The following is a 72,089-nucleotide window of genomic DNA, read 5'->3' on the forward strand; positions in this document are numbered from 1 at the left end:
TATGTTTATATGGTAAGGAGAAGTCAACAGAAAGGCAGCACTTTAAAGTTCAGAAGAGAGAAGTGACAACTGAGGAAAGGGACCCGATGAGACTGGTGGGGCTTGGGGAAATTAACCTGGGGCAAAAGGAGGGACACTTCGCTTCCTGAGCCAGGAGAAGAAAGAAAACTGTGTGTGTGGAGTCCTGTACTTGTCAAGATTAGCCAGGTTATACTGTGGCAACAATCCCACAATCTCTGTGGCTTTCAACAGAAAAGATTTATTTCTCCCTCATACCCGTGTCCAGAACCAGTTGACTCTGACTTGATTCCATGTTGTCCACATTTCAGGATTTAAGTGAGAGGATTAGCCCCTATCTGGAATACTGCAATCTTGGTGGCAGAAGGAAAAGAGAGAATGCCAAACCATACCCAAGCTCTTAAAGCTGCTGCTGGGAAGGGAAACACACGATCTCCGTATACATTTCATGACTGGAGCAACTCCCATGATCATGTCTGAGTTCACCAGAACAGGGACATAGAGAGGGGCTGTGAATATGGAGAACAACAGTAGACAGGGGCTTTGACCATGGCAAACAATATCATCTACGACTGAGCCATCCTGCTTTTGTTAGTGAAAAAGTTGCTCCTTCATTCATTCAGCAAATGTTGAGTAAGCCCCTACTTTGTGCCTGGTGCTACACTTTTCTTGTAGACCTCTAAATAAGACCGACCTTCACTCTTGTAGATATTACAGTTTAGAGAATGTCCACCTGATGGCCTTAGTTTTTCTTATTGGCATAGGGGACTACATCATCTGCTGAGAGAGAGGAAGTTGTTTGAAAGTAAGGAGTTTGAGGAGAGAGGCAAATATTTCAAATCACCACTGAACAAGAAGAGAAGGAAAGCTGAATGGGGGAAATAAAAGGATTGCCTGTCAGCATTATGGCTGTCACTGTGGTTGGCAACCTCATGGCTATGTTCCCTGTCAGTTCGCAGTCTCCTGGATACTCTTAAGAGCAAAAAAGGTAAGGATCTGGGAGGGCTAGGAGACATGGGAGCCAGAGGTGATGCTGAAAATATGAAGGAACAGAGTCTGGCTAGGTAATAAGAAAAGAAGCAAGGTCACATGGGCAAATGCTGAGCAAGAGAGAAAAGTCTTGGGAGCTAAGGTCAGGTGTATTGGGAGGAGAGTGAGTGACCTAAAACGGCCAGATGAACCAATCAAGAAATGCATTGCTGCAGTTTAAGGTTTCACAGGTGGGGCAGTTCTTGGTCTAGAAGAGTCTAGGGTGTGGAAACTGGGTGGGGACTGGTTTATGATTATCCCGGCTTTAATTGTTCCTAAGACACTGTCCCTGTAGTCAAGGGTTATGTCCATGTGCAGCTTTATATTGATTCACTCAAATGTTGAGTTTACTGGGAAGAATGAACAAACTCCCTATACTATTGTGTCTCCCACTCCTCACTCCAGATCCCAGTCATTTCTTACCTGATTGGAAAAAAGAGCTGCGGAAAATATAATGTTTCTTTTTAAAGTCCTCCAGTGCTTCTTTGTACGGTACTCTCTGGATACTAGGTGTTCATGCATTCCTCTTGAGTTGAATCATGTTGAGATTGTTCCCTTTTCTGCTTCCTACTCAATAGCAGGAGTTTTCAGACTCCTTTTGGCATCTAAAAACATTCAGCAACTTTGAGAATTATCCTTCCTTGGAAGAGGGCAAAAATGGTGCTCATACCTTTCATGTAAAGCAGCATGGTAACAACAGAAGGTGAGAATGGAAACAGAAGGAAAGAAAATGGGAGAAGGGAAAATATTTTAAAGGGTTACAAGAAAATCAGTGTTTTTTAGTTCAGTTTTATTAAGATCTAATTTATATGCCATTCACCAATTTTAAGTTTAGAATTCAATGAATTTTGACAAATGTATATAGTTGTATAACCACATATATCATTCTTATCACTCCAAAAAGTTTCCTCAGTCCTCTTTCCAGTTATTCTGCTTAACTCCAGTCTCTGACAACCACTAATCTTCTCCCTTTCACTATAGCTTTGCCTTTTCCAGAATTTCAAATAGATGGAATCAGACAGTATATAACCTTTCATGTTCAACTTTTTCAAGAAAACCAGTCTTATATGGAGGATGTGTAAATAGCATGTAGATTAGGGAAAGGTAAGGAAAAGAAATCGTAAAGTTCACCAGTCTGAGTGCTAACAGTTTCTCAGATCCTTTGGTCGAAGGATTGCCAGGCTCAGGTAATCCTTCCACCTCACCCTCACTACAGAGAATCTGAGACTACAGGCACACGCCACCAAGCCTGGATACTTCTTGTGTTTCTTGTAGAGACGGGATTTCACCATGTTGCCCAGGCTGGTCTCAAACTCATGGGCTCAAACAATCAGTCCGCCTCAGCCTCCCAAAGTGCTGGGATTATAGGCATGAGCCACCAGGCCCAGCTTTAAATGCTAGCTCTTAAACTGTCTTTCAGGGGAGGCCATTTCAAGATGAAATCTTGGATCTGTTGTCAGTGATAATTTCATAGTTCTAAACCCCAGTTAATTCTGAATTGGACCAGTTTAAGCATGTAGTTCCATAGAGAATGTGCCTACTTCTATCTCAGGCAAATGGTGGTTGTCCTATTGTCATCTTTTCCTCTGGAGACTGCTGTGAGGATTCACATCACTAATACTTGTGCAGGCCTCACTCTTTAACTTAACAAGCAATGTCAATACGATATTTTTCACTTGCATTTATATAAGACCTTTTTATTTTAAAACTGCAAATTCAACTCAAAGATTACAAGATCAAATTTTGCATCTTAAAAAAAATACTACCATAAACAAAGCCCACATTGTAATCAGAATCCTACTTTCTTTTCTGCATAAAGCAGCATAGAACAATGGTCAGTTACAGATACATGAAGCTAAACAAGAATTTGTACTGTAAATAAAGTAGGTTATATAAATTTTAAATGAAGAAAAGCAACAAATTAAGGACAAAAATGATCTTTTCCTTCTTTGAATTGTACTCTTACAACTAATATTTAAAAAAAACTCCCAAAATCAAATATTCAAAAATAATTTGTTTAAATGCGTTAAAAAAATTATTTTCCCCAGTAAACACAGGGATGATCAACCAAAAAAAAAAAAAAAAAAAAAAAACACAAAAACCCTCTTGTTTTTTGCTGAAAATAATCTAATTGTATTACTATTTACTACATTACTGAGTGCCTGGAGATACCTCCCACTTCCATATTTGCCCTGTATTGTATCTACGTGTAGATGGAGGTGACTGCAAAAATATGTGCTGACTTCAAGACAGTGCGGACTGAAGTTTTCTCTATCTGAAGAAGTCTCAGCCATGCCTCCAGTTTCGAGATGAATTTCAATTCACAAGTTCCAGTACCACCACCACCATCACTGGCCCCAGAGATAATGAGACTGCTAGTAACCTGAAAGACAATCTATAAAGATCCTGTAATCGTTTTCACTATATCACTTTTTCCTGGCTACTTGTATCCGATAAAACTTCAATTTATTTTTAAGCTGATAATCTTAGCTTTATGCGAAAACGCAACCATGCATGAGAACTGCTTGTCTTTCTTGGAATGGTCTGTATTTGGATGAAGTCATCAGACGTCATTATACTTCTTTATTTGGGGATTGCCAACTCGTTTCCCGGGATTTAAAGACTATAACGATGATAAAAGTCAGTTTCACACCCTGTCAAAGACTTGGCCCGTTGCCTTTTCTTCCCGGCAATACTCGGTTGGTTCAATTAGGTCTTGTCCCCCCATTATCTGTGAGGACTGAATTCAACCCTCGCCTTTCAACGCAGGCTCTTTGCTCGGGGAAAGTCAAACCATCCCTCAAAGGATCAAAGAGCTCAGCCGTAGACGGAGCCGCCGGAGGAAAGCGGAGTCGCTGCGTCAGATGAAAGGGCCCCATCAGCCTCACTCCTCAAGGCAGCTTCTGGGATTTTAAAGACAGGGTCAGGAGGATCAGGAGGGACAAGTAGAATGGAGGCGAAAGGCTGGATCCTTAATCCAGGCCGGAGACAAAGGTGAGTAACTGCTCGTGGTGAACGGGAGATAGGCAGCGGGAGGCTCCTCGCCCACTAGCCGGGTGGCGTGACTTCAGGAGCACTCAGAAAACCGGCCAGGACTGGGTAGGACAGAAGGTCCCAGCCGGGGCTGGCGAACCGGCTACTCGCGGGTGGGGCGAAGCTAGGAACGCCCTCTCCAGGCCCCGCCCTCCCGCGCTGGGCCGGGAACTGGAACTTAGGCAGGCGCCCGGGTCACGCGCCGGGGCTGCCCCGCAGCCTCCAGCTTCCCGGGGCCGGCGTCTCGGAGGAAAAGCGCGTGCCTCACGTCCTCCTCCCCGCTCCGCCCCCTGCGCACTGCGCACGCGCGGCCGCGTCCCGCCCCTTCTCGGCCCCGAGAGGGTGACGGGTGAGGGCGGGGGAGCCGAGGTGGGGAGGCCGCCAGAGCTCCCAGACTGCGAGCACGCGAGCCGCCGTCACCCACGCCGCGTCACGGCTCCCGGACCCGCCCTCCCCTGACCCCTCCCCTCTCTCCGTTTCCCCCTCCTCCTCCGACCGAGCGGTGGCTTAAGCAACGGAGCGCGGTGAAGCCCATTTTTCTCCTTCCTCGCAGCCGCGCCGGGGAGCTCGCGGCGCGCGGTCCCTGCCCTCCGGCCCGAGATGAATGCTGCGGTAGAAGCCGAGTTCAACATCCTCCTGGCCACCGACTCCTACAAGGTAGCGCTCGGGGCGGGGGCAGGTGACGAGGAGCCGGGCGCGCAGGGCACGAGCGCGGGGCTGAGGGGCGGGGGCGGCTGGGGCGGCTGGGGCGGCTGGGGCGGCTGGGGCGGCTGGGGCTGGAGTCGCGGCGCGGGGAGGCCCGGGCGGCGGCGGCGGCGGCGGCGGCGGCGGCGACTGGGGCAGGTGAGGCGGCACCGCAGTGAGCAGGAGGTGGCTTGAGGAGGATGGAGGGCTGGGCGGCGGAGGCGGGGCCTGGGGGCGCGCGGCGGCGGGGGCGCGGCGGGGTTTGAGGCGGGCCCCTGCGGACTCCCGGGCTCCGGGGCTCCGGGGCTCCGAGGCTCGGGGCTCCAGGCTCCAGGCTTGGGCGTCTCCGCCGAGTGCACGCCCTCCCCTGAAGCGCGGCCTCTTGGCCTGGAGCTGGTACCAGTTAGGTAACGGCCCCAGGGGCCCACGGTGGAGGGAGAGCTAGCGGGGCTTTCCCCGCCGAGCCAGCCGTGCGCGCTCTCCCCTCGCTGTGCAGGTAAGTCTCTTCCAGGGGACTTGGTAGGAGAAGTCCTGGCGCGGGCGCCGGAGCAGCCGCGGTCCTCTGTCTGAGACCCCGGCGCGAAGAACACTCGCGTGGCCCCTGTAGCTGTGCTGAATACCCCTTTCCACTCCACCGGGCTCCGTTTCAAACTCCTTTGCACCTAGTGGTTGCTCGTGCTTCTTACCCCTTGGTATAGAAGCCCATCTGCTCTTAGTGCTTTTGGGTCACTACAGGATTTCTGTGAAAAGGAAAGTGAAACACGAGGATTTAAAGGAACTGTGTTTTAACCCTGGAGAACTTGTCTAGAGGGAAATAGCACAACGTTGCGTTCACATGCCCTTTGAACACTTGCATGGGTAGCTGCCACATTCTGTTGATATGAAGCACATAGTAGTAGTAAAGGGAAGAGGTAAAGTAAATTTTACTTCTTGAGCAACATGGTGATTTGGAATACGGTGGTAAAACATAGTACTCTCATGTTTTTGTTTTGGTTCTTTTTTTCCTTTGTTTTTAGCCCTCCTCCGATATTCTAAGAAAGTGTTTTAGAGAATCCCATTTTACTTAAGTTTTATTTTGTCTGTTTCTTTCCAATCAGCTTAAGATGCTGTTTATGATATTTAGATAGATTATTTAAATCAAGCCAAGATTTATCAGCAAGTTGTCTTTTAGATGCAGTTTTAAAGTATTGCAAAATCCGAACACTATCAAGTATGATTCTTGATATTATTGTCAAGTATACTTGATAATACCTTAAGTATGGTCCTTTACTTGGTTCTGAAACCTCCTCTTGTGTTCTCTTGGTTCAGTCATAGGGTTTTCAGAATTTTAAATAGATTTTAGAATAGTTTCATTAATAGTTTTGTAGATTTTTTTCTTAACTAAATCTAAAATAATTTTCAGATTTTTTTTTACATGTTAGCCAAATGTAAGGGGAGGTTGATTAGTCTAAATTTTAAAAACAGGAGTGCAATTTCCTTTAGTTTGCAGTTCCTCTAACCATTATACATAAGGAATGTACTTTAACATCAGTTTTCTGGGGTGCTTTTAGTTAGTATAGTGAATTACCTTAAAGGTTTGTAATCTGGTGAGCCATACTTAAATACACTATTAGAATTTGCACGTATTTTCATAAAGTTTACTTCTGTTGATTTTCAAGTCAGGCTGGTGTATTTTATTCCTTTTATAATAAGAAACTTCAGGAGATTTTCATCTTAGATTTTTCATTTTTTTCCCCAAAAGTCACCTCTAGAGGATTCAATCAAGTTGATATGTTTTATACCAGTGGCTTACCATAGTATGCTACAGTAGATTGTATATTCCACATTTAAGTCTTTAACTTTCATTTCCCTTACATTTTTAGGGGTGCTTATAACGTATTTTACATTTTTGTCTTTTTAATCTTAGGAAAAAGGACAAAAATCATAATCTTTAGGTTAAAGTAATGAAACTTTTACTTAAAAATTATGTGAGAATGTTACATATCCTCATTAGTGCTTACAAACTATTGGTCAAAGTGTAGGGGTAGTTTTAGATGTGTTGATGAAGAGAGCAAAATATTGTTGATTTCTTCTTTCTAAAACTGAAGAAAGAATAATCGATTTCCTAAGCACTACAAAAGTTATTTTGCAAGTAGGTGGTATGGTAGCTAAGCACATGATAATGGGAATTTTTTTTTTGTCTTGTATCCTGTGAAGAGAGTCCAAGTCATTTTCGACCAAAGGAGCATTTGAACTGTATACATCTACTTCTATAACCTCATACTTTATTGTATATAATAAGGAGTTAAGGACACAGACAAATGTGGTTCCTCCACTTTCATCCTGGTTCTTGTTAAAAATAAGAAGGACACAGTTTAAACCACATTACACATTAGTTATGAAATGTGCTGTCCAGTGTAGGTTGCTTCTCCAAAGGTCATCTGTAAGTTGGTTATCTAGATTTCAGCATAGTTTTAGCCATTCATTTAATAAATATTGATACTGGATATTATAAAAGAAGACAAAGATAAGTACTATTTTGAAATCCAGGATGGAGGAAAGTTGATTTATAGAAGTTTCAAAGAGCTGTGCAATTTATATATGGTGATTAGGAATTGAAGGCAGCTTTTTTCAAAAAAAGAGAATTTTGCTTCCTCTAATGGCAGGATAACAAATCTTTGTTGCTTGTCCTTCACTACTTCCGAGCAGATGCTTCAGTATTGTCACTGTGGCTCCTGAGGCAACCTGAGCCTCATGGGGAGTGGGGTACTGTTGCAGTTTGTACCCCTGAGACTAGCTATGCATTTTTAAGGTACATGAAGGTATATGTGACATTGCCCATATATTTCAATTTTTCCATTATGTTTTATGTTATAAATTACAGGAAAAACTTGAGCAACATAAATAAAACATATATATAAATCATGAATATATTTCATAGATTAATTTAGGTCATTAATATTTAAGCTGGTGTTTTCGTTGTGAGTTAATGAAATCTGGTTTAAAGGTGTGGCAAAAGAGATAAAAGTCATTAGAAATTCCATGCAGGAAGTTTAAGGGAAAGAGGCAATATGATTATAGGTGGTTTTATAATTTGTCTCCTTCCCAAAAATAATATAACCCAAAATCCTTAAGTCATATTTATGTGCGAGCATTGCTTCAAAGTCAAATAGCAGTGAATTATTTTCTGGGGCAACAGACAGATTTGTAGGGCTTGAGAAATCTTGAATAATACTAAAAAGAAGAATCAGTTATGGTTTTTGCTGTTTCTAGCACATTAGCTTTGAAGCAGCAGCAGGTTTTAGCCAGTGTTGGGCAGAGTGTATCGTCCTTAGATATTGTATAGCTAAGATAACTTGCTCTGTGACCGTAGCTATGTTATCTCATGTGATCTTACATACACAGCTTATTTTTTAAATGTTGGCTTGTGATTATTAGCAGTTTAAAAGTATAACTGAAAAAGTAAATTAGTAGTACTCGCAGTTGGTCTTGTGATCCCATTGCGGGAGGAAAGATCTTCAACCCTAAGACATCAAATCAGCCCTACAGGACATGTAGAGAAGCATCTAGAGAAAACTAGGCTTTCTTCTTCCAAAAGCATTCTTTTCAACTGAAATATATGTCTTGTATCTTTTTTTGGAGACAGAGTCTAGCTCCGTCGCCAGGTGCCAGGCTGGAGTGCAGTGGCGCAATCTCGGCTCACTGCAACCTCCGCCTCCCGGGTTCAAGCATCTCATACTTATTTTTTTAAAACTGTCATACTTGGAACAAGGATATTTAGTCTTGCGAATATGGTTTTTTGATACAGTTGATTGCCCAGCACTCCATAATGAAAAAAGCTGTCCATTATATCAGACTTAGGGCTAGACCCTTTTTGTTCTAGGCACTAAAATAATACCATTTATTATCTAGTATGTAATAACTTTTAGAAGTTTATCTTTTCATGAAGTAAATTAATCACACAACTGAAGAGTTCTGTTCAAAGAACTACATTTTGCTATATGTGTCTATGTTCTTTACCACACATGTATTGATGTTGAGGCGGTGTTCTTTTAGCGGCAGGAGGGCCATGCGAGTTTAGGAAGCATTTTTGCTGGTAAGGTTTGCAGGGATCTTACTAGGCATTTTGTTTTGTCTACATCTACTGAATAATTTTGTATTTATTATAGAACCATTTTCTTTAGTAACAAATCAAGTCAGTGCTAAAAAGTTAACATTATTTAAGAACTTCCTTTTTGTGTTCACTTTAATTTAGAATACTATGAAACTATTTGTTAGCATGATTTAACATTTAAAATTGAGCACTTCATTTCCCTACCATTTGATAGCCTTCTCCATTTTTATAAATGGCACTGTGTTTTTTTGTTTGTTTTTTTTTTTTGCATTTTAGGTTTTTGGGTACATGTGAAAAACATGCAAGATTGTTGCATAGGTGCATCCGTGGCAGTGTGATTTGCTGCCTTTCTCCCCTTCACCTATATGTGGCATTTCTCCCCATGCTATCATCACTCATTCATTCATTAGTTCAGTCCTGTCTTATTCTGTTCTGTTCTGTTCTATTCTATTCCATTCTAATTTTTTTTTTTTTTTAAAGATGGGGTTTCTCCGTGATGGCCAGGCTGGTCTTGAACTCCTGACCTCAGGTGATCCACCCACCTCGGCCTCCCAAAGTGCTAGGATTACAGGCGTGAGCCACCGCGTCCGGCTGGCACTGTGTTATTAACTCAGTTGCTCAAGCCAGAAATGTAGGAGGTATTCTTAATTCTTCCCCTTTATTGTGTTCTACATCCAATTTATCAGGCTAGTTCCCCTTTACCTCCAAAAACACTAGGCAAATTCTCCCATCTAACCTAAGATCCCCTAACTCCTCCTTCCACTTTGGTCACCCTGTAATCTATTCTTATCCACCACCAGGCTGATCCTTTTAAAAGGTGAATCATGTCATGTTCACCCCAGCTTAAAGCATAATGGCTTCCCATAGCACTTGGTATAAAATCCAAGCTCCTTGGGGTAGCCTGTAAGCCTTATATGATCTTATTTTTGCCTCCCTCTGACCTTATCATGCACTTACTCCTCCTGCCCTGCCCTCATACTTTTAAGTACCAACCACACTGGCCGGTCTTCTGTTCTGTCACTTATGCCAAAGCATTTCCTGTCCTCTTGTCATTTAGGTCTTGATCACGTCACCTTCTCAAAGAAGTCTTCTGGCCCCCTCTAGCCCATCATTCTCTTACATTTTCATAGCATCCATCTTGATCTGAAATTACTTGGTTTGTTTCTGTATTTTTTTTCTTCCTTCTTCAGCCCTTAGTAGTCCAATGAAAATAGAGACCGTGTCAGTCTGTTTACTTTCTCATCCTCAGTGTCTGAAGTAGGTACAGAGTATGTATTTGTGAATGGATGAAGTATTTACAGAATAACGGTTGATTTGAATATGAGCTATGTTTCCCATTTTTCTGGTGAAGGTTCAGAATGGCCCATTTAGTAGAAAGTAAAATGAAGAGGACAGTAAACTAGCAAAACTAGAATCATCTTAAATCCTTTTGACTATATTATTAGAAATAATTACTAAAGAAGCTCTGCTTTAAAAATATTTTCCCATTAAGCAGTATGTACATATGCCCTATAAGTAGATCTAAACATGCTCCGTGTTCTTCTGTAAACTTGTTGGGTGTTGGTAGATGGTTAATAAATTGTGTTTCTTGGCTGAATACCTGAAAGTTTGCCTAGATAACTTAGATTCATTAGCTATATTCTAAAACATTTCTCTTAAGGTTCTCCAAATATTTTTAGAGTTCATACTTTGTTTCTAATTAAGCAGTTTAGACAGTTTTGTATTTTAAATATTTGTTTTCAGAGAAGGCATTCTGAGTAAAGGTAGGTTTTAAAGTACTATAATTAAAGAACATAGCTGCAGTACGCTTTAAAATTATAAACATTTAATTATCTAGAACTGGAGCTGTATTTGTATGATGGAAAATTTTCAGTATACTTGTAGACCAAGATATGGAAATAGCTTAGAGACATTTCCATTTAACTTTTGACTCTGTCTTCTCAGAAAAAGAAAATAATTAATTTGCCTTCTAGTAATTTTAAATCTGATATAGAATGCACCATTAAGTGTCTAAAAAGTAAGAGGCAAACTAACCGTGGAGAAATATAACTATGAATCAGACTTATAAACTTGTGCTGTAAGATCAGACCTTTTTTTCAAGTTTGACTTCATCCTGTGTGCTTTTTTTCTACCTCACTACTTAGTCCCACTAAAGAAGTTGGAGTTATTTACATTGTAAACTGGACATTTTCATTTTTACATACATCTTGGGTATGTTTTTAGGTAGAGATGCCTTTTTCTAATCAGTTTCATAAGTAGTTGAAGTAGTGGTCATATGTTTATTACTAGAGACTCATTCATAAATATATTTGTTTTTGCATTTTGGTGAACTGACATAGATTTCATTGCTGTGGATTTTGTATTAGCTATCTTGGTTAGTTACTTCTTATAGTGGGATCAGTCCCTGGATTCTAACCCTGACATATACTTCTAGGTTTTGATGAGATTTCCCTGTACCTTTTAGTATATAGCTATCTGTTGTACCTAAAGAAAACAGACAGCTCCAAGTATCGTATAGCCTGACTTAAACTCTCAGATCACCTGTTATTGTAAAGATTTACCTCCAACGTTGTCTGTGTGCAGCATTAGAGACTGTTTTTATAGAGTTGCAAGTATGCTACCATTGGCAAAGAAACAGCATGTTCATTCAGAAACGTCAATGGAAATATATTCATCTTAGGATTCTTGTGCTAAGCTACGAAGATTCTTTAGGATAGAGCCAAGTTTTACTGAAATTGAGACTGGGCACCCAAAGACAATGTTGGCTTTCCTATAAACTTGAGATCAAAGCTAAACAGGAAAAATGGTTTATGTTCACAGTGGTCACTCATGAAAAATGGTCTGCAAAGATTTATTCCACCATTGCCATGATTCACCCTATATCTAAAACATTAAGGCACTATTATTCTTACTCTTTCAGTTGGACACATTATTCTTCCACTTTTTTTTTTATTGTTAAAATGTTTTAATATGGTTGAAACATTGAAATAAAATTCAAGATATAATGAACATTCACTTTTTACTTTTTTTTTTTTCTTAAAAGCACATACATTTTTTACATAGTGACTCTTACCCAAGTTCGTGGAAAAGCAATTTGTGCTAAAGAAGACCTCTTCATATTTTTAAACCCCATGAGGATTTGATGTTTCATTGTATAAGAATTTATTTTCCAATTAGGTGGGTGATTTGAGAAAAAGAGAGATTACAAAACAGGAATTTTTGTTTCCTTTGCTGCCGCTGCTGTTGCTGTCATCCAAGTTTACATAGTGTCACTAGGAAAGCTAAAAGCGATCATCCTCAGTACCTCATTATACAAGTAAAGTAGTCATGTTAAGTCACTGACTATTGACTTAATGGAATATGCCACATTTAGATAGTAATAGTACCAAATTCTGCCATCTTTCAGTTCATTCTTTTCTGTCATGTGTGCCCCTTAGGCAGCTGCTTCTCTCTTGGCCTAGATGAAGGACTGTTCCCCAAAACCAAATGAAATACTTTTGCAACTTAGAGGCCTTGTAGTAGGTTTAGTGTGCTTGTATGTAAAATTTAGTGCTCTCTTGTGGTTTTAACATACTGAACTATGAAAATATCTTAGTAAGATACTAATTTTTTATTTGGTATAGCCAGGAAAAGAAATTGGTTAATAGCAAACAAGAAGTATCATTTCTCTGCTTTTGAAATATTTTAAAGCCTTTTCTGTTGTGATTTATAGTCTAGTCATCTGATGTTTTCTAACAGAAGTATTTTTGTTTATATAGGTTACTCACTATAAACAATATCCACCCAACACAAGTAAAGTTTATTCCTACTTTGAATGCCGTGAAAAGAAGACAGAAAACTCCAAAGTAAGGAAGGTGAAATACGAGGAAACAGTATTTTATGGGTTGCAGTACATTCTTAATAAGTACTTAAAAGGTATTGCTTTTCCTCGTATATTTAAAAGACTGCTTATTACTCTAGGAGTTCTCTTGGAATTTTTAACGAATCTGTTAATTTGAATGCATTAAATCTTCTAATTTGGTGTGTGTGTTTGATGTTCTAAGTATAAGAAAAGTTCTCTGAAATAAAAGTTTTTGTTTTTGTTTTTGAGACAGAGTTTTGCTTTTATTGCCCAGCCTGGAGTGCAATGGCATGATCTCAGCTCACCGCAACCTCTGCCTCCCAGGTTCAAGCAATTCAGCCTCCCGAGTAGCGGGGATTACAGGCACATGTGGCCACACCCAGCTAACTTTGTATTTTTAGTAGAGACAGGGTTTCTCCATGTTGGTCAGGCTGGTCTCAAACTCCCGACCTCAGGTGATTTGCCCGCCTTGGCTTCCCAAAGTGCTGGGATTACAGTCATGAGCCACTACGCCCAACCAAAATAAAAGTTTTGAAATGAGCTTAGAAAAGTCAGTAATTTTTGGAGGCTAATCTGATTTGTTATATATTAATTATTAATTCAAAGTAAAGAATTTGTTACTGAACTGGAAACTCCTTTTGAATTATGGTAGCAATCATAATTAGAATATTTTTATATTAGCCAGTTTTACTTTAAAGACTTATTTTTAAAAACTAGCTGTGTCCCTGGACTTAGTTGCAAATGCATATTAAAACAATCCCCCAAATTTCTGTGTTTTCTTACTTGAAAGGCCGTTTCTAATCTATTTTTGTAATGGTGTTTCTAGGGGGAAAACAGTTCCCAAACACATACATCTTGGAAAATTTTATCTCTAACCTTTTGAAATAAACATAATCTCAGAATTGAATATAGATTAAGTTGAATTTTAGGCAAATGATAACTCTTTTCTATAATCTTGACTATTTTAAAATTAGGCAGTTCAGATAGTCTTATACTACTGAAAACCTAGCTAGATAGCAGAAGTAATTATTAGTAGCAAGAATACCAAAGTTTTTTTTTTTTTCGTTTTGTTTTTTTAAGACAGGGTCTCAGTTAGTCACCCAGGCTGGAGTGCAGTGTCGCAATATTGGCTCACTGCAACCACTGCCTCCCAGGCTCAAATGATCCTCCCCACTCAGCCTCCCAAGTAGCTGGGACCACAGACTCACACCGCCATACCTGGCTGCTTTTTGTATTTTTTGTAGAGACAGGGTTTCACCATGTTGGCCAGGGTGGTCTTGAACTTTTGAGCTCTCAAGTGATCTCCCCTCCATGGCCTCCCAAAATGCTGGGATTACAGACATGAGGCACCATGCCTAGCGCCAAATGAGTTCACTAGTTATCATGTATAAAGTTACCAGAGACTGATAGCATACTTTAATTTAGTCATATAACTTAAGAACTTTGCAAAATGTTATTCATTATCAATTATAACTAAAATGTATCGAAAACCTATTCTAGGCCAGCATTATTGTGAGTGGTTCATATGTCTTAACTCATTTTGCCCTCACAGCCATCATATAAGTGGGTAGTCAATTGTTATCGTCATTTACAGATAAGAAAAGTTAATTAAAAGTGTGTTGTTGGATGGGGCAAAGTTTAGTAATTGTGGAAGTTACTGGCTTATCAGCCCTAAAGATGAGACATTCTTTATGAACATAGTGAGAAGGTTCATCTGGATGTAAGAAGCTTTGAGTCATCTCAAATTTGAAAAGTACCAAAATTAATCTAGAGAAAAAAAATTTTGATTTTTAAAAACTATGCAAGTAATAATTTTTTCTATTATACATCTGCTTTTAAAATAAATAAAATTTATACTTAGAGAGAGTGATTGGAAGTACAAATTCCTTTTCTGTGGCCGGGCGCGGTGGCTCACGCCTGTAATCCCAGCACTATGGGAGGCTGAGGTGGGTGGATCACGAGGTCAAGGGATCAAGACCATCCCGGCCAACATGGTGAAACCCCGTCTTTACTAAAAATAACAAAAATTAGCTGGGCATGGTGGTGCGCGCCTATAATCCCAGCTACTAGGGAGGCTGAGGCAGAAGAATCGCTTGAATCCGCGAGACAGAGGTTGCAGTGAGCCAAAAAATTGTACCACTGCACTCCAGCCTGCTGACCAGGTGAGACTCTGTCTCAAAAAAGAAAAAAAAATTTCTTTTCTGACTCTGCTGTTTACTCTGGGTGAATCATTTAATTTGTCAGTTATATTTTTAATCCATATAATGGGTGAAATAGCCAAAGCCATTAATTCTGTGACAATTCAGCAACTCACAGAATATCTCTAGCACTGTAAACAGGACATGTATATTCTTTTAGGTAAAGTAATAACCAAAGAGAAAATCCAAGAAGCCAAAGAGGTCTACAAAGAACATTTCCAAGATGATGTCTTTAATGAAAAGGGATGGAACTACATTCTTGAGGTAAAAAAATGGTTTCATGTTTTGATCTGTTTTGGTTTTTCTTTTCGTTCAAAACTTCTTGAAAAGGAATTTGTTTTTGTTTTGAGACAAAGTCTCACTCTGTCACCCAGGCTGGTGTGCATTGGCACGATCTCAGTTCATTACAACCTCTGCTTCCTGGGTTCAAGCAATTCTCCTGCCTCAGCCCCCCTGAGTAGCTAGGACTACAGGCACACACCACCATGTCCAGCTAATTTTTGTGTTTTTAGTAGAGACGGGGTTTCACCATGTTGGCCAGGCTGGTCTCAAAACTCCTGACTTCAAGTGATCTTCCCACCTTGGCCTCCCAAAGTGCTAAGATTACAGGTGTGAGCCACCACGCCCGGCCAGAATTGAATAAAACATTAGAGTAATTTGAATAAGACATCAGTTGTTTTTTGTTTGTGGTCTGCATATAATGGCTATTTTAAACATCCTTTTAAAAGTTATTGGTAACATTTTATCCCTCACCCCATATCCCCCACGTTAAATCATCAGCATATAGAATCTACGGCACATCTACCTAATTAATATAAACGAATTACAACTTAAATAACATTTTTGAGAAAGATAATTCATTCTTGAAAATACATTATAGGTAGGAAAGGGCATGGTTATTTGGCAGTTTCAAAATGTAGGTCTGTTTTCTTGACTGAAAGTAGATGCTTGAGTCTGTCACTACGCATAATTCTGGGAAATTTCTCATAGAATAGTGGGAGTGGTTTGGTGCTGATCCACAAAGTTGATTTTTAGTCTTTATTGTATTATATTTATATCTAGTATGTTTGAATTCATTGTTTAAATATCAAGGCCCTCAAAGACAGTAATAGAATTATGAGAGTTGAATACACTCTGGTGGTTTCCTTATGTTACAAAGATGATTTGGGAATGGAATCTGTTGACATCTCTTGATGTTGAGTGTTACTTTATCTCACAAACGAAAGTTTTTTACATTTTACAGACTGTCAAACACAGAATAATTAGAAATACTTTAACCTTCATGCCTGTATGACAATACTGACTTGTACTATTTGGTAATTATGGGTCTTGAAAAAGTCAGGTAAGCACTCTGTGCTGCATTTTTCCCATATCTTAAGTAAGGTCAGTAGAATCTGGAGCTAACTCCTGCGCTTGCTCCGTTTCTCTTCTGTGAGCTTTGTTGTAAGGATAAATACAGTAATGTTAGGTGCTATGCTTATTACTATACTGTCAGGTGGACAGGGCAATAAGTTGTTTGATTATATGATCAGAAAATCTTGGGGAACTAAAGCTTCTCTAGAGATAATCTGGTCTAACCCCATTTACAAACAGAATCTGAGACCCAGAGAAGGAATGACTTGCCCAAGGTCTCTACACTGCTTTTGAGTATGAACTAGGACCTGTAGGGCAATGTTCTTAGTGGTATACATTCGGCCTCCAGTGCTTCTGTTAAGCACATTTTTCTTTTATTTAATTACCTTGTCCCAAATCACATAAATTATTAGGATTTCTGAAACAACTTACCTTCCTAGTGAAAAGTTAGGGAAAGCTTTTCGCTTTTAAAGGGAGGGATGGAAGGTGGTCAGTGTCACATAGCAAATAACCTTCAACCTTATTTTGGAGGCAATTATTGCATTAAGAAGAAATCAGTCAAGTCAGGCTTGAATGTTAATTGACAAGATTCTGTATTTGGCCTATCTCATAGTTTGAGATCCACGACCAGAATAAAGAGGAAACCTATTTCGGTTCTTCTGCAGGAATTTTTTTTTTCCTTAGCTCTCCTTCTCTCAGTTTTGTTTTCTTTTGTTCTTTAATAGCAGTCCTTGGCTGGGCACAGTGGCTCACATCTGTAATCCCAGCACTTTGGGAGGCCAAGGCGAGTGGATCACAAGGTCAGGAGTTTGAGAACAGCCTGGCCAACATAGTGAAACCCCGTCTCTGCTAAACATACAAAAATTAGCCGGGTGTGGTGGCACATGCCCGTAGTCCCAGCTACTCAAGAGGCTGAGGCAGGAGAATTGCTTGAACCTGGGAGGCGGAGGTTGCAGTGAGCTGAGACCATGCCACTGCACGCCAGCCTAGGTGACAGAGTGAGACTCCGTCTCAAAAAAAAAAAAAAAAAAAAAAATATATATATATATATATATATCCTTTAATCTTTCAGTCCACAGCCTTTGTTTTGTGAAAATGACCAATTCAGAATAAAGATAATGTTCTTGGAATATGTTTAGAATATGTTGGAGTTAACTCATCCTTTGTCTTTTTCTGAATGAGCAGGGAAAAAAGCAACAGTTTTGTTTTGATCAGTTTGGAATTTTCTGCCCCTTCTAGGGATAAATATTAGCAGAAGCACATGGCAGCATTAAACTTAAAAATTAATATTGGTACCTATGTTGTTAATAATTTTAACTATTTTATTTTAGAAGGATAAGGATATTCTGAGTAGATTACAGTAACATCTACAGTTGCAATTTCTGTAACAGTAAATTTAGCTTCTATAAAATGTAAAGAACCTGGCCGGGCGCAGTGGCTCAAGCCTGTAATCCCAGCACTTTGGGAGGCCGAGGCGGGTGGATCACGAGGTCAAGAGATCGAGACCATCCTGGTCAACATGGTGAAACCCCATCTCTACTAATACAAAAAATTAGCTGGGCATGGTGGTGCGTGCCTGTAATCCCAGCTACTCAGGAGGCTGAGGCAGGAGAATTGCCTGAACCCAGGAGGCGGAGGTTGTGGTGAGCCGAGATCACGCCATTGCACTCAAGCCTGGGTAACGAGCAAAACTCCGTCTCGAAAAAAAAAAAATGTAAAGAACCTTTAGTAAAACAGCATATAGTTGAGTATCATCTGTTGAATGAATAAATTTATTTTCTCCTACCAGAAATATGATGGGCATCTTCCAATAGAAGTAAAAGCTGTTCCTGAGGGCTCTGTCATTCCCAGAGGAAATGTTCTCTTCACAGTGGAAAACACAGATCCAGAGTGTTACTGGCTTACAAATTGGATTGAGGTGAATTGTTTTTGTTGTTTTCATTTTTATTTAACATTAATTGAATAAAGACCATTGAACTGAGATTACAGTTTAGAATTTGTTACTAATAAAAGTATATTATCTCCTACAATTTACTTAACCTTTCTAGGCTTCAATTTCCTCATCTATAAAATGACAGACTAAATAATCTTTAAGTTTCCTTCTAGTAGAATAGAATGTTCTGAGATTTTGTTTAACAAATTGTTGAGAGTGATTGTTTTTAAAACTTAGTTGGCTTTCCTCTAATTCACTGCAATTTTAAATGTGTATTATCTTAGAGCAAACTTAGAAAAACAGCACATTTCTAGTAACTTAACATTCAATGAATGATAAATGTTCAAGTTAGACTAAAAGAACTTTGTTCCAACTTTTAGTAACTACTTTCTTCATTTTTCTCTAATCAGTTTAGGTCCTGGGATATACCACCTGTTACTTTTCAGTTTCTCATCTAAATATAAACAAGAATTCATATTGTTTAATTTTTCAGGAAGAGTATATTAAAAGGAAGGGTACATTGTGGGCTTTGGATTTCTACACAAGCCTTTTTTTTTTTTTCTTGTATATATACCTAAGTAGTCATGTTTTCACATGGTCAGAGCTTTGATAATAATACTCTACTTAGCTTCTGAACAGTTTAATAATAGATTTTATCTGTAAGAGGAAATTAGAAAGTAATGGTGGAAATAACACCTCACTATCTGGAAGTATTTACATAGTTCTTAAAACTAATTAGTTTATTAGTAATTTGCTGTTATATTGTAAAATAGTACATTTGAGCCTCACTTATAAAAATTGGGAAAAAAAATTGAAATATAAGAGGTCCAAGAATATGTTAGAAACACATTTTGCTAAGTTGACAGGAAATTAATAGACTTTTGATGGGCCATTAATAATAGACTCAGAAAAAAGGTACAGTTAAATAAGGGTTTTAAATAGTCTATACCATATACTAAAACTGTCAACTGTGAACTATAAAAGAGAGTATCTTGGGGCCGGGCACGGTGGCTCATGCCTGTAATCCCAGCACTTTGGGAGGCCGAGGCGGGTGGATCACGAGGTCAAGAGATCAAGACCATCCCGGTCAACATGGTGAAATCCCGTCTCTACTAAAAATACAAAAAATTAGCTGGGCACGGTGGCACGTGCCTGTAATCCCAGCTACTCAGGAGGCTGAGGCAGCAGAATTGCCTGAACCTAGGAGGCGGAGGTTGCTGTGAGCCGAGATCGCGCCATTGCACTCCAGCCTGGGTAACGAGAGAAACTCCGTCTCAAAAAAAGAGAAAAAAAAAAAGAAAAAGAAAATATCTTACTAGTTTATGTACAGCTGTAAATAGTGTTTGTATTGGCAAATATGTGGTTTTCAGGGGATGGTGTTACAAAAACACAAAAGTAGAAGAGTTGTTCATATCATCTAGACTAGGTTTTTACCTTAAATACCAAAGATCCCAACCAGGTAAATCTCACTTAGAAAATTCATCCTCCTGGCCGGGCGTGGTGGCTCACGCCTGTCATCCCAGCACTTTGGGAGGCCGAGGCGGGTGAATCACGAGGTTAAGAGATCGAGACCATCCTGGTCAACATGGTGAAACCCCGTCTCTACTAAAACTACAAAAAATTAGCTGGGCATGGTGGCGCATGCCTGTAATCCCAGCTACTCAGGAGGCTGAGGCAGGAGAATTGCTTGAACCCAGGAGGCGGAGGTTGCGGTGAGCCGAGATAGTGCCATTGCACTCCAGCTTGGGTAACAAGAACGAAACTCCGTCTCAAAAAAAAAAAAAAAAAGAAAATTCATCCTCCTTAACCTTTTTCATATCGTTCTTTTTAGTTGTCTGACTGGCGATTTAGTCAGTAAGTACTCTTACTCATGTCTAATTAAACTTTTCTAAAGCATATATTTATGGAAGGAGAGAACTAGATAGCATTCCACCTTGCTTCATTATATAGTTTTTTCTTCTTCTGAAAGTGAAGAAACATTGGGGTTAAAAGTAAATTTTTGTTTTTTAATAAAGAAAAATTTTAATAAATTTTTAATAAAAAATTATTTTTGGTATATCTTACTAGGAAACCATAAAGTAAAAAAAAAAAATTATTTTAAAGCGGTAGTTTAGCAAATATATAAGTATCATTTTTAATAAAAGAAGTTGTTAAACATAAATTTAATATGGGACTGTTTGATACTGTTTTTTACAAGTACATAGACCCTTACTTTTAGTCGCTTAAAACCTGAAACAGTTTATATTGAATTTATCTTCTTTATACTAATATATATTATTTCAAATTATTTCAGTCCTAAATAGGTATTTATATCTAAGGCATAAAAATTTATAGTCTGATACTGTCTATTCCTTATTGTAGTTTCTGATAGAGCCTATTTTTTTAATGTGTGAATCTGAATATCAGGTCTCCAGGATAGACTTCTTCATAGATATTTTGCATTCCTTGTGAGGATAGAGGAAATTCATCCTATTCTTATCAGTCCCCAACCCTAAGTTTACCAGCTTATATTTGAAATCTGTTACCAACCCCAATAAACTTGGTACTTAAAAATTTGAAAATGTTCTTTAAAACAGACCTTGATTTAAAACATTTTAAATAATAGCACTAAATAGTATTTCTTTCCATTCTCTCTCCCAGTATGTGTTCACAGTTATTAATAACTATTGATTGTTATTCACCTGTTAGTAGTACACAGAATTTTAAAATACATTGAAATTATTAAGTTGCTTTATTTCAGTATTGCTGCCAGAAGAAACTTTAGTCCCCTCACATTTCATAACAAATTTAAGAGCACCTAGGAGTTCTGCAAAGTTGTCTCAGGCTTACGGGGGGCTGAGGAACCAGTATAGTGGTCTAAACTTACCCCTCTCTTCTACCAAAAAGAAAAAGAAGAAAAGGAAATTTCTACTATTAAGAAGAAAAGGAAAGATGAGTTTAAAAACAATTATACTGACCAAGTGTCCTCATTTCACAGATGGGGAAATTGATCTCTTAGCAATGGACAGACTGATGAACAGAATAGGTGCAGCACCCTTTCTGGTACTACACCATTTCTCATTCTTTTAAGCCTTTATCCTATGCAGTGGCATTGTAATAAACACTTCTGAAAGGAAATTTACAGGTTTACTTCCTTTAGTCTTAGTTTCAACTAATAATTTTATTTTGATTTGTGTGGGCAAATTGCTATTTTGGAAGTTTCCAACAAGGCCTACTTTATTAGACCTTGGATTAACCCAAACTAACGTGCCTTTTTTTCCCTTGCTTACACCTACAGTGATCTTTTTAAAAGGGGAGTGATTTTATTAAGAGTGTAATTTAAGCTGATTTTGTTGGACTATGGAAAGGAAACGGTGATGTGAAGGATCACTGTGTCTGATAGTTATTTCTCTCCTTCCCTGGCATTTTTCGAGGGGTAAGGTCAATCTTCTACCTTTATAACTCAACTAGAGTTTTTCACATTATGTTTCATATCTTATACTCCTAGATAATATTAATATTTGAGTTGAATTAAAATGTGAGAGTTGACTGAATTAAATTCAACAAGTGAATATTCATTAAGTACCAGCTATGTACCAAAAACAATGCTGGGCACAGAAGTTAGAGTAAGATGTCTCACTTAAAGGGCCTTTGAGGGAGAGGTGGCAATTCATAACTAACCACTAATATCATTAAGAATTAGTGCTAAGTTGGTAGCAGAAAATAGGTAATTCTGTCTAAAGGAATCATGAAATGGAAAATAAGCTTTTAATAAGGAGAAGGAAGAGCTAAAGAAATGCTACTGTGTTCTTAGAATGACAAATAGTCCTATGGCGACTGCAGCATAAAAGTAAAAAATGTATAGACGATAAACCTTGTGATGGTATACAAGGCAAGTTGCTGGAAGGCCTCAAATCCTGTATGAATGAGCTCCACCCCCACCCCGTGGACAGCAGATCACCGTTAAAGCCTTTTAAGGAAAGCCTAAAAGAAAAAACTTGTTTTGGAATGATAACCAGTGGCAATATGAGGAATAATTAGAGAGATTAAAAGTTAGAGGTAGGATAATCATGGGCACTGGCAGTAGCATCGAAAGAGTAATTTCAGAGGCAGAAAATGGTTAGAGGTTGGAGGTGACTGGTTATAGAGTTTAAGAATTGCACCGATTTTCTGTTGTGTAACAAACTACCCCAAAACTTAATGGCTTAAAGCAACTGTTATTTCTCCTGATTCTGTGGTTGACTGACTGGATGGTCCTCTGCTGGTCTTGCTTAGACTTATGCATCTGCACTTAGCTGAGGGTTCGGCAAGGCTGGACTCTCTATAATGGCCTCATTCCCATGTCTGGGACCTCAGCTTAGATAGCTGGGACTACCAGGTCTCACTCCATAAGAGGCTTCTTCAGAGCATGGTAGTCTTGGGGTTCTAAAAGAGAACGAGAGTAGAAACTGGAAAACCTCTTGAAGCTGGAGCTTGGGAGTCACACAGGACTTTCTCCACATTCTGGTTAGTGAAAAGCAAATCAATAAGGACAGCACAGAATCAAGGGATGAGAAAGTAGATTCTATCTCTTGATGAGAAGAGCTGCAAAGCCCACATTTAATCAGTCACAGGAGTCTAATGAATGCTGCAGGGTTTTTTAAAAAGATGACCAGATTGGCAAGTTCAAGGTTAATCTTTTTATTCGTTTTTACCTGTTTTATTTATTTATCACTTAACTTGTATTCAGTAAAAGCTTGCTTTGTAAAATTTAGTTAATAAATATCTTTTTTAGTTAATAAATATCTTTGTCAGCACAGACATTGCATCATCTTAGCAGCTCTTTTTCAAACAGATGAAGCTGCTTCTAATGACATACTATCTGTTTTATAAAATAAAAATAGAAAAGTATGATCTTAGAATGGAAAAGTTAATTTCTAAGCCATGATAATTATTATGGTGGCTGTAATTAAACATACTTTCTCTGGAGCTTCCTGGCAGCCAAGAAAAAAACGGAAATCAAAACACTGTCCTTACCAGAAAGAGGAACCCAGCATTTCTTCCGTTTTCTCATTTGAGAACTTAGTAGTCACTGAATTATAAAGTCGACCGTGACCTTGATTATACAACATATGCGGAAATGTTTCCTGTAACTTACTTACATAAGTATTTTATCAAATACTTACATATTTTATCAAATACTCATATATTTGATAAAATACTTATATATTTGATAAAAGCTACATACATAAAGCATAACTCAATAAATAGATTTCTGTAGTAATAAGCTAAAGTGCTTCAAGTATATAACTTAGTTGTCGTATTCAATCCAAGGAGAAATTAGATTGAAGATTACCTAGAGGAGTAAACGAACAACTTCTTTAGACCAGTACTAATCAAAATGCAGTTCTGTACTTAATGTGAACTAGTATCAAATAGGGCATGCTGGTCCATGCTGGTCTATGCCCTATTTGATGCAAGTCCACAGTAAGTACAGAAATGAAGAGTAAGCATTTAGAAACTTAAGGCAGTTTGACATTGCCTCAGCATCCCAGTTTGAGTGCACTTTATAAACTATTGATCCATGACAGATTGAAACTTTCAAAATTGGTCCTTTTATCACAGATAGTCTTTCAGAATGTTATTTGCTTCTTTGGAGCTTTGGATAGAAACTTGGTAATGTGAAGTTCTCTGCTGTGTGGGCCTGGTGTGCTTATCTTTTTTGTTGCCGATTTGAGAGCTGAGCAATGTACTGTATCTGGAATGCACACGACAGGCATCCTACTGTGCAGTTTAGTGTCTAGTTAATAGTATGGAAGCTCCAGGACATACCTCCAACAAAAGCTAGGATTTTCCTCAGAAAGAACGCAGGATTTTATGTCTTAATGTTTGTGGTTAATTTTGTTACTACAGACTATTCTTGTTCAGTCCTGGTATCCAATCACAGTGGCCACAAATTCTAGAGAGCAGAAGAAAATATTGGCCAAATATTTGTTAGAAACTTCGGGTAACTTAGATGGTCTGGAATACAAGTTACATGATTTTGGCTACAGAGGAGTCTCTTCCCAAGAGGTAAGTGACTGAAACCAACCTCATTTAATATAATGTGGATTGATTGTTAGAGTACCACTACAAACTTTTGGGGGTGTTACTGGGATCGATCTTGGTTCTAAGTAGGCCATATTTTGAAATTCCAAAGATTCAGCCAACAGATACATATTCAGTACCTACTACTATGTTTGGGGTACATGGGATATATCCTTCAACAGATGTCCCTGTCCTTGATACATTAGATAGATGGACAGATGGATAGAAACAGACATAATAAATATATCAGATGTGAAATCATGCCATAGAGAAGCACAAGGCAGGGTAAGGGAAGAGAGAGTGATGAAAAGTGGGGTGGAGCACTATTAAATAGCTAATATTTAATTTAATATTGTTAAATATTAATATATCAAATAGTTGTTTAATTTAGTAATTAATATTAATAGTTAATAATTAAATAGTTTAATAACAGTTAATATTATCTCTTTGAGGAGATAATAGTTGAATTTTTTAATATTTAGGAAAAATTGAATCTCTGTCATTAAGAACTGTTATCTCTGATAATAAATACTTTCCTAAGAATAGCTAAAGACAATTTCCATGGGAGCTATGCTATATACCTTAAATGTGGTTGACTGGATGGTCCTCTGCTGGTATTATTATTATGTGGATTTTTCTTTTTTGGATTTCCGTTTATGATTGATTTTCCAGACTGCTGGCATAGGAGCATCTGCTCATTTGGTTAACTTCAAAGGAACAGATACAGTAGCAGGAATTGCTCTCATAAAAAAATATTATGGAACGAAAGATCCTGTTCCAGGCTATTCTGTTCCAGCAGCAGAACACAGGTAAAAAAATTCTGTTTATTTACTAAAACTACTAACTTTTTTTACTCTTCTCTTTCTAACTCAGTGACATTTTACCTAACTGCAGAGCCAGGTACCTACAGTAAATCTTCATGAACTTGAGCAACATGAACTCAGTATCTATACAGAAGTATAAACATTAGTCCCAGAGAGGTAGAGAAGTTTTATCCATCCTAGAAGAAACAGCTTAAGAGCTTTTTTCCCACACTTGCATTGCCATAGAAATTTTCTTTTTAAGGAATTTTTTTTTCAATTACTGTATTGCCAAATGTAGATAGATTTTATTCATTAAATTTATTTTTTTCAGTTACTGTATTGCCAAATGTAGATAGATTTTATTCATTAAATTTAGAAGCACTCACTTATAGTACTGGCCACTTTTTGCCTTTTCCTTGTCCTTCTATATGACCTTCCCTGTATTTGCCCTAGAAATTGTCGTCTGTACAGTACTTCAGTTGTAGATGAGAAAGCAAGACTTTGAGGAAAGAAAGGGTGTTCAGATCCTTTTTACACTTCCTTATCTACTCTTACTAAACCATCTTCAGTTACCCAAGAAAGAAATTATAATCTAAACCACAGCTGCTCTGTCCTAGAGCTAACTTTATTGAAAGTACATGGGGTTTTTTAAATGTTTGTCAAACCTTATTTCTGGTTTTTATAACAAAATTATTTACTATGATCATTAGAGAATGTTTAAGTTCTGCTTATACTTAAAAATCCAGAGTGCTAAAACCAGCAGTGAGTTTAGAATCAAGCTAAGCCTTATCGTTACTACTATTTGAGCCATATTAGTTGACCAGTGTTCATATGCAAGGCAGTCTACTGGGGGCAACAAGGGATAGAAGGATATTTTTTTAAAACGGACCCTATCCTCAGGATGAAAATGATACACTAGTGATAGTCTGCTCTGTTGGGTAAGTGCTTGTAAGGAGGTACGATTAAAATGCTGTAATGTTTCAAGGGAAGGAAAGGAAGAATCATATTCCACTAGGAAAGGAGGATCATATTTCACTAGCAGTATCAAGAAAGCTTTTATAGAGAATATGCAAAATCTTCTCTTCTTGAAAGATTGGTAAAATTTAATGGCTAACATTGGGCAGTTATTCATTCTCTGAGTAAATATTTATTGCATGCTTATCTTGTGTGAAACATTGTGATGAAAGCAGAGGGAGTGAATATGTTTAGAGAATAAAGGCTGAAACAGATTTCTTAGGGAGCATAGGGGAGACCGAGAAGACAGGTTTGGGTTAGTAAGGGCCCTCATATTTTGACATTGAATGTTAACTGTGTGCACATCATGCTAGATTATTCTAAATAAGTCATTTTTAAATGGAAGCAGGCAGTGACATTTTTGAGCAAAGAAGTGATGGTATCAGATAGATATTGTAGGAGACTTTTTTATAGCAGGATATCTGTCCTATGGATTGGAAAAACCGGAAGATAGTCTTTATAGTAAGCTATTCCAACAGTGTTAAGGTGATGAAGTCCAGAACCAAGATGCTAAATAAGTGGAAGGAAATACGTAAACATGAGCAATATTTGGGAGATAAAACTGCTAAAACTTGGTGTTTTGAGTTGGGACTCAGTAGGGAATAGATTCAGCTGGCCTTTAAGAGCATTGTGGTATTAGTAAGGCCTTGTTGAACACTTTTACATACAAGTTTGAAGACTAGCAACCTGGGAAAATAAGAGTGTCTTTAACAGATAAAGTTTTAGAGTATTTTTATTTTGGACTTAGATGTGCATCTTTTAAAAATCTAATGTAGTATCCACATATTAGACTCTTGGCTGTTGGTTGTTTCAAAGTAGTAACATCATGATTCTGAGAACAAGGACTGTGGCTTTAGGGCTTTCTTGTTAAAATGAAAAGGACGCTATATGTGGGCATGAGATAAAAATCCATTTTATTTTTATGGTCTCATACTATTCATTGCATTGGTAAAATTTGACTCTTAATATATACAGATGCTTCACATGTTCTTAATAGAAACGTCTTTTAAACAACAGCTTAGTGTACCAAAAAGAGGATTGGACTGAAAGTTGGGAAACCTGGGTGACCTTCCGGCTGACATAGTAGGTGGCCTTGGGCAAGTCACTTGTCTCTCTCAAGCACTTATCTCTGTTCATTTCCTCCATCCAACCAAACAAAAGGAGGAGCTAAAGTTTTACATCTCCAACATCACAAGGTCACTGATGATAAATAAGCTAACATCTAAAATAACTTTAAGAGAACTCTATATATTTAGAAGTTTACATTATTATATGTATCTTAATAGACGAATCTGCACCTAGACATATTTAATTACAGAAGCTTTTTTTCCTCAAACTTTGGAAAGGTATCAGATTTAATTTGGTGCTTGCAATTGGGATTAATGGCATTGGTAGAATTCATTAATGATCATTTATGATCTCTAGAATTCATTTATTATAATCTTCACATATCAAATATTAGAAGAATAGAGGTTATGATTGGACTAGCTAGAGTGTGCTATAGCAAGTGTCTGTGGGATGCTGACATGAAGATACTCAACTTTCTATCTAACAAAGTAGATCTGGAGCCCAGAAAAAAAACAGAGGCTAAAATACAGATGCTAGAAAGGCTCATGCAGGGACTTCTTTTTTTTTTTTTTCTTAAGCTTTGAATGTTTCACACAAGGTGTTACAGAAGACAAGTACCTAAGTCAGAGCCATGAGAAATACTGCCATTTGGTAGGTTAGATTGAAGAAGGAGAGCTCAGCGTCTGGGGAAGACTGAAAAGGGAACCATAGAAATAGAAAAATAAAGGTGAAACATGGGAGATGTCATTGAAGTCAAGAAAGCAAGCTTCAGGAAAATTCAGGTGATGGAGAAAGCAAGTAAGATCGAACAGTGAAGTTTGCTAGACATGATACAAGTAGATGGTTAGATGACTTACTGTTACAACATTGTAAGCGGTGTCCTCTTAACTGTAGGAGTTCATTCACACATTGTATAATTCTCTCCTTTTTAGAGGGAAGTAGCAGTTCTGAATATGAAGAGGAGCTTCTTTTCAGTCGTATCTTAATTCCTTCAGCCTACAGATGCATGACAGAGAATTGACATCATAGCTACTGGCAGCCTCTGTAGCTGTTAAGTGTTTACTAATGAGTTTAATATAAATAGGTTCTCAATTTTGGATTCTAGGTTGTAGTCTTTATAATCTTGAAATGTACATGCTGCATTACCCCAAGTATACCATTGACAATATGGGAAAAGGATATAACTCTAGTCTTTTAAAAAAAAAAAAAAAACTGTATAAAGTGATAATTTCAGACATAAAGTCTGATTCTTTAACAGTTATGAATAAACTTATACTTACTTGGGCTTTATAATAAATGAATGTGCTCTCTTTTTATTATATACTGGGGAGAACAGATTAGAGACAAAGACTAGAAAAACTAGGGAAAATGAAAAATTGCTTGGCATAACGAAATGATAATTTTCAGAATCGTTAAGTTCTGTTTGAGATCTTTTAAAATTATTTACGTTATATATTAACAAATATTTATGCAGGTTGAGCATCCAAATCCAAACTGCTCCAAAATCTGAAACTTTTTGCTCAAAGGAAATGCTTATTGGAGCATTTCGATTTCAGAACTGGGGATGCTTAACTCATAAGTATAATGTATACATTCCAGAATCTCAAAAAAAAAATTGAAATTTAGAATACTTCTGGTCCCAAGCATTTAAAATAAGCAATACCCAATCTGTAATTACTTATTAAATATGAATCTATCCAATAAGAAGAACTGGTATTAAGGACATTGCAAAAATCACTATAACCATTCTTATCCAGTAGAAACTCTCATACCTTATTTTCCATCTTAATTATGTTTTGCTTAAACTTTGAATTTTTATTTCCTGGGCATATATTAATTCGTAGCGATTATCTACAAACAAAGTACATGACTTCTTATTACTAGCCATTTGAAGATATAACAGGTAGTTGACTGTATATATGTATGGTGTAGTATAAATAATTGCCTCTAAGTATAAGACTTTGAAAGGTAAAAAAACAAAATGTATGTCTGTACTATTATTGGTATATAGTTTCAGAAATTCACAGAAGGGAGCCAGGTGCTCGCATTGCCTAACAAAATAATGAAAGTATGTATGCCTTCTTTCTGATATCTTGACATAATGTATAAAGGGTACTCACCAAGTGCTTTTTAGTTGACTGATTTTAAATCAGTAGATTCAGGAATACCAAAAAAAAAAAAAAGTTTATAATTGGTTGAAAATGACTTAAGAGCTAGGAAACTTAATAACTGTTGAAAAGGAGTAAGGCTACTTATAGTGTTAAAAACTCAGATATTTCATTTGCCTTAATGATGTACATTCGTTAAACGAAGTCAGTCACCTTCTCTGTGATGTTGATGGTTTAGTATAGTAAACACGAGATGTGATTAAAGGTGATTCAGGAATAGATTCTGTGTCTGCGTAAGTAAATCTGTATTTTCATTTTGTTTTCTAGTACCATAACAGCCTGGGGGAAAGACCATGAAAAAGATGCTTTTGAACATATAGTAACACAGTTTTCATCAGTGCCTGTATCTGTGGTCAGCGATAGCTATGACATTTATAATGCGTGTGAGAAAATATGGGGTGAAGATCTAAGACATTTAATAGTATCCAGAAGTACAGAGGCACCACTAATAATCAGACCTGATTCTGGAAACCCTCTTGACACTGTGTTAAAGGTAAATTTTCATATGTAACTTGATTATTAGAATACCTGTAGCCTAGCTGCATCAACACTACTTTTCATTTACACACACACAATTTCAGAGCTGTCTGGACCAGTCCCTGATTTTAGAGTTGCAGCCCAGAGAGAGTAATAGATTTGCCCAAGGTCACACATTAATAGCACAGAAGGATATCAAGAGTTATGGATTATTTTACTGTCAATTAGACAGTAAAATAATGTTTGCTGCTTACCTGCAAAATTAACAGCATTGCCATTTTAATTAATCTTGTGATTTGGGCACTAAACTTATTGGCAGTTTGTCTCTTTTTCATTGTAAGTCACTGCTAGACCTTTGAAGTTTTAGCACAAAAGAAATACGAACGAGGCGATATGGAATAAAAATAATTCAAAAATACTATTTAATTGGAGATTCTTTAGAAATACTATTGATTGATAATGTAGCAATGTTGCTTTTTGTTTGGTTAATGTTCAGGACTTGGTTTGTCTTCTTCAAAAATTAATAACAAGAGCAGGCTTATTTGATGCCTACTACTAGAAAAGTATTATTTTAGGTGCTTTACATAAGATGTGCCATTTAATCTCTACAAAAAGCCACAATGATAAATATTACTGTCTCTGTTGTAGAAGAAAAAACAGGGGCCTGGAAAAGTTAAAGTAACTTGCTCAAGGTCACACAATATATAAGATAAGGAGTCAAATATCCAATATAGGTCTTTTCCCTGAAAAGACCTATATTGCTACTTGACCACATTGTTTCTCGGTTAATGAGCAGATGATAGAGTACTTACCGTTTGAGAAACGGGACAGAATTAAGGAAGTCTTTTCTTACTCTTTTAAATGATAGTCCAAGCTGAAGGTCTTGTCTTAGCTTGCATTATTTGGTTTTAGCAAACTTGATAGGTTTCATGTTTTTACTGTTACCTAATAAAAAATGTACACAGCTAGTTACGAGAAATTGATTTTGTCAATATGGAATTTTCTCGTTATTAGAATCTTTAATCAGTTTGTTTAGGAAAAGGAAGTGATTGTTGTGGGTCTTGTTTCTCTGACCAAGCTTTCTGAGAAATTTTAAATTAATGTACAAAACTTTTAGTAGTTAGCGAATGAGTAGGATCATTTGCGTATTGTGCAATTTGGCTTTAATTAAGAGCAAAGGAGAACTTAAAGACTATGGGCTCTAGATGCTGTGTCTGCCTATCACAGTTTCTCTGAACTTTGTGATTGATATGGATTTATGTTTGAGTTATATCAGACAAAGACCAAACAAAGTCATTGGGCACAAGCAGAGTAAGTCCAAATCAAAAGTATGATCATGAGTTAAATGATGCTTTATATACTTCTTTAAAATATTATTTAACCTCCTAATATTAAGGATTTTTTTCTTAAATCTATATAATTTGAATAATGCTTTATATACTTTAAAATGTTATTCAGTCTACTAATATTAAGGATTTTTTTTCTTGAATCCATATAATTTGAAAGGTCTAAGGGAAAAAACTTGTTTTGAGCCACTTTATGGTATAAATTCACCTCATAGGAAATAACATCCTTGTTATTAATGTACTTTAAAGGGGTTGGGACCAAATTTTAGAAGGCATATAAAGTAGTTAATTTTTATATCTCAAGATTGTCTGTCAAAGCAAAATCATTTAACTTCGAAAGCTCTTATACTTGTTTTCAGCTTCAGTTATTTGCGTTGCATGTGTATTTTTCCATACAGGTTTTGGAGATTTTAGGTAAGAAGTTTCCTGTTACTGAGAACTCAAAGGGCTACAAGTTGCTGCCACCTTATCTCAGAGTGATTCAAGGGGATGGAGTAGATATTAATACTTTACAAGAGGTATGTATTCCGTAGTAAAAATTTCAATAAGACAGTTCTTATAATTAAGCTTGTTTATATTAGTTTGATCAACAACACATTACTAAATATAATTTTAAGTCTTCATAAGTGTTTATGTTGGTATAAATCTCTGCATTGCTTAAAGTGTACAATTAATAGTTTACAATATAGAAGTGCCAGCCAAGCCATACTTATTCTTCCAGTAGTCACTGACCTCCCGAATGCTGAATCTAAACAAGTATCACTGTGAAACAAGAAAACGTTAGTCAAGAAATACTCCTTGGAATATAAAACAGAGCCTTGACTCACTGGCATAGGTCTGAGTTTTCATAGACTGGAGCTTCACATACTCTAACAATGTAAAACTCAGATGATATTAACGGGTGCTTTTTCAGAAATTATAGAATAGCTGTCACCTCTTCTAAATTACACATTGAGTTGGTCATCACTATTAGATTTAGCCAGATAGTTTAAGTGTTATGCATACCTACCTTATTTTATTGTGCTTTGCATTTTTTATGAATTGAAGATTGTAGCAACCCTGTGTTGAGCAAATCTGTTAGTGCCATTTTTCCAACATGTGTTCACTTCATGTCTCTATGTCACATACTGGTAAATTCTTACAATATTTCAAACTTTGTCATTATATCTGTTGTGGTGATCTACGATTAGTGATCTTTAGTGTTACTACTGTAATTGTTTTAGGGCACCACAAAGCGCACCCAGATATGACAGGAAACTTAATTGATGAATACTGTGTGTGTTCTGACTCCTTCACCAGTTACGCATTCCTTGTCTCTCTCCTCTCACTTCAAGTCTCCCTATGCCCGGAGACAACAATATTTAAATCAGGTCAATTAATAACCCCACAGTGGCCTCTGAGTGTTAAAGTGAATGGAAAAGTCATATGCCTCTCATTTTTTAAATCAAAGCTGGAAATGACTAAGTTTAGTGAGGAAGGCATGTTGAAATCTAAAATAGGCCTGTTAAGCCAAACAGTAGCCCAAGCTGTGAATGCAAAGGAAAAGTTCTTGAAGAAAAATAAAAGTGCTACTTCACTAAACATATGAATAAGAAAGTGAAACAACCTTATTACTAATAGGGAGAAAGTTGGAGTGGTCTGAGTAGAAGATCAAACTAGCCACAACATTTCCTTAGACCAAAGCCTAATCCAGAGCACGGCCCTCATTTCAATTTTGTAAAGGCTGAGAGAAGTGAGAAGCTGCAGAAGAAAAATTGGAAGCTAGCCTAGGTTAGTTCCTGTGGTTTAGGGAAAGAAGCCATCTCCGTAACATGAGTGCAAGATGAAGCAGCAAGTGCTCATGTAGAAGCTGCTGCAAGTTACCCAGAAAATCTAGCCAAAATCATTGATGCAGGTGGCTACCCCAAACAACAGATTGTCAGTGTAGACAAAACAGCCTTCTACGGGAAGATGAGGCCCTCTAAGACTTTCATAACTAGAGAACAGAAGTCAATGCCTGCTTTGAAAGGATAGGTTAATTCTCCTGTTAGTGGATAATGCAGCTGGTCACTTTAAGTGGAAGCCAGTGCTCATTTATCTTTCTGAAAATCCTATGGCCCTTAGAATTTGCTCTGCCTATGTTTTATAAATGGAACAAGGCCTGGATAACAAGCATGTGTTTACCTCATAGTATACCGAGTATTTTTTAAGCCCACTGTTGGGACCTACTGCTCAGGGGAAAAAAATGCTTTCAAAATATTATTGCAGATGGCATCTAAGATCTGATGGAGATGTACAAAGAGGTTAATGTTTTTCATGCCTCTTAACACAACTTCCATTCAACAGCCTATCAATGAAAGAGTAATTTCAAGTGTTATTATTTAAGAAATACATTTATATAGCTGCCATCGATGGTGATCCTCTGGTAGATCTGGGCAAAGTAAGTTGAAAACCTCTGGAAAGTATTCACCATTCTAGATGCCATTAAGAACATCCATGCTTCATGGGAAGATGTAAAAATGTCAGCATTAACAGGAGTTTGGAAGAAATTGATTCCAACCCTCACCAATGACTTGAGTCTTGATTTGACTTTAAGACTTGAGTGGAGGAAATAACTGCAAACGTGATAGAAATAGCTAGGTAACTAGAATTAGAAGTGGAGCCCGAAGGTATGACTGAATTGCTGCAGTCTCATGATTAACCTTGAACAGATGAGGAGTTGCCTCATATAGATGGATAAAGAAAGTGGTGTCTTAAGATGAAATCTACTTCTGGCGAAGATGCTGAGAACATTGTTGAAATGACAACAAAGGACTTGGAATATCCATAAATTGGTTGATAAAACCAAAGCAGAGATTGAGAGGATGGACTCTAGTTTTTGAAAGAAGTTCTTGTGTGGGTGAATGCTGTTAGACCAAACAGCATCACATACTACAGATAAAACTTTCGTGATAGGAAGAGTCAATTGATGTGACAAACGACATTGTCACTTCAAGACTGCCACAGCCACCCCAACCTTCAGCAGCCAATACCCTGAAAAGTCAGCAGCCATCAACCCCGGGGAAAGACTTTCCACTCACTGAGGGCTCATATGACCATTAGCATTTTTTAGCCGTAAAGTATTTTTAATCAAGATATGTTTAAGGTATGTATTTTTAAGACATAATGCCATTATTGCACACTTCATAGACCACAGTGTGGTGTAAACATAACTTTTATATGCACTGGGAAACCGAAAAATTCCTGTGACTCGCTTTATTGCAGTGGTCTGGAAGCAAGCCCATAGTATTTTCAAAGTATATCTGTATTACCTTAAAATTTTTGCCTCTTGTTTACTAAATAAGCTGCTTAAGGGCCATAATTTCATCATAACTAACACCTAAAATACTCTGTAGAATATCACTAACAATATAGGCCATCGGTGTTCAGAAACCAGTGACATTTGGATGTATACCAATCTCAGATGGTATCTACAGCTGTGAAACACATTTTTTTTTCTCTTTGAAACAGTTTGGTGGTGGTTGAATAAGGTCGGTACCCAGATTACGGTAGTTTTCCAAAGATTGATTTGGAAGGGAGAAGTATTGTGTACAACAAACAGTATTTCTGTGGTGATATGTATGGGTGTCTGGAATAGATCTCTTGAACTAACAAGGATGAGGTTTCTTCCACCATCTCTCGGAAACTGCCTTGCTTAAGAGAATTTGGAATTCCTTTAGCTCTTCTCAGACATTTAGTATTGGGACATAGAGGCTTTCATGTGGAAAAGAAAGAAGAAATAGAAGAAAAGTCTGCAGTGAGAAGGGAGAGGACCTTACACATAGAAATCTCAACTGGCACACACACACCTAATTGCCATTGTCCTCTTACCTCAGCTGAACTGATACTCTCTTGGTATCAGTCAAGTTCTGTTCCCCATACCTGCCTTTGAGGCATTTAGCAGGTACACACACCCGTCTCCCCCCTTGCAGATGAAAGAACATGGCAGGGTACTGTATCTGTTTCAGAAATCCCATTAGCCTGCCCGTTGCTGTGCCTACCTTTCCTTGTTCCAGCAGCCAGCTGTTAGATTGTTCAGGCAAGTTGAACTGGATTCAAATTGGGTTTTTCAGTCAGGTATTCAAACTTTCCTTTCAAAATCAGAGCTCTTTGTCTTTCCTTTCTTTTCCTTTTTTCTTTTCTTTCCTTGTTTACATGAACTTTGGTAATGTATGTGCAGTTTTTTTTTTTAAGACAGGGTCTCAGTCTGTTACCCAGGCTGAGTGTAGTGTTGTGATCATAGCTCACAGCAGCCTCAACCTCCCAGGCTCAGGTGATCCTCCCACCTCAGCCTCCTGAGTACCTGGGACTGCAAGTGTATGTCACCATACCTGGCTAATTTTTTTTTTTTAATGTTTTGTAGAGATAGGGGTCTCGCTGTTTTCCTAGGCCAGCCTCAAACTCCTTGACTTAAGGGATCTTCGCACCTCAGCCTCCCAAAGTGCTGAGATTGTATGCATGAGTCACCATTCCCAGCCTGTATGTGCATTTTTATAGTGGAGAATCAACTCAAAACTGTACATGTAGTAAAACTACATAAACTAGAATTAAATATTGAGATAAATACTCTGGCATTAGTGAAACTTAGAACAGTTAGAGGATTGAATAGTTTTGTGTTACGCAGATGTACTCAGGAAGCAAAAATATTTTTTTTTGAGATGGAATTTCACTCTTGTTGCCTAAGCTGGAGTGCAATGGCGCAATCTCGGCTTACCGTAATCCCTGCCTCCCAAGTTCAAACGATTCTCCTGCCTAAGCCTCCTGAGTAGCTGGGATTACAGGCACCTACCACCACGCCTGTTTAATTTTTTGTATTTTTAGTAGAAACAGGGTTTCACTGTGTTAGCCAGGCTGGTCTGGAACTCCTGACCTTGGGTGATCCACTTGCCTGTCTCCCAAAGTGCTGGGATTACACACCTGAGCCACTGCGTCTGGCCAGAAAAATATCTTTAAAAAGCTGGGCCTGTTGGTGTATGTAAAGGATAATACAGATGTTCCTCTCAACTTAGGATAGGGTTGCATCTCAATAAACCCATTTTCAAGTTGAAACTATTGTTAAGTGGAAAATGTAGTTAATACACCTACCAGACCCTGTAGTTTAGCCTTGCTTACCCTGCAGGTGCTCAGAACACTTATTAGCCTACAGTTGAGCAGTCCTCTAACACAAAACCTATTTTACAGTAAAGTGTTGAATATCTCACATAATTTATTGATGTTCTGCTGAATGCAAATTACTTTTGCACCATTATTAAGTCAAACCATTGTGTGTCTGGGACCATCTGTATTTGTAATTTCTTTACATTGGCGGTAGGTCAAAATATGTTTTTAGAAGCAGTAAAAAATAGATTTAGCATTTTTGCTCTGTACATACAGTAAATTAGATGCTGTAATTTTGACAAAATGAAAAATCTGCTTTATTTGGAACAATTGCTTTCTGTCCTTGACTGTCAGCCTCACTCTTGGACTTTGCTACTGTGACATCCCATGAGGTTTACAGTATAACCCTGCTGTAGGTTTTGACTTTACACTGTGTACCAAAATGAAACTGCTTATTTAGGAAAATAAAAATCTCTTGGGTTGGACTAAACAGAAAGTGTCTCTTTCTATTGTGTTTCAGTTATGGATTCTGTATATCATTGAAACCTGTATTGGAGCGATTTATTACAACATTAAAATAGTATTGTGTTCTCATAGTTGGCAAGAGGAAGCTTTCTTTGAAGTCTCACATGTATTAAATGTTTTTCTTCCCAGACTCAAAATTCACTTTAACTCCAAATTGTCTAAATTTTAAAACTTTTGGTAAAGAAACTTGGCCTGAAATACAGTGATACGATATTAGACGATGCTATTGTTTGTTATTTCCTCATTGTTTTTGCTTCTGAAGCATGCTAAAATGAGGTGACAGGTCAGAAACTATTTTCTCTGTATTTTACCTTAACCCTCCATCTACCTGTTTCCCTTTCTTGTTCTACTCTTGGTATTTCTTCCGTATTTCACTTCACAATTATTTAAATGAAAAACCTCAACTCGGGCCTTGGGAACCTTTAGGTTCACGTACAATAAAGACATGAAACTAGATTTGTGTACATCCTAAAGGAATCACTTTTAAATAAGTTTTGTATGTTTTTATCTTGCTTCTTCTAGATTCATCTTGATTCAAATCAGGTGGTTGGCATTTAAAAAAAGTTGCATTTCTAAATGTAGATTTGTTTAAAAATAAAGTGGCTTGGGGTTTTTTGGTTGTTTTTTTTCCTTTACTGTGTCAAAAATAAGGGGAAAAAGTTGATTTGAGAGACTATTTGGTGAGAATGTGGTAACATTGTGTTAATGATACACATAAGGCTGTTAAACTTATGATTTTCTAATAACTTCTGAAAGTTCTGTTAAACAAAAACAGAGCCAGCCTTTCCAATTACTTCCTGTTTGACTATTCTCATTAAATAAATGGTTACCATACTTCACTTGCCACATTCTATCATAAAAGTGATTGAATATATTAAATCAGGCAGTAGATGCTAGGTAAATGACTTTGGTGAAAGAAATAGAAATGACATTGGTAAGAAACAAATTTTTAAGTTTTCAAGTTGTATGTCCCTTGAAAGAACTCTTTTAGCTGCTGCCAGAACTGTTCATACAGGTCTCTGTAGCTGGTTTATAACTAATCATTCTCCCAAAAATTATACAGTAATAAAAAACACCCAGAGCGTCTGTCTATAATTTTGTTTTTGGCACTGGAGCACCAGCCAGAGTAAAATGATTCTACCAGTATATCAACTGTTATATAGAAGTATTTTATACTCTTTTGCCACCAATATCTTTTGACTCTTAGGTGTTCCATTATGTATTATGTGTAATTACATGATGATGTATTGTGACTTATTAGTGATGATTACAGTCATTCCTAGAGTTGAGTAGATTGGCTCCCATTGCTTGTGTTGCTGACATCTGGGCAATATCTCAAGGAGGTGAATGAGAGAAGTTGACTCAAATAAGCTTAGGTGTCTATAACTAGTTTTTTCTTACTTTCTCTCATTTCCTTCACTCCCTAACCCTACCAGAACCACAGCGACAGCAATGCAGATTGAGGAACTATGAATGAAATTTTTGGGGGTGGGTGGGTCTTTAAAAACAAAATGTGGCCTATAGCTATCTATTGACTGTGTTATAAAACAGCTCTTGGATGCTTCATTCATCAATATTGTCCTTTGAAAATAATCTCCATTCTTTTCCAAATTACTTAGGTTTTGTTTGGTTTTCTTTTAATCTTCTAGATTGTAGAAGGCATGAAACTAAAAAAGTGGAGTATTGAAAATGTTTCCTTCGGTTCTGGTGGAGCTTTGCTACAGAAGTTAACAAGAGATCTCTTGAATTGTTCCTTCAAGTGTAGTTATGTTGTAACCAATGGCCTTGGGGTATGTCACCTTTTACTTCTGTGTTAGTACCTTCCTCACGTATCTAGGTAGAATACGTAAGGTAGAATACGTAATTTGACAAATTGTTAAAGATTGATGTGGCCCTGGACTGTTAATACGTTGTTGGGTACTACTGACCTTAACTCAGAAACAAGGAAAGAAGGGAGATATTAGGTAGTAATAGACCTAAGGAGACACAGATTTGGAAAAAGCAAGAGTAAGGAGAAAGATTATTTAAGAGAGATAATATAGGTCAGTCATTTTCCACTGCCTCCATTTATATCTTTGAATCAAAAAGTAATATTTGAGTGGGGAATGTCAGCTTACTTAGCCATCATATATTAAAGACAAGCAAGTATGTAATCACTGACCAAACTGTTTTAGGAAGGTAGAATATGTGGTTTGGATTGTTGTATCACAGTTGTTCCAGTAGCCATAGAACAGCTAGGCAACTGAACAACAACCCCCCTCACTTCTTTTTAATGTCTTGAGAGCTGGAGACTCTACAGAGCAAGGGACCAAAACAGAAGGATGCTGAGAACACCTGAGTTAATTTCCTGCTTTACTCTTTCATCTTTCTTTGGAGAGTTCTGGGGTTGACTCATTTGTTGCTGCTTGTTCCATTGCCACTTATTTCGATTGCTTTTCTGCCTATCTTTCTGATGCAGAAAACTCTGCTCTCTTAAGGTTCTGTAAGCCTTTTGCTTCTGACAATAACAAGGTAACAGTAAAGTACCAAAAGAGGGGTACATTATGAAATAGGAAAGCCTTTACCTTAGTAATATTCTTGTTGCCTCTCCCAAGATTGTGTGTGTGGTTTTGGTGTAGTTGGTATATAGTTGGGCTTTTTTCAACAGCATGTATGTGCTATGCTTACTATCAGTTTAAAGGCAGTTTGTAATATAAAAAGAGTTACCTTAAGGTTACATGTTCGAATGCTCACAAGACTTCCTACAAATGGCGTATTAGGTGTTCTTAAGTGGCAAAAAGGATATCCAAAATGTTATACTTTTTCTTTATTACAAATCACTATCCTTCAAAATAGGCTAAGGTGTTAGGTTTCTAAAAGCCAGATGTGGGTTGGTTCACTTACACCTATTAAGTGCTTAAAACTTAAATGTAAATTATTTATATGCTTTTTTGTAAGGGAGTGTTGAGACATTTCTGATGATTAGTCTTCTATTTCCCTAACTTTCTTAATTTGGATTTCAGATTAACGTCTTCAAGGACCCAGTTGCTGATCCCAACAAAAGGTCCAAAAAGGGCCGACTGTCTTTACATAGGACACCAGCAGGGAATTTTGTTACACTGGAGGAAGGAAAAGGAGACCTTGAGGAATATGGTCACGTATGTATCTATGCTGACTGGTTTTTTAAACAATACTAGGTTGGCTCACCAAATTAATAAGAAAGGGGGCTGGGCATGGTGGCTCACGCCTGTAATCCCAGCACTTTGGGAAGCCAAGGCAGGCAGATCACAAGGTCAAGAGTTTGAGACCAGTCTGCCCAACATAGTAAAACCCCATCTCTACTAAAAATATAAAAAATTAGCTGAGTGTGGTGGTGTGCACCTGTAATCCCAGCTACTCGAGAGGCTGAGGCAAGAGAATCATGTAAACCCAGGAGACAGAGGTTGCAGTGAGCTAAGATTGCACTTTAGCCTGGCCGAAAGTGCAAGACCCCATCTCAAAAAAAAAAAAGAGAGAAAAGAGGTTTTTATATTTTTTGTGGAAGATAAAGTGGTTTTATTATAAAATGTCCAATTGCTGACCTGGCCTACTAAAATAAGATACAAAACAAGTTTCTAGGTCATAAACATGGGGCCTGTGTAGACATAGGGAGAAATATTTCGTAAGTATAGTGATTGAGAGCAGGTTTATACATACTTTATCCAAAAGCAAACTATGTTATCTTAGTAGTGTGAAATGTGAAAACAAGGTGACTTGATCTGGATTACATAATAAATGGTGAGACCTTGATTTAACCAAGTTTTCTGATTCAAGTCAACCAAACTAGAAAAATCTACAGCATGCTAAAGTAGTTCATATGATCTCATGATCTTTAGCATACAAAACTACCTTCATATTCATGAACTCAAGTTATAAAATATTTGGTTTTCTTTTTTTAATTGCATTTTAGGTTTTGGGGTACATGTGAAAAACATGCAAGATTGTTGCATAGGTGAATATTTGGTTTTCAAGCCACTGGATTGAAAAGAAGTTTCTTTCGACAGAAACTAAACATGAATAATACGCTATTACTTTCTGTTTTGATTCTTCATACTACATCATATTTACTGCTTATTACGTTACTTTTATATTTTTTAAGGTTTTGAGCCAGAATTTAAATAACTTTTTTGTTACCGTTAATGAAAAATATATTTGTAAATCAAACTTTTAGAATTAGATTCCTTTATATAGACTGTTAGGCAATTCTTTGAGTAAGCTTTGTGTAACTTTTGTACCTACTAAGATTTTGGCAGATTTAGTTTATCCCAGATGAGCTAAAGTCACTTCAAACTAAAAGTAAAAACTTGTGTGATTTTTAAAAGACACTGATTTTAAGAATATGTGAATGATACTAGAACATTTGAAATAGTGATCAATTTGTAATCATCTAGGCAATTTGATTTAAGAGTAGAAACTAGCATGCCCTTATATTTAAATTTATGAAAGAAAATGCTACAGCTAAAGCACTGTGGTTTAAAGCAGCACAGTAACAAAAATATTAGATAATGCCATCTGCACCAGTCTTCAGACCACATGGAAAATTGAGATTACTTCTGTGGATTTTTCAGAGAGAAACCAGAAGCAGGTAATTCCTTAGTGAGACAGGAATGGCTTTACCCAGACCCAAAGGGAATTTAATTTCTTTCATCTGTCTTTGCTACTCTGGTATGGATGAGGTGGATTACCTTTATCATTGACTTTTGGAGTATAAATGAAGTCTTTAACCCACTCACTATGCATTAGTCAAGAATGCAATACCTGTTTGTTTCTGTTTTGGGATTGGTTTTGGGGTTTTTTTTAAGACCCAAATTTAGTGACTAGCAAATTTATTAAACTTGCAGGTTGCTAAGTTTCATCAATGTTGAGTCTGTTGGCCAGGAACAAAGGAAGGTTTACCAAGCTGTTTTGCTACACAGTCACAATGATTGTCAGTGACAGTCACAGTTCTCCTAGGCACCCAAGCATCTTCCTTCCACTGAGGGAAAGAAAAAGATAGGTCAGCTAGGTTTGACTTTCCTTTAAGAAAACCAGTTTAAGAATGGAGTATTTATAGGTCATTTCTTTTCCATAAAGTTAAATATTTCTACATACCAGGCAACTCAGTGGTTTGCCATTTTAGATAGTACCTTGCTCCACTAGTGTTTTTTCTGCGTCAAGTCAACTCAAAATTTGAACACTAGTGGCATCTCTGTGTATTTGACTGGTTGGTTAGTCTAATTCATCAAAACAGGATTCAAGTATTTTGCTTAATAGTGTAATATAATCATGAAATTTCCATTTATGCAGGATCTTCTCCATACTGTCTTCAAGAATGGCAAGGTGACAAAAAGCTATTCATTTGATGAAGTAAGAAAAAATGCACAGCTGAATATTGAACTGGAAGCAGCACCTCATTAGTCTTTGTTTTATGACTGGGTGTGTGTTGCGTGTGTGTGTATCTGTGTGTGTGCAGCATGCACACATACACCTGTGTGTATGTAATACATAATGTTTATTGTACAGATGTGTGGGGTTTCTTTGTGTTCTGTGATACATTACAGCCAAATTATTTGTTGGTTTATGGACATACTGCCCTTTCATTTTTTTTTTTCCAGTGTTTAGGTGATCTCAAATTAGGAAATGCACATAACCATGTAAAAGATTAGTGCTAAAGTAAGCTTTTTAGGGCCCTTTGCCAATAGGTAGTTACTCAATCTAGTATTGATCTTTTCGCAAATAACAGAAGTGAGAAACTTTTATATATTACTGATGATCCCATAAAACAGATTTGCATAAAATTATCATGATTGCTTTATGTTTATATTTAACTTGTATTTTTGTACAAACAAGATTGTGTAAGATATATTTAAAGTTTCAGTGATTTAACAGTCTTTCCAACTTTTCATGATTTTTATGAGCACAGACTTTCAAGAAAATACTTGAAAATAAATTACATTGCCTTTTGTCCATTAATCAGCAAATAAAACATGGCCTTAACAAAGTTGTTTGTGTTATTGTACGATTTGAAAATTATGTCAGGACATACATACCCGATAGAATTACTAACCTCACTGCCCCTTGTAGAATATGTATTAATTCATTCTACATTAAAGAAAATAATGGTTCTTACTGGAATGTCTAGGCACTGTACAGTTATTATATATCTGGGCCGTTGTATTGTACCAGTGAAATGCCAAATTTGAAAGGCCTGTACTGCAATTTTATATATCAGAGATTGCCTGTGGCTCTAATATGCACCTCAAGATTTTAAGGAGATAATGTTTTTAGAGAGAATTTCTGCTTCCACTATAGAATATATGCCTAAATGTAAAATACTGACAAAAGGTGGAAGTAGTGTATTTTAAAGTAATTACACTTCTGAATTTATTTTTCATATTCTATAGTTGATATGACTTAAATGAATTGCTGGAGTGGGTAGTGAGTATACTTATTTTAAATGTTGTTTTGATTCTATTTTTTATTAAGTTTTTAAAAAATTAAATTGAATATTAAATTGTATGGACATCATTTATTAATTTTAAACTGAATCCCCTCAATAAATACTGAAGCACATTCTTAAATGAAGATAAATTATCTCCAGTGAAAAGCATGATATGTGTTTCAATAGAAGAGTCTTAACTAAAAGCAGAAAGTTGGCTAAATTCAAAAAGTGCTTAACATCAAAATATGCTGGAGTGATTAGCCACTAGATTCTGAATCAGACATCACATCTGACTGGAGACCAGTTTCTTTCAAATGATTCTTTTATATATGTACATCTGTTCTTCTGAGGCAGTAGTTAGCCAGCTATGGCCCGAAGGCCAAATTTGGATTCCACTTTTTTTTTAAATGCATATTGTCTATAGTTGCTTTCCTGCTACACCAGCTGAAGGTAAACAGCTGCAACAGAAGCCAAATGATTCACAAAGGCCAAAATGTTATCTTCCCTTTACACAAAATCGCACAAAAAGTTTCCTGATCTCTGTTCTAAGAAAAGGAGTGTGCCTTGCGTTGAAAGGGAAATGTTGGTTTCTAGGGAAGGGAGGAAGCTAAATTAATTGATGATAGGGAATTTTCCTGTTTTGTCCTTTATTTTTTCTCATTTAAGAATCTGATACTGGAAGACTGATTTAGAGAAGTTTTAACATGACATTAAATGTGAAATTTTTAAAATTGAAAAGCCATAAATGTTTTAAATAGTTACATAAGAAAATGTTTTATCACTAGAATAATACAATTAGAAGTAAGTTATCTTTATTAAATTTTTTTGTAAGTGGTATTAGAATATGTTTTCCAGATGATTACCTAAACATTTAATGAGAACAATAAGCATTACTTTTAGTAAGAGTCTTCTGTAATCCATGGTAGAAAATAATTTTAAAATGATTCTTTGATGTATTTGAGTAAAGATGAGTAGTATTAAAAAGAACACACATTTCTTCACAAAACGTGCTAAGGGGCGTGTAAAGAATCAAAAGAAGCTATTACCAATAATAGTTTTAATAATCACCCATAATTTTGTATTTAACCCGTTTAAACATTGAAATTATACTACAGACAGTATTCTCTGCATTCTGTGAATTTCAGCAGCTTCAGAATAGAATTTAATTTTGAAACTTGCAGTGAAAAAAAGCTATCCATTTGTTCACAACCATAAATCAGGAGATGGAGATTAATTCTGTTGGCTCTTAGTCACCTGGAACTGATTAATTCTTTCTGTCACTTAGCACTTGGTATTTGGCCATCTCGAGTCTGAGCACCAAATGGTTAACATGAATGTCAAATAGAATTCTGCTGTTGTCACCCCTTAAATCAGCCTAACTCTTCCAGACAAAAGCAAATAGCATTTATGGATTTAAGTCATTAGATTTTCAATTGACATTAATTAATCCCCCTTGATTCATTATATCATCAAGTATTTATATTTTAAATAGGAGGTAGGATTTCTGTGTTAAGACTTTTATTTGTACCCTATAATTAGAATTGTTTTTATGAGTATCCCTTATTTTCCCTTTTTAAATTGTTATCAGACAATTTTTGTAATGAAATCTATCTTGGAAAATTAGAAAAATGGCAAGGTATTTATTGTTCTGTTTGCCATAATTTAGAACTCACACTTAAGTATTTTGTAGTTTTACATTCCTTTTTAACTCATTCAGTGGAGAATGTCAGCTTTTCTCCCAAGTTGTATGTTAAGTCTATTCTAATATGTACTCAACATCAAGTTATAAACATGTAATAAACATGGAAATAAAGTTTAGCTCTATTAGTGAAGTGTTAAATTTGTGTGCTTCAAGTAATGCCATTTCCAGACCTAACTTTTTTAGGTATTCCTCCAGTTCAAAGAATTAGAAGGTAAAAGAAGGGGAAGTGTCAAAGTTGACTCCTCTTTTCTACTTTGTGCAACTATATGGATGACAGTGCCTCTTACTAAGGAAGAACACTGGAGGGACACCAGATTTGGTATGAAAGAGCATGATTCCTATGTGAAGGCTTGAGATGCCTTTGAGACATCTAAATGTAGGTATTAAGTAGGTAGTTGATGATAAAGGTTTACAGACAGAGCACCTCAAGGTATACATCATTGGAAGCACACAGTAAAGGATACTTTTACAGGAAGAGTATTAGAGCAGGAGTTGACAAACGGAGGCCATGGATCAAATCCAGCCCACCATCAGTTTTTGTAAATAATTTTATTGGAACTTAGCCACGCCCATTTAGTTATTGGGCTATTTTCATGCCACAGTGGCAACACTGATTAGTTGCAACAGAGAAATTAAGGCTGCAAAAACTAATTTGCTGTGAGGCCCTTTACAGGAAGTGTGTTAATCTCTGCTACAGAGTATAAAGAGAATCTAGGGCTAAACCATAAGTAACTCTTGAAGGTTAAGTGGCAGAACGTGAGCAGACCAAGGAGAATGACAAGCATAGCTAAAGAGATGAAAGTTCCAACCAGAAGGAATAAAGTCACAAAAGCCAAAGGAAACATTTTTCAGTTCAGGTGTTGAATGCTGCTGAGAGACCAAATAGGATGAAGTATTTAAAGCAGCTACTGGATTTAGCCACCTGAAAGTAATTAGTACCTTAGACACATTCCCTTCCAGCTGGTAGAAGAGGCTGATTTCTGAAAGAAGCCTCCCTATATACCTCTTGGAATGTGGGATGTGAAAAGGGAGAAGAGAACGAGGCAATAGTACTTTCTCCTGCTTGTATCCTTATCTCTGAAAAAGGTCCAGGAAAGAGAGAGGAGTTGAAAATAAAAGCAAAAAGATCAGTGATTTGGGGTTCTAGAGAAGGTGGCGAAAGATAGGATCCAAAGCACTGGTAGGTATTGGTCTTAAACGGTAGGGGTGCCTTCTATTCTAGAAGAAAGGAGAAGATGGGAGCTGGTGTGTGCTTTGGTTTCCTCTGAAGTCAGAGACCAGATCCCACTTGTAGGTGGGTTATTACACAGTCATGAATGTTCACCCCAGAGAAGCGCCATGCTTCATGGTTAGCAGCAGAATTCGGTTAGGAACACAGTTATCCTGACCTGCTAGATGGATTTTTTTAAATTCTGTAATTGGCTACTGAGCTGTTATTTCTTTGACATAAACTAGGGAATGCATTTTGTAATTTTTATAAAGATGGATTCACGATCTTGCTTACAAACTCTCTAGAATTGGCTACACGTTTTAATTCTGATGATGTCTTTCTGACTAGCCAGAGGAGTTCTTCCAGGTCTCTGAGTCCCTCACTTTCTAGCCCTTCCTCTTCAGCTAACAGACGTGTTCCTTTTTCTCACACCCCTTTTAAAGAACTTCCTTGATAACACCAGCTCTAGCCTCCCTTCTCCCATTTACATCAGACTTCTCTCCATTTACTGCCTCACCTCCCATTCAGTCATCTCCCATCTGGTTCTCATCCCTTATTCGACTAAACAGTGACCTTGTAATTGCCAAATGAGTAAATTTAGTTATTATCTGAGGGCTCTCCTGCATTTGCCACTACTACTAAATCATTTCTTTACTTCTTTCGTCTATGTTGTTTTTGGGTCTTCTAATCCCTGTGACTGTCCCTTCTGTTAGTCTCTTCACACACTTTTAAATGTTGGTACATCCCATTTATCTCCATGTTCATCTTGGCTGATGTCAGCCATTCATGTGGTCTTAGCTATTAACTTTTATCTACTACAGCCTCCATGCATTTATGTCTCCAGCCCAGACCTAAATCATTCTACCTGTCAGTAATACATTTCCACTTAGAAGCAACAAGTCCAAGCTTATCATATTCCCCCAGAACTTACCATATTTATTTTGAGTCTGATTTATTTTGATTCTGGCTAATTTGGCAGCTAAGCCAGCCCCCAACATGAAACTTCCCTTTCCATTACCCTACGCATTTAATCAGCCACATAATCCTATTCATTTACCTACTAAATACCGTTGTAATCTGTGTCTTCTAACTCTTATGTCAGGCTCTCAAATTGCTTCCTGAAGTGCAGGCTGAGCATCCCAGATCCAAAATCTGAAATGCTCCGAAACATGGAATTAAGTCTGGAATGCCTACGTGACACTCAAAGGAAATGTCCTTTGAAGCATTTTGGAGTTCAAATTTTCAAATTAGGGATGCTCAGCCAGTAAGTAAATGCAAATAAGAATCCAAAATCTGAAATCCAAAACACTTCTGGTCTCGAGCATTTCAAAAAGGGATACTTAACTTGTAATACAGAAATTATCCAGTTAGTTTTTCTAACTCCAATCCAGCCTCCCTCCACTCTGCTACCAGAGTATTCTAACAAAATCAGAGTGAGAGAGTCCCCTGCTGAAAGCACCTCAGTGTTCCTTTAGCCTGCAGGATGCTGCTCAGAATCCAGCCTGACTCTCCCTGATTGGGCCTGTGCTGCGTGTATAGCCTCATGTCCACTCCTCATTTCCTGTCCAGCATCACTGACTTGCTTTACCTTAGGACGCACACATGCACACACGCTCTACACCATTTTCTACATTTCTCTGCCTTTGTGTATTCTGACCCCTCAGCCAGGAATGCCTTCCTTATAGGTGGTACTTATTTTAGGTGACATTGCCTTAAAGTGGGCTCATTTTAGGTGATAACACCTCCAAGAGACCTTGAACAACTCACCTGCCATCCCCACCTCACATGCCCTTCCTCTGGGTTCTGTAGGTGCTGAATGTATTTCTAAATTAGCACTTAAAATCCATAGGTTAGTGTCCTATATGAGACATTCATCTATATCTCCATCAGCACATAGTAGACATTGAACTGTCTGCCAAGTAAATGAATGTCATTAAGATAAACACTTTTAAGGTGTTTTGATGACTTCTCTGTAATACTAGTATCCTGAACATGTTAGTGTTTTTAAAAAATGAAACTTTTTTGACATTTTTAATTTTTTAAAAAAGGTGGATGACTTTTTAAAAGTATATTCACATATTACTATCTTTTTTAATTCTTAAATTCATGAAGTATAGTTTAGGTGTTTCATCAAAACATATTAGAAAGCTATGGTATAAAGAAATTATTTGCCTAAGTTTACCTTGTATGTAGTTCAGTAGTTCATAACTTTTCTTGGGTCTTAGGTTTCTGAGAATTTGATGAGAGCTATGGACTCTCGAATAAGCAAATTTGCATAAAATTTGAGGAGGTTCATTTCACAGGCATCACATTGAGAACTCTAAGTCAATTACAGAGCATAGACTAGATTTCAGGGCTGTTTCTAGCAAATGTTCCTCCCTCTGTTTGAACTTCTAGTAGTGCTCTTAGTAATTTTAAGGCTTTAATTACCTTAAATTGTTTTTGGAACAATTTTAAGGTTTTAATTACCTTAAATTGTTTTTGGAACAAGTCAACATAAATATAATTTTAATTCCACTCAAAGATTCTACAGCCTTCACTGATGCAGATTCCAAAATTAGTGGCTATTTTAAATGCCTTTTTTTTGTAGGTGGAGAAACAAGCTTAGAAAGTGAAATTAAGAAATCTGGCCATATGATGAGAGAAGATGAAGAAGAAAACCCAGGAATCTTCTACAAACAAGCTTTTGACAAAAGCTTGGTACAAACTAGCAACACCAAGCTTTTGACAAAAACTTTCTCTGTATTTTTATAACTAGAAGATTCTCTTTCTTAAAACTAGAAAATTCTGTTTCCAGAAATATAAACAGGCTAGGTCAAATCCAAATGAAAATAGGACCCCAAGAGGTAACCAAGCATAGAAGGTGCTTTTGCCCTAGAGTATTTACCAAACCTGGGGACTATAAGCTTCACTTTTTAGTGCCTGAAAGGACATGATAAACAAATCTAAGACCCTCCTGCCATAAAGCAGGTCTCCAAAGGGCTCCACTTCAGGATGAGGATGAATCAGTGGTGCTCTATCCCCACACCCCTAAGGAACTCCAAGAAAAGTTGCTTTAGGATGAGCAAACCAAGAAAAATGTAAGAAATGGATATTGCAAGCTGGCCCTTGCGGTCCAGATTCACCTCCCCTATATATTACAGAAACCTTAAACTATAAACTTAAACTGGACTGGCAGAGTCCAGAGTTCCCTAACTGTATGACAGAAGAAAATGCAAATTCTCCCTGAAGGGATACTTTCATCCTATGCCTCAAAGAATTCCCAAAATAATGTTCTAAGGAAAATGAACAGTTTACAAAATAACTAATCACATAGGCAACAAGACACCATGAATGAGGACAACAGAAAAATCATTAGAAAGGGTTCAGATACTGAAATTATGAAACATTAAATCATTGTGCTTAATATATTTTTTAAAAAATGAGGACAGGTGCTGTGGGTCTTAACACTTTGGGTGGCCTGTAATCTTAACACTTTGGGAGGCCAAGGTGGGAGGATCATTTGAGGTCAGGAGTTCAAGGCCAACCTGTTAACATGGTGAGACACTGACTCTACTAAAAATACAAAAAATAGCCAGTTGTGGTGGTGCACATCTGTAATCTCAGCTACTTGAGAGGCTGAGGCAGGAGAGTACTTGAACCCAGGAGGCGGAGGTTGCAATGAACCGAGATTGCACCACTGCACTTCAGCCTGGGGAACACAGTGAGACTCTGCCTCAAAAAAGAGAAAAAAAAAGATGAAGAAAAATGAAATGTACACTTAAATATCTATCTGCAGCTAATAGGAAAATTTTTTAAAGGCCTTACAAATTTGCTACAGGGATTAATAGAACGCGTGAAAATAAAAAATTCAGTAACTGAAATTAACAACCAGATTAGACAGCTATAAAGGGCACCAATGACTTGGAAGGCAGGTCAGAAGAAATTCAGAATGCAACACAAAGCAAATGGAATGAAAGTTAAGCAACGTGAAACAGAAGGCCTCATATGTCAAATCAGAGCAATGGAAGAAGAGGAAAGAGAACATGGAGTAGAGGCTGTATTTTAAGAGAGAAGGGTTATGGATTTACCTGAACTGATGAGAAGCGACAATCTAAAGATTAAAGCTCAACGGATCCCAAGCAAGATAAATTAAGTCCAGACACATTATAGTGAAACTGCAAATCACAAGTAACAAAGAAAGTATCCTAAAAGCAGCCAGAGAGGGGGAAAAAAAAAGATTGTAATCTAAGGAAGGAGACTGACTGCTCAACTCTCCACAGCAACAGTTGGAGCCAGAAGACAGTGCAATGTCCCGAAAAGAAATAACTGCCAGCAGGGAAGCCTGTTTCCCTAAAACTCATCAACAGGATGAAATAAAGATACTTTCAGATCACCTCAACCTGAAAGTTTGACACTAGCGTGCTGTCACTAAAGGGAATTCTAAAGGATGAAGAAATAAAGAGCAAAGTATTAAGTATGTATGAGCCAACTAAAACACTGTGAAACAATGTCTTACGGATTCAAATTAAACAACATTTAAAATATACAAGGAGAGCATTTATTAGAAGCAGGGTAAATTGAATTAAAAGTGTTCTGAGACATGAACTGTCAGGAGGAAGTTAAAGTGATTAATTTTACTCTATTTCACTAGTAGACATAGAAATGAAGTATGTTACTTTCAAACTAACAGGAAAAGGTGGTGGGATGGTTAAAATACTTGAAAATGAGAGACAAAAAAAACAGTTGGGACAAATACCAAAAAAATATAATGATACACAAATTCTGTATACCTAATGTAAATGATCCATATATCACACACAAAATCAGTTAAAAGAAATTTTAAAATTTATTTGCTACTTACAAGAGACACATCTAAACCAAGATTATAAAAGGTTGGAAATATTTTTAAATGAGCAATTTACTAGAAATAATTGCTGCCATTTTCCTTTCAGTCGGATGACTTGTTTGCTCAGGGTTTCTGACCAGGGCTGGCTGAAACAACGCATCGTATCACTGGGCTCCAGAACAGTGTGCCGACAACCTGTGGCACTCTAAAGGGACAGAGCATTCCAGCACTGTGCTGTGGCTTTATTTACCAAGCTTTTGGGATAATCTGTGCCTTGGGCAAAGAGCTCTCTGGCTGCCCTCAGATAATAATGCTGCACAGGATGTCACATTTAGAACTGTCAGAGAACTGTTCAGTGCAGGGAAAGCTACATTCTGAGAAACAGCACCTGCTGTGGAGTGTTCCAGTTTTTATATTTTTCACACCCATTCTCTGTATCTTTTATCAGGGTTTAGGTGCTTTATCTTTTGTATCAGTAAGTGGAGGAGGGAGGGGGATCAGAATTACCTGTGGGGCTTTTCTGAACCACATACACTTACTTACTCCTGAAAATCAGATAGACACCAGGATATATGACCGTGCAAAGGACCTGTGTAGTTCAGATAAACCACCAGAGAATTTTTAAACACATATCATCTCCAGTAGACAACCACTGCTGTATATAAACCACTACCCAAAAATGGATGCAAGACTTCATCCCTAAGTGCTTTCTAAACCGTATGACCGCCATTCTAAACTTCATTAGTAGTGTTCTCCCTTCTGCTTAGCAAGGCACAATGGATGGCCAAGAATGGCTCTGTGAGGTTTATACAACTTGTCATCACCCTAGCCTGCCTGGGGAAGGAAAGGTCTCTATTTTTCCTACAGGAGCAAAAAGGAGAATGACTTAGCTCTGGGAGAAGGACACATGTAAATCATTTCCAGGCTCTGCAAATTTATTAACCTGTTCAAACACTTTACAATATGCATGTATTTTATTAATGACACCAAGCATTTTCTATAAACAAAACCACAAATTTCATCTTATAAGTCAGTCATTGGGGTGTCCAGGACTCCCGGAAATGAAGGGGTTTTTCCAATCCTGGAGGGAGCAAGGAGAGCTTTCTGCTATTGAGGACCACTGGCCCATTGAAAAAACAGAGGGCCACAGAACCAAAAAGCAATTGAATTTAGCATTTGTGTGTGAATATGTGTATGTATATGTATGACTGTGTATGTATGGGTGTATCCACAGGTGTGTATGTAGAAGAGAGAAATGCCTCATTCTTTCTCAACTAGTTTTTAAACTAGGAGCAGAGAATAAAACAATGATATATAACACAAATAGTTTAAAAGCATATTGTAATTCCATATTATGTCCAAGGACACTTAAAATCTTTTTTTTTCTTTCTTTTTTGAGATGGAATCTCTCTCCATTGCCCAGCCTGGAGTACAGTGGTGCCATCTCGGCTCACTGCAACCTCCACCTCCTGGGTTCCAGCTATTCTCCTGCCTCAGCCTCCCAAGGTAGCTGGGATTACAAGTGCGTGCCACCACTCCAGGCTAATTTTTGTGTTTTTAGTAGAGACGGAGTTTCACCATGTTGGCCACGCTGGTCTCAAACTCCTGACCTCAGGTGATCCACCTGCCTTGGCTCCCCAAAGTGCTGGGATTACAGGCGTGAGCCACTGCACCTGACCTAAAATCTTGATAGGCAAAAATTTTAACTCACTGGATAAAATTATTTATTTGGCAGGCCCTTATTGGTTTCTACCACTAAACACTGTGAGGGCAGGAAGAATGCCTGGCCTATTCAACTGTGTATTCCCAGGGCCTGAGCACAGGCCTGGTCCATGGTGGACACTCAGCAGTTATGTGTTGAGCAGAGGAAGTTTCATAAACCTACAAGCCTCCCTTCTACCTCTTGCCCCGCGCCACTGTCTAGCTACGTATCATTCTCCACCCGCTTGGCCATACCTCCACCTCCTTATTACATGGAGCCAAATGCTGGTGTTTTTACGGCCAAAAGTGATCACTGGGAACTGACCAATGATTCAAGCAGCTCTCAGTCATCTGCACCTTGTGAGGAATTCTGGACTAACATTTCCATCTGCTTTACCCAGAAAAGGTCCAAATAAATTATTCCCCTGACAGGCCTTCAAAACTGCTACAAGCAGCATGAAGCTGTCTTCAGGAATTTACCATTTAGAAGGCCTGAATTTCAAGCATTTAGAACTCCCTCAACAAAAGCTCTCATCCTCCAGACCACAATTTTTGTTTGTTTTGACTTTTTTGACCACAAGCCTCAGTAAGAAACATGGTTCACATTGCAACCCAGGACACACACACATACACACACGTATATCAGTGACACTCCTTGTGCCATGCAATCTGCTAGTGCTACATCTGTTCTGTGCAGTTCTGTTCTACCTATTCTATTTTTTTCTTAATACTGGTTTCAACTCACAAAAGTGATGGCTTGAATCACTAATGGTTATGCCCTGCAGTCCAAAAACCCTGACCTAAACTGATCTAGTATAGCATCACCCACCTTGGTCTCATATTCACAAGATCATAGCTCTTCAGGAAACCCCAAGTCAAGCTAATGCCTAAGCCAAACTTAGGGGCTCCAGCTACTACCAGATGAGCTTCAGAAAGAGGTGAATAAACTGACTTGCTCTCTGTGCCATTTCCTAGGTAAAGAAAGATAGAAGGAAAAGAAATTATATGTGCCAACCATGTGCTAGGTGGGCATGAGAGGTCTTTTTATGAATGGCCTCCCTTAATCCCCTCAACAACTACCTATGGTAAGCATCATCCCCACACTGCAGATGAAAAAAAGGATGAGCACAGAGGTAAAGGAGCATGCCTAAGGCCAGACGGCTAGTAAGGAGCAAAAATTTCCATCAGGGATGTCCAACTCCATAGACCCACCACTCTCCTCCTCCTGACTGTTGCACCAACTGTGGGAAAGAGTGCTTCCCTCTTGACTCTCCTTGTGTCTGTCCACCTTTAGCATCTCACTCCAGATCTGGTTTTCTTGTCACTTACTCCAGGAAGGTCCCTCCAAGCCATGTTTGTCAACCTCTAGACATGCAGGTAACACTGTATTTTTTCCACAAGGTTTTGCCGCATTTGGTCATTGTGTGTGCAGCATGCGCACAGTATCAAGTGCACGAGTGTGTGTGTGTGAATATCTATGTGTCTATTGCCCTTCTGTTGCCAAAATCACACGCAGGCTTTCAGTAAATAGGCACCTGCAGTTCTGGGGGCTGCACATCAGGCTTCACGATTCCCTTTTGTGGTGCCTCATCTGACCCAACCACGGGAGAATGACTAGCTAGAGCATGTTCAGCTATTTTTAGTTTTCTCAGTCACCAACCTAGACTGTTCACTGAGGAGGCAGAAGGAATTGGGAAGGAAGGGCTGTATCAGCCCCATCCAAACCACTTCTAGGCAGCTGACAGCCTGCAGCTTTGGGGCAAGGGCTGAAAATTAAAAACCACGTGGGCAGAGCTTTCCAGGCAGGGAAATAAAGAGTGAACAGCTACCCTCACCAGCAATGGAGCTTGCCACCTTGGCCATCGGAGGCTGTGGGAGAGAAGAGAGCAGAGAACATAAAGGGGAGGTAGGGGCACCTGGGCAAGTCTGCAGCCAACTCATAAGAGCAAAACCAGCTATGAGGCATAAAAAGAACCAGAGACTGCCTCCCCTCCTTGACCCTCCTATTTGAACTTTGGGTGAAGGTTTTCTGGTATATGTACATAGTACCACAGGAAACTAGGAGGAACTTGCTTAGACCATGCACTAGAAGTATCCAATACTCACAGCCCGGGAAAGAAGGCAGCCGAACAGACATAAGACAAACTCCTTTAGCTGGAATGTGTTGGAACACTGTACGTCATAACTGCCCAGGTACTAAGTCAGCATTCATCCTGACCCAATCTCACTTTTAAAGATTTTCCTGTATTGATTGACTTAACGATATGTAGAAAAATTGTAGATATGTAGAGATAAATGAATATATATGGATAGGCAGAATTATCTAGAGACACGTATGAAGAGATTACTTGACATTTTCCCTCTGAAAGACTCACATTCAATGATCTTTTAGTTCCCTCTATTTGCAGGGATTCACACCTTTCTTAAAACAGCTCTAGCCAAAAAGAACAAATTTTGAGTTTTCAAACAAACAATACTTTGCCTCAATTTAAGAAGACTAAAAGGGGCCAGGCACGGTGGCTCAAGCCTGTAATCCCAGCACTTTGGGAGGCCGAGGCGGGTGGATCACGAGGTCAAGAGATCAAGACCATCCTGGTCAACATGGTGAAACCCCGTCTCTACTAAAAATACAAAAAATTAGCTGGGCACGGTGGTGCGTGCCTGTAATCCCAGCTACTCAGGAGGCTGAGGCAGGAGAATTGCCTGAACCCAGGAGGAGGAGGTTGCGGTGAGCCGAGATCACGCCATTGCACTCCAGCCTGAGTAACAAGAGCGAAACTCCGTCTCAAAAAAAAAAAAAAAAAAAAGACTAAAAGGAACGAGTTTCTCTGGCGTTTTTCAGAGCAATATTGTTGCAGGTAGTTATTTTCAGAGCAATATTGTTGCATGAGTAGGGCAGGAGAGGGCTCTTTCCCACCCACTAGGAATGTGGGCAATGGTTCAGAAGTAATCACATTGCCTCTCTAAGAGTGATAAATTGGCAACCACACCAGGGAGAGACCATTTCCTGATGGTCCACACCTGTTGCACTAAAGTGCTATTTGAATGCAGATTCCAGGGAGATGCAACCTGGGCACGTGCCTTAAGAGACAAAATGGCAGAGTATGACCTTCTGGGTACACTCCATCTGAAAAGGGAAGCAAGCCTCAGATGGACATGCGTACAACTTCGTAAACACATTGCATGTGCTCAGCTCCCAAGGGTAAGGAGGGCACTGCACATGCAGGAAGCCCACCCCAAGGGAAGAATTATGGGAAAGGGGCCAGCCTATAAAGTCCTAGGATCAAGGTTAAACACTGCCTTTGACCTTCACATGCCCACATGCATTTCTTCCAAGCGTACTTTCCTCTCTTTCCTGTTCTAAAACCTTTTTAAATAAATTTCCACTCCTGCTCTGAAACTTGCCTGGGTCTCTTTTTCTGCTTTATACCCCTCAGCTTAATTCTTTCTTCTAAGGGAGCAAGAACCGAGGTTTCTGCAGACCCATACAGATTCACTGCCGGTAACTCAGGTATCTTCCACTGGTAACATATTGGGTGCCGTGAGACTCAGCTATGTGCCACCCCTAACAAGATGAGGGGAAAATGTTTCCCCTTTCATTGCATCTATTTTGCTGAGTAAACGGTCTCTGTCGTCCTAGAGACCTTCCTGCAATCTAGAGTGTGTTGATTGTGTCCCTGTTTTTTAATATGTTCCTTGGACCTCTATATTTTCTGTAAGTGGTAATTAAATTTAGGGGTTTGGTCAAATTCAGTTTTAATATTTTTGGTGATACTTTTTTGTCGGAGAATTTGTGTACTTCCATAAAGAGATGCATGATGTCTGACTCTTTAATAGTAGCAGACATTTGTGATCTTTGCCTAGATCATTAATTCTGTTGGGGGTTAAAAATGGTGATATTCAGCGACAGAGCAAGACTCCATCTCAAAAAAAAACGGTGATATTCAAATTCCATTATTTCTCTATCATTCATTATCTGGGACACATCCATAAAAGAATCATTCTTTTGTCAATGATATGACTTCCTCTAGGTACATATAATATAGGAAAAGCAAAATAAATGCCTAACTTTTTGCATTTACTGGTTTCCAAAACCATAAGCTGGTTCTCTAGAATCCTCCAAAGGTAACCAATGAGGTCTGTTTCTTCTTTGTTTTTGTTTTAGAATCATCATTATGAACTCAAGGATTTTTAGTAGATGCTGCTGATGTCCTGGGCTCACCTCAGACTTCACCTCAGTGAAAGTGCTGGACAGTAACAATGCATACCGGCAGCTTCTCATATCACCCTCCTTTTGCTTCTTTGAGAGCTTTCTCCAAAGCTATAGGAACTTGCTGAGCCCGCCCGTGGGGAGCCCAGAAATGACCGAGATTCAATGCCTCAAAAGACAACCTTTAACCATGAGGGGTGGCTTCACCTTCCCTTGGCAGGACAATTTTCAGAGACATGCTACATCATTTAGGGGAGGTCTCTCAAGTCCCTGATGCACATTTTGCCATTCTTCCTTCCCTGTGTTGCTTTCTTCGCTATCTAACTTGTGTTGTTTCTTGGGATCGCCTTTTAAGTAAACCACCAGCATTCAATTCATTGTCTCATGGTCCTCTTTTGGGATGCACCCAAATTAAGATACATTTAACTATGTTTGATGACTTTTGATCTATTGAAATTATTACCCTTATCGCCTTAAATCATCCCATCTTTGGTCAGTTGGAGTGCATTCAGCTGGCTTCTAAGTCCTTTTGACATGACACTGCTTGGCTTTGATAATTTTCTTTTTTCTGGTATTACAAGATGTTTCAGTCTCATTTTGTATATTTCCTTTCTCAAACTTGTGATCAACCATTTCTCCAAGAACCCTTTGTTTTTATTTCTTGATGTGGGAAATAGTATTTAGAGACACAACCTTGGCAGTAAGGCTGTTTATTGCTACTGGATTGATCATTGTTTCTATGTCTTTTCAGGAGACAAATTAAAACTTTTCTGTTTCTTTGCATGTCTTGTAACTTTTTGTTCAAAAAACAGGCGTTGTAAAAAATGTGGCAAATCTGAAAATCAGATTCCCCACATCAAGCATATTTTTTCTTTTTTTTTGAGATGGAGTTTTGTTCTGTCGCCAGGCTGGAGTGCAGTAGCGCAATCTTGGTTCACTGCAACCTCCACCTCCCAGGTTCAAGCAATTCTCCTGCCTCAGCCTCCCAAGTAGCTGGGAGGACTACAGGCATGCATCACCAGGCCAAGCTAATTTTTTTTGTATTTTTAGTAGAGACAGGGTTTTACCTTGTTGAAACCCTCCTCACCTCGTGATCTGCCCGCCTTGGCCTCCCAAAGTGCTGGGATTACAGGCGTGAGCCACCACACCTGGCCCAAGCATTTTTCTTTTGTTGCTGTTTATTCTTATTTCTGCTGCTGTGTACTTAATTTAGTGACTTTTCTGGACTAATTCTGTAAAATCTGTATTCTTTGTCATGTGTGGCCCCTGAAGTCTCTGCTTGTTTCACTTACTGGTCAGCTAATGACTGGACAGAAATATATTCATGCCTGAACTACTTAACCTCGTAACCTCTGCTGAGAACTCTGTGTGTTTGGGCATACGTTCAGTGCTCCAGCGGACATTTCGCAACATTGCCTTAGCCTTCATTCCTGCCCATGCAAAGCCTCGGGGTCACCTAGAGCCTTCTCTTTCTTTCCTGGGCATATACACAGACCTGCACAAGCATGTGGCCTTCTACACTCCATGGAATATGTTGAAGTTTTTCAAAGATCTACTCCCAATTTTCAAAGGCTCTTTCCCCAGTTTTTCCTTCTAAGTTTTTAGCCACCCTCTTCTTAGTTCCAACTGGTAATGCTGTCTTGGGCAGCTGCATTGTTCAATAATGGCTGTTGATCATTTTTTAACAGATCTCCTGAAGCCAGGCTTGTTCACACAGCATAAGCTTTCTGTCAGGTCACATAAGGAATGCTCTGAGAGTGAATCTTTCCAGAGAGTGTTCAGACAGGTCAAATAGTGACAGTTCTCCAGGAATAAGTGTTTTGGGAGCCCCATACCTGTTCTGCCTCCTCCAGTGCCTACCAAGCTGCTAGTTTTCATAGCTATTATAGTTGTGAGGCTGTTACATGGTAACCATGGGGTAGGTGTTAGAAGAATGAGACTATGGCAAGTTAAAACATAAAGCTTAGGGCCAGGCACAGTGGCTCACACCTGTAATCCCAGCACCTTGGGAATCTAAGGTGGGAGAATCACTTGAGCTCAGGAGTTCAAGACTAACCTGGGCACCCTGGGCAATAGCAAGACCTTATCTCTACTAAAAATAAACATTAAATGAAAACTAATGTAGTTAGGCATGGTGGCACATGCCTGTAAGTCCCAGCTACTCTGGAGGCTGAGGTGGGAGGATTACTTGGGGCTGAGAGATTGAGGCTGCAGTAAGCTGTGAACACACCTGTGTCCAGCCTGGACAGTCTCAAAAAATATTAAAAAATAAAATAAAGCTTGCTGTTCAGCCATATTTCTTGAATAAAGCCCCTCAAATTGCTGCATGCTTTCAATTTCCAGAATTCTGAAAACATTTATTTTTGTCAGCTTTTGACATTGTTCTCACTGTTTTATAGAGACGAAGAATCTTGGAGGGCCCTACTTCACCTAAGAAATTGGAACACTGTTTAAATGAAAAAATATATTAAATTAATACTAATGCCTAAAATATTGGATTTTTACTTAAGCTTATTGATAGGTACCTCATGGATTTCACCAATCTCCTTTCTCCCTTGTCAAAAATCCTCAGTAATACCATCCAAATTGTCATTTTGCAACCGGGCATAGAGGCTCATGCCTGTTATCTCAGCAGTTTGGGGGGCCGAGGCAGGAGGATTGCTTGAGCCCAGGAGTTTGAGACCAGCCTGGGCAACATGGTGAGATCCCTTCTCTACAAAAAGATACAAAAATTAACCAGGTGTGCTATTGTGTGCTTGTAGTCCCAGGTACTTGGGGGGCTCAGGTGGCAGGATCAAGTGACTCTGAGAAGCAGAGGCTGTAGTGAGCAAAGATGGTGCCACTGCACTTCAATCTGGGCAACAGAGCAGGACCCTGTCTCAAAAAAAATTTATACATATATATATATATATATATATATAAATTTTGTTTTATCCTTCCATACACACACAACAGACTTGGAATAACACCACCAATATTGCTGCCAATAAGATAATCACTGAAAATGTCTTACACTATTTTACACTTCCTTTGTCCTTAGAGTTTATCTCACTGGGAATATAGAGTCAAAAGTACTAGGGTTTGGAGTTAGTTTGAAAAGGCTTTCTCAAAACTGAGGCATGAAAAACCATTTAGAAGTTCAATGAATCCAGGAATTGTGTTTTTTTTTTTTTTTTGAAAAAATTAATGAGATAGGTAGGCCACTAGCTAGACTAACAAAGAAGAAAAGAGAGAAGATCCAAATAAACACAACTAGAAATGATGTTGGGAATGTTACTAGTGACCCCACAGAAATAAAACAACCATCAGAAACTACTACAAACAACTCTACAGACACAAACTAGAAAACCCAGAAGAGATGGATAAATTCCTAAACACGTACACGTAAGACTGAGCCAGGAAGAAATTGATTCCCTAAAGAGACCAATAACAAGCTCTGAAACTGAATCAGTAATAGCCTACTAATCAAAGAAAAGCCCAGGACCTGATGGATTCACAGCTGAATTCTACCAGATATGCAAAGAAGAGCTGGTACCTTTCCTATAGAAACTATCCCAAAAAATTGAGGAAGAGGGACTCCTCCCCAACTCATTCTATAAAACCAGTGTCATCTTTATGTCAAACCCCGGCAGAGACACTACAAAAAAAGAAAACAATATCCTTGAATGTCAATGTAAGAATTCTCAACAAAATAATTGCAAACTGAATCCAACAGCATATCTAAAAGCTAATGCATCATGATCAAATAGGCCCCCAAATGCAAGGTTGGTTCAACATACACAAATCAATAAATGTGATTCATCACATAAACAGAACTAAAGACAAAAACCACATGATTATCTCAATAGACAGAAAGTGCTTTCAATAAAATTCAACACCCCTTTATATTAAAACTTCAAAACCCCTTTATATTATAAACTAGGTATTGAGGGAACACACCTCAAAATAGTAAGAGCCATCTATGACAAACCCACAGCCACATTATACTGAATGGGCAAAAGCTGGAAGCATTCCCCTTGAAACCCTGCACAAGACAAGGATGCCCTCTCTCATCACTTTTACTCAGCATAATACTGGAAGTCCTAGCCAGAGCAATCAGACAAAAGAAAGAAATAAAGGGCATCCAAATAGGAAGAGAGGAAGTCAAACTAACTCTGTTTGCTGATGACATGATTCTATATCTAGAAAACCATAGGCCGAGCATGGTGGCTCATACCTGTAATCCCAACACTTTGGGAGGCTGAGGCGGGTGGATCACCTGAGGTCAGGAGTTGAGAACTAGCCTGGTCAACATGATGAAACCCTGTCTCTACTAAAAATACAAATAAAAGTAGCCAGGCATGGTGGTGGGCACCTGTAATTCCAGCTACTTGGGAGGCTGAGGCAGGAGAATAGGTTGAATCTGAGAGGCAGAGGTTGCAGTGAGCTAAGACCACGCCATTGCACTCCAGCCTGGGCAACAGAGTGAGACTCCATCTCAAAAAAGAAAAAAGAAAACCCCATAGTCTTGGTGCAAAAGCTCCTGTAGCTGATACACAACTACTTAAGCAAAGTTGCAGGATACGTATCGATGTACAAAAATCACTAGCATTCCTACACCCCAACAAGAGCCCAACTGAAAGCCAAATCAGAAAGGCTATCCCATTCATAATTGCCAAAAAAAAAAAAAAAAAAGGGTAAAATACCTAGGAATGCAGCTAACCAGGAAAGTGAGATACCTCTACAATGAGAATTACAAAACACTGCTCAAAGAAATCAGAGAAGACACAAATGGAAAAACATCCCATGCTCATGGATAGAAAGAATCAATATCATTAAAATGGTTATACTGCCCAAAACAATTTACAGATCCAATGCTATTCCTATCAAAATACCAACACATTCTTTACAGAACTATTAATAGAAAAAACTGTTTGAAAATTCATATGGAATCAAAAAAGAGTCCAAATAGCCAAGGCAATCCTTAGCAAAAAGAACAAAGCTAGAGGCATCACATTACCGACTTCAAACTATACTAGAAGACTACAGTAACCAAAACAGCATGATACTGCTACAAAAACAGGCACATATACCAATGAAACAGAACATATAGCCCAGAAAGAAGCCCATGCATCTACAACCATCTGATCTTTGACAAAGCTGACAAAAACAAGCAATGGGGCAAAGACTCCCTATTCAATAAGTGGTACTGGGATAACTGGCTAGCCATATGCAGAAGATTGAAGCCAGGCCCCTGCCTTATACCACACACAAAAATCAACCAAGATAGATTAAAGACTTAAACGTAAAACCCAAAACTATAAAATCCCTGGAAGACAACCTAGGCAATACCATCCTGGACATAGAAATAGGCAAAGATTTCATGACAAAGACACTAAAAGCAATCACAACAAAACCAAAAATTGACAAGTGAGATCTAATTAAACTTAAAAGTTTCTGCAAAGCAAAATAAACTATCAAGAGTAAATATACAACCTACAGAATGGGAGAAAATATTTGCAAACTATGCATCTGACAAAGGTCTAATACCCAGCATCTATAAGGAACTTAAATTTATAAAAGAAAAACAATCCCATTAAAAAGTGGGCAAAGGACATGAACAGACAGACATTTCTCAAAAGAAGACATACTTGTGGCCAACAGGCATATGAAATAAAGCTTAACATCCCTGATCATTAGAGAAATGCAAATCAAAACCACAATGAGATACCATCTCACACTCGTCAAAATGGCTATTGTTAAAAAGTCAAAAAACAACAGATGCTGCCAAGGTTGTGGAGAAAAGGGAACACTTATACACTGTTGGTGGGAATGTAAATTAATTCAACCATTGTGGGAAGCAGTATGGTGATTCCTCAAAGAACTAATAACAAAACTACCATTCAACCCAGCAATCCCATTACTGGGTATATACCCAGAAGAGGACAAATCATTCTACCATAAAGATACATGCATGTGAATGTTCATCACGCACTATTCACAATCGCAAAGACATGGAATCAACCTAAATGCCCATCAGTGACAGATTGGATAAAGAAAATATGGTACGTATACACCATGGAATACTATGCAGCCATAAAAAAGAACAAGATTGTCTTTTGCAGGAATGTAGATGAGGCTGGAGGCCTCTTAAAACACTAACTTTTAACTAATTAATGCAGGAACAGAAAACCAAATACCACATGTTCTCACTTATAAGTGGGAGCTAAATAAGAACTTATGAACACAAAGAAGTAAACAACAGACACTTGGAGTCAACTTGATGAAGGAGGGTGGGAGGAGGGAGAGGAGCAGAAAAGGTAACTATTGGGCACTGGCTTCATACCTGGCTAATGAAGAAACATGTACAACAAACCCCCATGACATATGTTTACCAATGTAACAAACCTTCACATGTACCCCCAAACCCAAATGTTAAAAAAAAACAATGAAACTAAAAAGAAAAAACATCTCTATGTGGATTTGCCTCTATGTGGATAGGCAATGAGATTTGTTTAATTTCACTTTTGTTTTTTAGGAGTTGATTTTTAAAATTTAATCTTGATGTTTTGTTGGTTTAGTTTTTAATTTGTTTGTTTTTTTCAAGACAGAGTCTTGCTCTGTAGCCCAGACTGAAGTGCAGTGGTGCGATCTCAGCTCACTGTACCCTCTGCCTCCTGGGTTCAAGTGATTCTCCTGCCTCAGTCTCCCAAGCAGCTAGGACTACAGGCACCTGCCACCACACTTGGCTAATTTTTGTATTTTTAAGTAGAGCCGGGGTTTCGCCATGTTGGCTAGGCTGGTCTCAAACTCCTGGGCTCAAGTAATCTCCCCACCTTAGCTTCCCAAAGTGCTGGGATTACAGGCATGAGCCACTGCACCCGGCCTAATTTTGTTTGATAAATAGGTAAAATAGATGCACAGTTCCATGGTCAAATCTACAAAACAAAGTGTATTCAAATAATTGTAACTACTGTCCCTATTCCCTTTGCCCATTTCCTCCTCTTCCAAGCATAAATACTTTTTAAGCATAATCATTTCTTCCTGCCTTGCTATACTGTATCATTAACATAAGTAAATATGTTCATGGGTCTATCTTTTGGTATTTAGAAAGGTTTCTATTTGTGTTCTAACCATTACCTTTATACTAATACCTTTACTTAATACATTTAGAGCTCTGATCTTTTCCTGTTGTCTACTGGTTTCTACCATAGCATTCCTCAGCATCTAATTTGAAGTAATGTTTTATTCCTAGTTAATACCTACAAGGTAATCAGTGAACTTAATTTGTTGTTCATATAGTCACTCTCTTCTTCCCCCAGTTTTTGATAGTTGCATTTTATTATACTGCCAGAACACCCAGCCGTCATGCACCGTACTTACACACATGCTTTAAAAATCTTCATTTAGATTTCGTTCTATAGACAAATAGACATTTAATGTTCACCAATCGTCTTTATGTCAATGTCTCTCCAGTCATTTTGTTGTCTGAAAATTCTTCTTCAGCAGATTCCCAAGGGAAGATTTTTGAAATACTGTTTCCTGAATTTTCACATCTTCAAAATAATTTGTCTGAAGCCTTTATAATTTAATGTCAGTTTGATTAAAGTCTTTGATTCACATTTTATTTTCTCTCCTGGCATAAACCATGGCAGTCAAAAAAGAAAAAGTGTATGATGGTAATTGACTTTTCTTTCTCTAAGTGTCTGGTTCTTTTATATGAATATCCAAAGAATTTTTTCCTTTAAATTCCAGTAATTTTACAAGACTATCTCTCATTGAATTCTGCTCTGAGTCATTTTCCTCCAGATACACAATATATCCTTTCAAGATGTCACATTGAGGTTCATATTTTAAGGTCAGTTTTATTATAGTTTTTAGCATTTGCTTTTTGCAATTGATTGGTTTTCTTTTCCAGAACCTCCTATTTTACACGTTTGAACAACTTTGGATATCTTTTAAACTGTTATTTTCTCTCAAATTCTCTCTTCATGTCATTTTGATTTTTAAAATTTTCCTTCTTTTAATCTTTTAAAAAATGAATATATTTATTCTAGTATTCCATGAAGTTTAATCTTAATTTCCGAAATGATTTTTAAAATTTATTTTTCTAAAGGTAGTTCTGTTACCTCTACTTTTGAATATTCCTATTTTCCAAACACATCATTTGTGAGTTCTTCTACTTTTGATTTATGTTGTTTTTTCCACAGCTTTTAATCATTTTCATACCTTATTTTAGCTCGTTTTAAAATATTAGGTTATGGTTTTCATCCCTCTTGTGGACATGGCTTTCTTATGTACTTTCATTGTCTAAAGGAATGTTATTCTGCTCCTTATTACATTTTCTTAACTAAGAACTTTGTAGGGACATTTATCATGGTCTTTTTCCTGTGGCTATGTTTAAGTGAAATAATTTTTTTTTCTTTTTTTTTGTTTTTGCAGAGGATGGATGGCCAAGAATAGATTTTCCAGCTTCATATCTCTAGAACTTCCTGTTTTGTTGTTTGTGATGAGAAATGTAGCCTTAAGACTTTCTAAATATGAGCTTCTGCACCCTCCCCTGCTTTTCTTCTCTCCTTCTTTTCTTTGTCCCTATTGTCCTTTTCTGCACAATTTTTATTCTACTCCCAGTACTTGTTCCTCGGTGCAGTACTAAGCAAGCTTAGTAGAAGAACAGTTTGCAGCAGAGATGGTATGTAGCTCATAAAGCCTAAAATATTTACTGTCTGGCCCTCTCCAGGAAAGTTTGCCAACCCCTGTTCCACAGATGACTCTATCTTTTCTCTGAAGAGCGCCTCCCCACTCTGTGTGGTCTAAGTGGTGCTGTCAATCTCTGTGCACCATCACCGCCAGTGAGATGTGTTCCTAGGAGGGGTTAATAAATGGAGCCTTCTCTGCAGCTGATATATAGATATTAGGAGAGAGATTTTTCTATTGGGGTCACTTAGCTCCGGATTGTAAAGCTCAGGTTGCTGGTAGCCACTTCTCTTAGCCATGTGGAGGAAGCCTATTTGCAATAGGAGAAAGTGGGTGTAGGTTGTGAAGGCAGTTGGAGTGATTAATGAAATCTCTGACTCTAGCTAAAGCGGCTGCATCCTTGGACTCTGCAGCTACATGAGCCAATACATTCATTTTCTGCTTGAGCTAGTGTGAGGTGAATTCTGATGCCACAACCCAAAAAACCCAGACTAACACAGCTGTATATATGAAATCACATGTGCATGACCATTGAAATGATTTTTCTCAAATTATTCTCTACTAAGGCTTTTTTTTTTTTTTACTATAAGAGAATTAAAAACTTTGAAAAGAAATAAAAACAAGGGAGGAAGGAGAAATTACTTTCCCCGTGAGCAAGAGAATACCTTACCTAAGATTTGGTAAATTAGTCTAAATTTTTAAAAGGCTTGCAATGACTAGGCTGGGCATGGCAGTGCACACCTGTAACCTCAGTGCTTTGGGAGGCTGAGACAGGAGGATTGCTTGAGATCAAGAGTTCAAGACCAGCCAGGGCAATGTAGCAAAACCCCATTTCTACAAAAAATAAAATAAATTAGCTGGGTGTGGTGCTGTGCCCCTGTAGTCCTAGCTACTGAGGAGGCTGAGTCAGGAGGATCCCTTGAGAGCCTGAGAGTCCAAGGCTGCAGTGAGCTCCAGCCTGGGTGACAGAGTGAGACCCTGACTCCTTAAAAAAAAAAAGAAAAAGTATGCACAAAGTAAGTTCAGCTTGTGGTTTATAAATAATGTTGAAAATAATTTGGTTTAATGCAAATAAATAACATCACATTTTGATAGGCCAGGGCTGGTAGAGTTTGAATTAGAACACATAAATTACTATCGTAGTGGAATGGAACTTATCTGAAACATCAGTGGAGCTTTTTCAAAAACCAGATTTGAAAAGGCCACACTGGGGACCACTGGGATAAACAGAAAAGCTGGAGAATTACTACTCCAATATGGTTCCTTCACCTTTTAAAACTGTGTATTTTATATTTTGCTTAATTTGTGATATTCTTAGATAAAGGTTCAAAGTCCTTATTCCTGTTATCTCTAAATGTATATTCATACCACCACCAGACGGTTTCACCAATACCTCAAAACTGTTTTTCAGTTGACTACACCTAGTGGTAGCAAGCACCTGGGGAAGTCCTGTAGCTCTGTTAGACCAAGGTCAGATCCAAAACAAAAAGGAACCATCGCTAGGACATCAGGAAGGCACCGAAGCAAACATTTGAGATTTGTTAAGATATTTTATTAAAATATCAGAGCGACAATCTTTTTATCTTGAACAAGAGAGTGAACAGAAATCTGTCCCAGATAAATAATTTAGGATTGGCTATAATTAGCTCCTGATGTGATTCTCTGGACATTAAAATCACTCATGTGTAAGCACCGCAGACACAGGCCCTCAGGCACCTGAAAGCAACCTCCTTTCTCTCTTCATTAGAATGACTGAAAGCACTGCCAAATGCTCTCTCAGACTAGAGCAGGGCAACAAGAGGCCCGGCAGGGTGAGAAACCCACTTTGCAAACCACAGGGGTGGAACGGAGGCTGTGGGTCTGTGGAAAGGGCCCGACTGGCCATACAAGGGGGAGCCCCCAGGCCTCAGGTCCACATCTCAAAGGGAGAGCCCATCCTTGGTCTACCAACAATGTCACCTGTAATTTGTCCCCACGCAGTGCTTTTGTTTTGCTTAATCCTGGGAGGGAGGTACATGAGAAAGAGGAGGCCAGGAGGCAATAAACCCCTAGCGCTTTCTTTTCTTGCAGTTCATTACATAACTCTGTTTTGCCCATTTTTTTTTAAAGTCTCTGAAATGGAAGAGGACCTAGTTCTTGCTTTGGATGACAGAGAGAATCCAAATGATGGCTGCCATTCTGTGTTTTGCTTAACTCATTCCAAAAGCATACATGCACTTAGATTTTTTCTTCTAAGAAATGAACGTGGCCATTTTCCAGGCAGCTCTATAAACCAGCGAAAAATCAGAACTTGGGTCACAGATTAGGAAAGGAATTCTTTGAATAACCCGTCTTGTCTTTCCCACAACATCCTGTCCCCAGTCACCTCCTAGAAGCTCAAGGCAACTTGCAGCGAGAGTTTTCTTACACACGTCCCATCTTAACCCAGTCTAGGAAGAGAACCAGGAGTCACTAGTGCAGCAGCAATAGTAGTAACAGTAGTAGTGACAAACCACTTTCACAAACATTGTCTCATTTGCTCTCATAGCAATCCTATGAAGAATGCGCACAAGTACTACGGTCTTCATTCTGCGGACCAACAGACTGAGATTCCGCAAAGTTAAGGTAGTAATTGAGAGAGCGGGCACTTGAAATTCAAGCCTTTTACCTATAACTCAAGTAAAAGAGCGTATATCACTCTACTAGTTAGTTACAGACCCTCAAGTTGACTGGCTTAATAACTAGGAGTACCAGAGAAGTCTGTCTCTCAAATGTTAAAAGGAGCCTGGAGCTAAGTAGTTGGTGTTACTTCCCAGGGCTGCCTCTTGGAAGACACAGTGGCTTTGCTCTGTCACTCTCCAGGGAGCTCAGAAGTGACGGAATGGGGACATGGATTTTAACCTAACAGAGATCTGCCTAATGCTTATAGTCATCAATTGTATACCTCAGAAGTGGTGAAGTGGTCATGCAGAGATGGCTTAAAAATGCAGCGGACAGCTGGGCGTGGCGGCTCACACCTGTAATTCCAGTACTTTGGGAGGCCAAGGCAAAAGGATTACTTGAGTTCAGGAGTTTGAGACCAGCCTAGTCAACCTGGGGATACCCCCAACTCTACAAAAAATTTAAAAATTGGCTGCGTGTGGTAGTGCATGCCTATAGTCCTAGCTACTTGGGAGGCTGAGGTAGGAGGTCAAGGCTGCAGTGAGCTACGATCATGCCACTACACTCCAGCCTGGGTGACAGAGCAAGACCATTTCTTTAAAAAAAAAAATGTGGCAGGCTATTGTACAAGAGATCCAAGTCAGTTAGGGGCTTAGAAAAACCTCAGGGCTCATCCAGCCCCAAGATTTCTATGAGTTCCTGGAAAGGCAGAGAGGAAGAAAGGAGGTTTTGAAAGCAGAAGTAATGATTCAGTGAGGATGTTGGCTGCATTTTTCCTCTGGAAGGTGAACCAGAGAATAAAGAACACATTTTTCTTTATTTTGCAAGACCCAGATAGGAAGAGTGGAAAGGAATACAGTAAGATTTAGTACAACTGGAGTTAGAAACCAAAAGAATGGAGGGAACAAGCAAGTAAGAAGGAGAAGAAAGAAAGGAATTTGTTATGCTTCCTTTGAGAAAATCATTTGTCGGGATAATACATCTCAAATCTGACAACAGCTGATAAACTCACCTTTGAGTATTCCATAAAAATACAACCTGATTTTTAAAAATCAAAACCTCTTTTTAGTTCACTTTTTCCACTTCTTCCATGCAGAGATATTTAGCCAAGCATTACAACTGGTATTATGGGTTGAATTGTATCCTCCGGAAAAGATATGTTGAGGTCCTAACCGCGAGTACCTCAGAATGTGACATCATTCAGAAATAGGGTATTTACAGAGGTAATGAAGTGAGGTCATCAGGAGGGACCCTAATCCAATGTAACTGGTGTCACAGACAGGGAATTTGGACACGCACAGGGAGAACGCCACACGAAGATGGAGGCAGACGCCAGGTGATGCATCTTCAAGCCAAGTAAGGCCAAAGATTGCCCGAAAACCACCGGAAGCTAGAAGAGGGGCCTGAGACAGGTTTTCCCTTGCAGCCCTAAGGAGGAACAAGCCCTGCTGACACCTTGATCGTGGACTTCCAGCCTCCAGGACTGTGAGGCAATGTGTTTCTGTTGTTTAAGCCACCCAGCCTGGGGTACTTTGCTACAGCAACGTAAGTACACCAATCCCACTGGCTATTCGAGTTTCACCTTTCCTGGCTCCATGCTTTCCAGGTAAAAGCTTGGAGTGATCTGAAACTGTGACACTCAAAAGGCAAGGAGAATCCAACACGTTGGAACCGGAAGTAATCACAGAGGTCATCAATCTTAACTTGTTTTATAGAGATGAAAACTGGAGTTCAGGAGCAGTGAGTGACCTGCCCAAGTTTTCACCATGCAGAGCCATGACTCAAAAGAACCCCTATTTATCAGAAATCACCTCTGAAACCATTGGCTGGAGAATGGCCAGAGCCAGAGCACCATAAGATCTCCCCACAAAAACACTCCTGTGAGGCTTAGAAAATCCTCCTAACTATATCATTTGAGCCACATTTTACCATGTCACCCACAAGGGTGAAATGCAAGTTTGGAGGATGACTCTATGACATCCAGACACCTTCTCACTCCCCGTTTAGTTTTGAGTTGGCACGTTAACCACAACTGCCAGCTCACATTCATTCTAGCTGCCATGTTTTAGGAAGCACAGTAATGGTTCACTGTCCCTTATTCAAATTCTTGAAGCCCAGTGTTTTTGGAATTCAAAATTTTTCAGATTTTAAGAAGTATGGCCCATTATAAATTATATTATAAATTAACTCCTCTGGAAGGATCTGCAGCTATCTTTTAATCAACAAAATGCACTAATATTTAAAAAGTGGAATAAGTAATGATTATAAGTAGTTTCAAGTCAAGTTTTCCTTCCAAATAGTTTCAGATTAACTCAGGACAGGTGTTGCTCTCAAGTGAGTTACTAAAAATCTTAGTTTCAAAGCTTTCAATATTGCAGTCATGAACCATTGTGGTTCCCCATTTCACAGAGACGCAAACTGATGGCCAAGAAGGGTAGGTACCTTACTTGGGCAGTCTGGCTCTAAAGGCCACAGCCTTAATTGCCACCCATTGTTACATTGCCTCTTCAACCTTAACCCTAACCAAGAGTGGCAGGCTGGTGCCTGTTAAACCACACGGATAGAAATCAGAACAGGACCTGTTGAACAGAGTAGACAAAGCCAAAGAGGAGATGTGATCATCTTCTTCAGATAGCTGTCTTTTTCTCAAATTCTTTCCCTAAGGCCATTTTAAACAGGGGACACTGGGCTACCAAGGACACTAAGAACAAGCTTGCAAGGAGAAAGAGGTCTTGAGGTTCTGAGCAATAAGAGTGAGAGGTATGCAAGGGATGAGCAAAGGTTAATCCTAATCTTTGCCAAGGAAAGCAAAGGAAAGCTGTGAGTGTCAACAGCCTCAGGTCTTTGTAACTTTCAGTTTGTCCATTCGTCAAACACTCACTGGGTGCCTACTTTGTGTACACTGCAATCAGTGCTGGGAAATGCCAGAGAACTAAGTGCCCCTGGCTAGCAAAGCCTTCTGTGCGCCTGCTCCCAGCTGCCTTTCTGATCCCTTCTCTCCCTCTTACATTCTTTCTCCCTCTTTCACTAAATCCAGCCAAACTAGCCCGTGATGCCACAAACCCTCCAAGATCTTCCCCCACATCAGGACCTTTGCCCTTGCAGTTTCCCTCGCAGGCATTTTCTGCTACCAGCTCTTCCAATGGCCGACTGTTCCGTCATTCAGGCCTCAGCTTATCCATCGTTTCCTTAGCGGGGACTTCCCTAACCACCCAGTGGGAGGAGCCGCCCAGTCGCTCATGTCCTCATTGCCTTAATTTTCATCTTTGCGCTTATTCGTATCTACTGTTTTTTTTTCTGTTTTTCATTTGTTTACTTTCTCTCCCTATTGAATACTGCTTGCTGGGATCAGGAACCTGATCTGTTTTGCAGTCCTGCTGAATTTTCAGTGTTTCAAATAGTGCCTAGCACATAGTAAATAGTCTATAAATATTTATTGAATAAATTAACAAGCAGGAAAATGAGCTTGTATTTTGGGGATTATGTTAGCTTGTTTTGTTTGAAAGCCTGAAGTAGTAGACTGGAGAAAGCAGGAGGTGGGTATGTGGCTGGGACGGCCGCCTGTTCAGCAACGTCCATATCCCGCCTTTAACAACAGCACTCCTGTGTTTTAGCTGAGAATCTGTCCGGCCAGCTCAAGTGTACCTCTCTCGGCATCTTTACCGTGTGGATTTGGTCACAATGGGTGAGAATGAGCTGCGTCATTTCTGAGTCATGTCCTGAAAAGAACTTTCTTTCCTCCCCTCCCCTGGCCTTTATCCCCCTCCCCGCTACCTAAATGATGTCAGGATCTAAAGCAACCCCACTGGAGCCAAAGATGGAAATCCTGTGTTGATGACGTCAGCTGTGAGCAGTTTACTTCTGGGTTATTCCATGGAGAAAGTAAACTCCCATCTTCTTTAAGTGGTTATATTTGGGGGTTTCTTAGTTACAACAGCTA

The 72,089-nt window shown here is 38.4% G+C and overlaps 1 protein-coding gene across 1 annotated transcript; it reads left to right on the forward strand.

Moving 5' to 3' along the window:
- The first annotated feature begins 4,586 nt into the window (after nt 1-4,586).
- Nucleotides 4,587-45,009, forward strand: NAMPT (nicotinamide phosphoribosyltransferase). Its single transcript, XM_064374541.1, has 11 exons — nt 4,587-4,737; nt 12,616-12,772; nt 15,057-15,160; nt 18,039-18,167; nt 24,054-24,212; nt 24,900-25,036; nt 29,548-29,773; nt 31,502-31,621; nt 38,393-38,533; nt 39,746-39,880; nt 42,048-45,009. Exons 1-11 carry the CDS (start codon nt 4,681-4,683, stop codon nt 42,156-42,158), a joined length of 1,476 nt encoding a protein of 491 aa, XP_064230611.1. The 5' UTR covers nt 4,587-4,680; the 3' UTR covers nt 42,159-45,009.
- Nucleotides 45,010-72,089: the final 27,080 nt, after the last annotated feature.

This window comes from Aotus nancymaae, unplaced genomic scaffold, assembly GCF_030222135.1.
Source record: "Aotus nancymaae isolate 86718 unplaced genomic scaffold, 86718_ANA_hifiasm-v0.15.2.pri h1tg000002l, whole genome shotgun sequence".
Taxonomy (NCBI): domain Eukaryota; kingdom Metazoa; phylum Chordata; class Mammalia; order Primates; family Aotidae; genus Aotus; species Aotus nancymaae.

What these genes read in the sequence shown, in the direction of transcription:
- NAMPT (XM_064374541.1), top strand. Translation starts at nt 4,681, where the DNA reads ATGAATGCTGCGGTAGAAGCCGAGTTCAACATCCTCCTGGCCACCGAC. An exon ending in GATGGAACTACATTCTTGAG is followed by an intron (nt 15,161 to 18,038) that starts GTAAAAAAATGG and finishes TTCTCCTACCAG; the next exon opens with AAATATGATGGGCATCTTCC. An exon ending in ATATTAATACTTTACAAGAG is followed by an intron (nt 31,622 to 38,392) that starts GTATGTATTCCG and finishes TTAATCTTCTAG; the next exon opens with ATTGTAGAAGGCATGAAACT.